The 62,500-nt window shown below is 44.2% G+C and overlaps 1 long non-coding RNA gene across 1 annotated transcript; it reads left to right on the top strand.

Annotated features, from left to right (window-relative positions):
• The first annotated feature begins 6,253 nt into the window (after nucleotides 1-6,253).
• Nucleotides 6,254-14,782, top strand: LOC129694326 (uncharacterized). The gene is made up of 3 exons (XR_008722997.1): nucleotides 6,254-7,690; nucleotides 8,413-14,106; nucleotides 14,235-14,782. It is a non-coding gene; the product is annotated as an uncharacterized LOC129694326 (long non-coding RNA).
• Nucleotides 14,783-62,500: the final 47,718 nt, after the last annotated feature.

A 62,500-nucleotide genomic window follows, 5' to 3' on the forward strand; every position in this document is an offset into this window, starting at 1 on the left:
GGCCTCCACCTGACAAACAACCCATCCACCATTACTCGCTGCATCTCCCATTCAGCCACCTTTAAACCATCTTGCTACTACACCATTGAATACCCAACCATTGACCTTCGTTAACCAACCTCCCTGAGGAACCTTGTCAAACGGCTTACTGTAAGTCCATATTTACAACATCCACTGCTTTCCCCTCATCAATTTTCCGAGTAACCTCTTCAGGATTATTCAAACAGGACCTTCCAGGCACAAATCCACGGTTTGACTGGTTCCTAATCAGACCACCGGGTTTATCCAGAGGCTTATATAATTACCTGTAAGTATCCTTTCCAGTAATTTTGCCCACTCACATGACGTCCAACCTACAGGTCTATAATTTCTAGGTTTACCTCGTGACGCCTGTTTAAACAATCGGAACACATGGCACGCACGCCATCCTCCGGCAACTATGCCCTCGCCCTCGAATGGGGCTAATGACATTTGAAACTATTCTGCCATATACCCCTCTATGTCGACACCCACCTTGGCCGCCTCAATGTCCTAAGGAATAGCCTGTCGGGTACCGGATACTTACCCTTTTTATTGCTCAAAGGGTGAGCTGTACGTCCGCTTCTTTGATCCTCTACCTACTTGTTTCCCTTACCTCACATATTTCAAGTCGCGGCGGCCTTGGGGAATGCCCGAAGACATATGTGCAGCGATAGAGGCATTCGGGGCCCTTCGCGTTCTCATCCGCCATTCATATGATCATTGGCTTATCATCCAACTCAGGACCCCTGTACCTTCCTTACTCCATACCCCCTGATCCCCTTTAGCCACAAGGGCCAAATCTAACTCCCTTTTAATTATAGCCAATGCACTGTGACCCGTGCGGCGCAACGGTTACCTCTCTGTGGCTGAAGATTCCACAGATTCACCAAGCTCTCTGTGTTGAAAACATGATTTTTTTCTCATCATCGGTCCTCAAGATTCTTCCCCCCTTACTTCACGCACTCCCTGTACCCCCTAGTTCCTGGACTTCCCCAAGATCGGGAAAGAAACTTACCTGCCGCCCAGTCCTGTTCACCCCCCTTAAGAATTTGTATTGTACGTCATTCTCGTCGAGAGGTGAGCGCGCGCGTTCAGTCCCCTTACACTGAACATTCATAGTGCGGTGTGGCCGACAATTAGGGGTAGGTGCTGTGTGACGTTAGGCAAACTATGACTGATTCGCCAAAGTCATGGAGTCCGTAGGGAGAAAATGTATCGCCACCAAATGTCCATGTGACAGGAAAGATTAAAATTGTATATATGATGGAAAATTATAACAGCTAAACTCCAGTTAGCGGACGGATTGCGTTCAACATTAGGATGGACACCGACGCGTGTATTACTACAACTGCCAAGACTGATTCCAGGACACCAATTATCTCCATATCCCGTGGAGGGGAGGAGTTCGATTGGAATTTGCCTTCGTGTCTTTGGAACCATATGTACATACATGTCTCGCTACACGCATTGCAACTCGTCATTGTTGGGAGGAAGGACGTTCCTCCCAAACGGCTGGGTTTTCGAACATGCAATAGAAAGGTAAGGGAACGTCGTTTATTTCCTTACCTTTTCCTACAGGAAGGCTGTTTAAAGCTGGCAAGGGAGGAATCTGCAAGCAGCAGGTAGCCAGCAAACGGCCACTAGCATGATAGTCCCTTAGCGGGAGTTGGTGCACCTTCAACTGGGGGGGGGGGAGAACGCCGACAAGAGTACCCCGCAGCCGTCAGCCCGACAACTCGGACAACAGCCCAAGGACCTACACTACGGGATCCGTGGGGCTGCGGGAGGAAGGACGTTCCTCCCAAACGGCATGCTGAGAACCAGCACAGGTAAGATATTGTTTCCTTACCTTTTCTTTATATACGTCGCTGCCGTTTCGGAACAGCAGCAGGCAGCCAGCAACGGACGTCAGCACAGAGCCACAGACGTCGCTGCCGTTTACTAAACAGCAGCAGGCAGCCAGCAACGGACGTCAGCACAGAGCTTCAGACATCGCTGCCGTTTACTGAACAGCAGCAGGCAGGCAGCAACGGACGTCGGCACAGAGCTATAGATGTCGCTGCCGTTTACTGAACAGCAGCAGGCAGCAACGAATGTCGGCACCAGCATCTCCTATAAGGGAGCAAGTGCCAAACTTCACCCCAAACGGGTAGAGGTGCCCGTGAGCACCGGGACCGTGAGGAGCGGCATGATTATATCGGGCGGCCAAGAGCGATCAGTGCCTGTAGGCATCGGGACCGGCTGCAGGAGAAAACGCGTGCGACTAGTGCCCGAGAGCACCAAGGTCGGCAGGAGCGGTCATATAATTTAAAGCACCCGCGATCGACTAGTGCCCGAGAGCATGAAAGTCGGCTGGGGCGGTTGCTGGAGGAAATTCTCCAGAGTGGCAGGCCCCGGGATATGGAGGATAGCCACAGTGGGCAAAATATGTCCCACAGCAGATTCCCATAAAGGGCTGCATGAAATATCATACTCCTCTGAGGAGGGTATTGAAGGTCTGACTGGGTCAGAATCTGAGCAGGTGATGGAGCCACCTTCCCCTATTGAAGGGGAGAAAAACAACCTGCTGGACATGGTGGGCCAGTACTTCCAGCAGGAACAAACTGGGAAGGATCTCGAGGCCAGGATGGCTGCCAGTATTGAATATATGTCCACCCATCAACTTCAAGCCAATACTTTTGCTGAAGTGTTGGCAAGGCATTTACCTCCGGGCAATTGTGGTGCTCTTAATGTAGCCAGTCACCGGTGCACCGGAGCATATTTCCAAAATGGCCCTGGGCATTGGCCCGCACGTTAGAAAAGGTGGACGTGACTAGTGACCACAAGGATGCCTTAGCACTATTCTGCAACGTGCAGTTTCGTTGTCTCTGTACTGTACACTGACAATGACAATTAAATTGAATCTGAATCTGAATCTGAATCTGAGTTTGAACTGAATAATATTAGAAAGGGGGCCATTCAGCCAGCTCTAGATCCTAAGTTCGCTATACTGTGTATGCAAAGGGCTATAAGACCTCAAACCCTGTTATTTGGGGGAGACCTGTCCAAACAGGTTATAGATTTGGATGAAGGCCAAGCCCGTGACTAGATTGAGCATCCAAGGATATGCCTTAGCACTATTCTGTTAGGCAACGTTGCAAAACAATTGTTGAGGACTGGGATTCATTAATCCAATTAGAACATTGGGGGCATTAACACGTTTCATGTTAATGCTCAATAGGGAAATCCTACAAAAGAATTAGAGCACGCTAATATACATTGTGTATGCCAATGGGCTATAAGACCCCAAACACCTGTTAAGTATTGGGACAGACCGTCTGTGGTATTACAAACAGATGCCAGTGCAATTGGTTGGGGTGCAACTGATACCATTTTCGAGCTGTGGGGGAGATGGAATATACAAGAAGCTAACCTACTTAACACTAAGTGTATCAATTACTTAGAAATGTTAAGTGCGTTTTATGGGCTAAAATCTTATTGCTCAGGAATGAAACCGCAGCATGTTAGATTGCAGATAGATAATACCTCGGTGGTGGCATATATAAATCATATGGGTGGAAATACATCAACATCTTGTGATGAATTGGCAAACTCAATTTGGCAATGGTGTGTCCAAAGGAATATTTGGTTATCGGCTACGTATCTTCCAGGGATACTAATTCAGTGGCAGACACCAGGTCACGAAAATGTATTGAAAATACTGAATAGATGTTGGATCGAACGGTATTTGCTGAAATCACAGTAAGTATGGAAGGCCGGATATTGATTTTTGCATCCAGGTTAAATCACCAATTACCGAGGTATGTATCATGGGAACCAGATCCTGGGGCAGAAGCTACAGATGCATTCTCACTGCACTGGGGGAAATGGTTCATTTATGCATTTCCTCCTTTTCTGCCTAATCAATCGGGCACTAAGGGAATTTCAACAGGATTCGGCATCTGAGATTCTCATAGTACCTGATTGGCTTACGCAACCATGGTTCTCGGTGATACAGGGCATGGTGCTGGAACCATGTATAACTTTAAGACATAGTGCATCCAGTAACTCAGGATAGCCACACATGCCATACAAAACATTGATTTATTGGGTTGTAGACTCTAAAAGACCCGCTACGGGACATGGGGCTATCAAAAAGAACTGTGGACATGATCACAGCAGCACAAAGAAGGTCGACACAAAAACAGTATTTAGGTCATATTAGAATATGGACTGATTACTGCCATAATAACCACCTGGACCACAGAAATAAGGATGTTCCGGCGGTGCTAGAGTTTCTCACCAGCCTGCACTATGAAGGACTTAGTTACAACACTATGAATAGTGCCAGAAGTGCATTATCAAGTTAATTGTGGCAAGGAACAGAAAGACAGTCTGTGGGATCACACCCTCTGGTAGATAAACTTTTAAGAGGCATCTTTAACACCAAGCCACCCAAAACAAGATACAACCAAATCTGGGATGTAAGTGTGGTCCTGACCATGCTAAGGAATTGGTCGCCGGCTACAGCATTAACTCTGGGCAAACTACTAGGAAAATGGTAATGCTGATGGCGCTGCCCCACTGAACCAGGATCAGTGGGGCAGGTCATAGAATGTGTGGCCTACCCGGAGGACGAACGCCTCTGTATTGTGAAGCACGCTTTGTTATACATTGGAAGGACAAAAGCTATCAGAGGCAAGGAAACAGCTCTTTTAATCAGCCATAAGAAAACGTACCGTAGAGTGTCGACTCAGACCATTTCGCGGTGGCTAAAATATGGGTTAAGAAAGGCGGGAGTGGACACTAACATATTTAAATCTCACTGCACGAGGGATGCAGCTACATCTGCAGCAAAACGCCTTGATGTATCCATGGACCAAATCCTCAGGATTGCAGGATGGTCGTCGGAGAAAACGTTTCAGAAATGTTGTAACAAACCAGTTAGGAGTATAGGAACTTTTCGGGAATTTTTTTAAGTTCTGTATGATAATTTATCCCTGAAGAATACGAGGGTTATGATTTGAATTAATAAGGTATTATTTATCATTTACGTTAAATAATTGGTATGAATGTTTTGAATATCATTAACAATTTCTCCCAAACTACCAATGCAGTTGTGAAGCATGGACTCGTTCCACAGCATGAGGTCACAGAGCTTTGAAATCTTCACGTAGTCACTCACGTGACTCCGAAGTAAAATAGTAAGATTAAACGAGAACTTACCAGTTTGAAGTTTGATCTTTATTTTATGAGGAGGAACGTTGAGGGAATACGTGCCCTCCGTTCCCACCCTCGTATGGTCATATCTTAAACTGGTATATCTTTAATAATCTTACTATCTTAGGTCATTATAGTGTATCTGTGACCTCACACCGCTGCTTTGAAGGATGACACGCATGCGTCGTAAGCGGGGTTCTTCACGTATTCCCTCAACGTTCCTCCTCATAAAATAAAGATCAAACTTCAAACTGGTAAGTTATCGTTTAATCTTACTATTATATATTAAGTAGGATTAAATATGATGAGCTTGCGTGGGTGCCTGTGAATGTGATGCTTCTGTGACACCCTGCACTGGAGACCCGACCTTTTCTCGTCGGGTCCCAGGTGTCGTTGAGGCCGCAACGAGGAGCGGCCTCCAACAGGAAGAAGCCGGGGACTCTGGTGCTACTCGCCGTCGCCGTCGCGGGGCTGGCCGAGTCCGGAGCGGTTGGAGCGGTGGAGGAGCGCTGCTGCTGCGGGTCTGCGGACGACGGCACCGGGAGCCCGCGGCTCCCTGGAGGGAGACCGCTTTTCAGGGCTCCTGCAACGGCGACTTCTCCCGCCCGAGTTGCGGGGTTGAAGAGCTCATGGAGCGGGGCCTACATCACTGCCCCGCGCGGCTGGATTGGCCGCGGGACTCTGCGAGCGCACGCCGGGGGCTCTAACACCAAGACCCGGTGTGTGACCTCGCACCACCCGGCGTGGCTTTAATGGCCGCGGGACAATCGCCATCGCCAGCCGGCTTGCTTTGACTCCGACTCTGACATCGGGGGGGGGTGGGGGGGGGGGGAGTGCAGTGGAGAGATAAGTTTATTTGGCCTTCCATCACAGCTATGTGATGGCTGTTTATGTTAAATGTAATTATGTTGTGTCTGGGGTCTATTTGTGTGTAATGTATGGCTGCAGAAACGGCATTTCGATTGGACCTCCAGGGGTCCAAATGACAATTAAATTGACTCTTGACTCTTGACCCTTGACTCTCTTGAGAACTCTAGGATGATCTGATGTGATGCTGACAGCTGCTGTGTGATTTGTATATCTTGTTTGTATGTGGACTTTGTCTTGTTAATAAATGTTGAGTGTTGGCTCGAGGGGCTGAATGGCCAACTCCTGCACCTATTGTCTATTGGCTTTTGTCAAAGATCCTTTCTTTGAATCTGACAACATAAAACATGAACTCACTTCTTTCCCATTCCACAGATACTGCTCAAAGGGCTGAGTATTTCTAACATTTACATTTCTTGTGCTCCTGGTTATTGAGGATTGAAACTGGAGGGCAATATCCACTCTGTTGTCAGCAGTGCTCATTCAACCATTGTTCCAGGCTTAGACTATGATAGACATTTGTCCATTGTACAATGGGAAGTATCACAGCTGAATCAGCTACTTTATCAGCCAACCATCAGCTCCCATCTCCTGCCTGCGAAATGTCATCTGATTGTAACCAAGAAATAGAAACGTGTGTGAATGTTTACATCTCTAACTGATGGCTACTGAGGCAAGTTGTGGCTCTCTGATCTTTGTACTCGGTTTGTACTCGCTAGAATTTAGAAGATTGAGGGGGGATATTATAGAAACTTACAAAATTCTTAAGAGGTTGGACAGACTAGATGCAGGAAGATTGTTCCCGATGTTGGGGAAGCCCAGAACAAGGGGTCACAGTTTAAGGATAAGGGGGAAATCTTTTAGGACCGAGATGAGGAAAACATTTTTCACACAGAGAGTGGTGAATCTCTGGAATCCTCTGCCACAGAAGGTCGTTGTGGCCACAGTTCATTGGCTATATTCAAGAGGGAGTTAGATGTGGCCCTTGTGGCTATAGGGATCAGGGGGTATGGAGAGAAGGCAGGTACAGGATACTGAGTTAGATGATCAGCCATGATCACATTGAATGGCGAATGGTGCAGGCTCGAAGGGCCAAATGGCTTCTACTCCTGCATCTATTTTCTATGTTTCTATGTTTTTCAGTGAGGTCAATTAATCTGGGAAAAAGAGACACAATATGCTGGAGTAACTCAATGGGTCAGGCGCATTCGCTGGAGAACATGGATAGGTGAGGTTTTGGTTGGGACCCTACTTCAGACTAAAGGGCTGTGACCCGAAATGCCACCTGCCTAACCTGCCGAGTTTCTCCAACACCTTGTGGTGAACTATCATCTGCAGTACCTTGCGTCTCAGTTAATCTGGATCACAAGTTAAACTCAAGACCCCTGATCTAAATTAGTCAGTGTGGTTAATGCCTGGTATTGGGGAAGCTTTTGAATGATGCGCATTTATTCTACAAATGTGAACTCTGTGTTTATCACTTTGATAGAGATTGAACATTCTATATTGACCTGGTATATTGGTGGAATTATCGGGAGTCTGGCTCTTCTCCTCGCCATTATACTGGCAGTGGTGTGGTGTCAAAGAAGGCGCAAGTCTACAGGTAAAGTACATGAAGACATCCTTAATGCAGCACAGATTCCCCCAAATTATCAATGACAATGTTATCTTTGTTACAAGGAGAAAAGAACAATATATTTTGGATAAGAAAAGTATCTGTTTGTGCTTATGTTGTTGAGAAATTGATTTCAGACGTTGTTGTCAATTGAAGCATTATTTATGCAATGTGCATTGTCCTGTCTACCTGCGTTGCCATGAGGAGTTTGCTGTATGATGCTGTTCGGGTGGTGATCTGCAATGATCTGACCGTGTGGTGATTGTGTCACCATCCCCTGTGTAAACCATTATCAAATAAACATGCCAGAAGTTGAAGTATAGCTAGTGTAGTCATGTAGAAAATATGGTCTCCAATTTGCCCTCAATATGTTCCTATTTACTGAGGGATAAATATGGGCCAGGAAACCAGGAGACCAATGTATGTATCTCCACTGCACTTTGGTGGTTCAAACTTCAAGTGAAAACTTTGCCTTGTGTACCATCCTAACATGGTCATAATTTAGGGAACACTGTTTTTCCATGGACTCTGATTTTATACACACGGTCTTATCCCACAATTAAATGTACCGGACATAAATCTGAAGTCATGTTCCTGGTCATTCTGGTGGATCTCATTATTAATCGGGCACAGTTTAAACACTGGATTGTTGCTTCTTTAAAATCAAACCAAATTAAAGTCTTAATCAGATAATAATACTTATTTTCCAGAAACCAATGTGACCCCAGTACCTGAGATGAGCCGTGTTACTGAATATATGTCTGAGTAGGAAGACAAAGCAAGAAGGTAAATAGATGACTCCGTCAATGAATCTCTAGTTGTACAGGTGTTGTATTTGATGAAGCAACCTATTTCACATTTCACAGTTTTGTAACAAGAATGTGAGGAAGGGAACCTCAAACACACAAACTAATTTACCAATTCAACGTGTCAATTTACCCCTCAGCCCCAATCTTCCTCATCCAACTGCAGGCAGTACTCTGCATTGGTCAATTGACTAACTTCCACTGGATTATCATGGTCAAACCATGAATGTCGAGACATCACCATGAACAACATATTCACACTCCTAATCTATTGTTGATCCTGATTAACAGCTTGGTTAGTGGCTCTCTAAAGAATGGACAACACTTGCCCTTTCAAAAATCACCATCCCTTTCACAAAATATCATCTAGCATTAAATTAAAACAGTAGTAGTGAAGTTGGAGATGGTATCAAACAGGAAATTAGAATTGCGTGCGACAAAAGGCAAAACAGTTATAATGGGTGAGTTCAATCTACATTAGATTGGGTGAATCAAATTGGCAGGGGTGCTGAGGAAGAGGATTTATTGGAATATATGCGGGATAGTTATCTAAATCAACATGTAGAGGAACCAACGAGAGAGCAGGCTATTTTAGACTGGGTATTGAGTAATGAAGAAGGGTTAGTTATCAGTCTTGTTGTACGTGCCCCCTTGGGCAAGAGTGACCATAATATGGTTGAGTTCTTCATTAGGATGGAGAGTGACATTGTTAATTCAGAAACAATGGTTCTGAACTTAAAGAAAGGTAACTTTGAGGGTATGAGACGTGAATTGGCCAAGATTGACTGGCAAATAATTCTAAAAGTGTTGACGGTGGATATGCAATGGAAGACATTTAAACTACATGGATGAACTACAAAATTTGTTCATGCCAGTTTGGCAAAAAAATAAATCAGGGAAGGTAGTGCATCTGTGGATAACAAGGGAAATCAGGGATAGTATCAAAGCGAAGGATGATGCGTACAAATTAGCCAGAAAAAGCAGCATACCGGAGGACTGGGAGAAATTCAGAGACCAGCAGAGGAGGACAAAGTGCTTAATTAGGAAAGGAAAAATAGATTATGAAAGAAAACTGGCAGGGAACATAAAAACTTACTGCAAAAGTTTTTATAGATATGTGAAAAGAACGAGATTAGTTAAAACACATGTAGGTCCCTTGCAGTCAGAGCAGGTGAGTTGATCATGGGGAACAAGGATATGGCGGACCAATTGAATAACTACTTTGGTTCCGTCTTCACTAAGGCAGACATAAATAATCTGCCGGAAATAGCAGGGGACCGCGGGTCAAAGGAGTTGGAGGAATTGAGTGAAATCCAGGTTAGCCGGGAAGTGGTGTTGGGTAAATTGAATGGATTAAAGGCCGATAAATCCCCAGGGCCAGATAGGCTGCATCCCAGAGTACTTAAGGAAGTAGCTCCAGAAATAGTGGATGCATTAGTAATAATCTTTCAAAACTCTTTAGATTCTGGAGTAGTTCCTGAGGATTGGCGGGTAGCAAACGTAACCCCACTTTTTAAGAAGGGAGGGAGAGAGAGAAAACGGTGAATTACATACCAGTTAGTCTAACATCGGTAGTGGGGAAACTGCTAGAGTCAGTTATTAAAGATGGGATAGCAGCACATTTGGAAAGTGGTGAAATCATTGGACATAGTCAGCATGGATTTACGAAAGGTAAATCATGTCTGACGAATCTTATAGATTTTTTCGAGGATGTAACTAGTAGCGTGGATAGGGGGGAACCAGTGGATGTGGTGTATCTGGACTTCCAGAAGGCTTTCGACAAGGTCCCACATAAGAGATTAGTATACAAACTTAAAGCACACGGCATTGGGGGTTCAGTATTGATGTGGATAGAGAACTGCCTGGCAAACAGGAAGCAAAGAGTAGGAGTAAACGGATCCTTTTCACAATGGCAGGCAGTGACTAGTGGGGTACCGCAAGGCTCAGTGCTGGGACCCCAGCTATTTACAATATATATTATTGATATGGATGAGGGAATTGAAGGCAATATCTCCAAGTTTGCGGATGACATTAAGCTGGGGGGCAGTGTTAGCTGTGAGGAGGATGATAGGAGACTGCAAGGTGACTTGGATAGGCTGGGTGAATGGGCAAATGTTTGGCAGATGCAGGATAATGTGGATAAATGTGAGGTTATCCATTTTGGTGGCAAACATAGGAAAGCAGACTATGATCTAAATGGTGGCCGACTAGGAAAAGGGGAGATGCAGCGAGACCTGGGTGTCATGGTACACCAGTCATTGAAAGTAGGCATGCAGGTGCAGCAGGCAGTGAAGAAAGCGAATGGTATGTTAGCTTTCTACTGCAGTTGTACAGGGTCTTGGTGAGACCACACCTGGCGTATTGCGTACAGTTTTGGTCTCCAAATCTGAGGAAGAACATTATTGCCATAGAGGGAGTGCAGAGAAGGATCACCAGACTGATTCCTGGGATGTCAGGACTGTCTTATGAACAAAGACTGGATAGACTTGGTTTATACTGTCTAGAATTTAGGAGATTGAGAGGGGATCTTATAGAAACTGACAAAATTCTTAAGGGGTTGGACAGGCTAGATGCAGGAAGATTGCTCCCGATGTTGGGGAAGTCCAGGACAAGGGGTCACAACTTAAGGATAGGGGGGAAATCCATTAAAACCGAGATGAGAAGAACTTTTTTCACACAGAGAGTGGTTAATCTCTGGAACTCTCTGCCACAGAGGGTAGTCGAGGCCAGTTCATTGGATATATTTTAGAGGGAGTTAGATGTGGCCTTTGTGGCTAAGGGGATCAGAGGGTATGGAGAGAAGGCAGGTACGGGATACTGAGTTTGATGATTAGCCATGATCACATTGAATGGCGGTGCAGGCTCGAAGGGCCGAATGGCCTACTCCTGCACCTAATTTCTATGTTTCTATGTTTCTAAATGCGTCCAATTCACTTTGCCACTAGTTCAGGTATTATTCTAAAGTGAAAATAACAACATTTCAGAATGGATTGAGCATCATTAATAGATGGTGGATAGGTGATGTTTCGGATCGAGACCCTTCTTTTGAGTCTGAAGAAGTCTGTCATGACCTGAAACATCACCTATACATGTCCTCCAGAGATGCTGCCTGGCCTGCAGAAGTACCATAACCATATAACCATATAACCATATAACAATTACAGCACGGAAACAGGCCATCTCGGCCCTACAAGTCCGTGACGAACAACTTTTTCCCTCAGTCCCACCTGCCTGCACTCATACCATAACACTCCATTTCCTTCTCATCCATATGCCTATCTAATTTATTTTTAAATGATACCAATGAATCTGCCGACACCACTTCCACTGGAAGCTCATTCCACACCGCTACCACTCTCTGAGTAAAGAAGTTCCCCCTCATATTACCCCTAAACGTCTGTCGCTTTTTCTCCTCATCTTATTCCTTATTGTCTTTTGTCTTAAACCTTTACCCCTGGTCATGGTCTTCCCCAACAGGGAACATCTTCCTCCATCCAGACTGGTCTACTTGTTAGAATTGTCTATGTTTCCATGTGAACCATTGTCATTCTTCTAAACTCCACGAGCCAAATTAACTCAAATTCTCTTTGTAATTTTCACCATCCCAGGAAGAAGTCAGAACAAGGAGGTTAGGCGATGTGACTTTTCATGGAGGGTTTTTTTTTTCAAACTGCTGGAGGTACTCTGTGGGTCGATCAGCATCTATGGAGGAAAGGCGATGATCAGCGTTTGGTATCGTGACCCTGCATTGACTTAAATCATCATTTTTCAAATACAAATAAATTCTTTGTTTCCAACTTATTTCCACAGATAAAGAGGAAGGTATTCACTATGGATCCATCTCCTTCCAGCCTAAAGCAACTGGTGGTAAACTGACTTTATTTAAATATGTTTTCATATTTTATCACAGTGAGGATTATTGGCGCTGAGTAGTCTGAAACCCTGCTGTCTTTGCCCACCTTACAACAGCATCAGGCATTCCTGGGATAAAGTCCCTCACCCTGCCCATTGACAAGGAGTGGGACAGTCAGCTGAGGCTCAGTTAGGAGCCCAACCTTCTCTGAATGTGTTCTGGTCCCCTAAACTACAGGGAGTGTGTTCTGGTCCCCTAAACTACAGGGAGTGTGTTCTGGTCCCCTAAACTGCAGGGAGTGTGTTCTGGTCCCCTAAACTGCAGGGAGTGTTTTCTGGTCCCCTAACCTACCATAAGTGTGTTCTGGTCCCCTAAACTACTCTAAGTGGGTTCTGGTCCCCAGCCTTCTCCCAGTGTGTTCTGCTCTCCTAAACTACAGGGAGTGTGTCCTGGTCCCCTAAACTACAGGGAGTGTGTTCTGGTCCCCTAACCTACTCTGTGGGTTCTGGGCCCCTAACCTACTCTAAGTGGGTTCTGGTCCCCTAAACTACAGGGAGTGTGTTCTGGTCCCCTAACCTACTCTCTAAGTGGGGTCTGGTCCCCTAGCCTACTCTGAATGAGTACAATAGCCACTCCAGAGATACAACCAGTGACATCCAGGCTGCTGTTGCAACACTGTTGTGCATTGGCGTTGGTGATGGGAAGTGAAACCAAGCCAACATTTATGTCCATCTGAAGAACATTCTTCTTCACAACTCCTGACTGAGCTAGAAGTGATCAGCACAATCTTCCTTGAATTACATTTTTTTTTGATATTGATTAGTAGTACTGGATGTTACAATCCCTAAGGTTCTTCACCATAACTGACACCCGATATTCCTGGGGTTGACCACTAGGTGATTTTGCTACCAACCAGACACATCTTCAGTTGTGTACCTCAACATCACTGGGTGTTTCGGCCTTTTATCACAAGACACCCACCCTCAGTCGAGGCAGGCTCACCGTAGGGTGATCAGCCCTGGGTGTGTGTCTTATTGTTAGCCTCTAGATGGTCACGTGTCAGCCCAGACAGCATCTTTTCTCTTCAGCCACAGCCAGTAACTGCTCCATTCTGCTTTTATCCTCCCATTTTCCTCTCTACCGCTGACTGTGGCTGGGTGGGCTCTGGACTCGTGTCCGTTGGTGAGACAGTACTTGGTTGAACTTCACCTGGGGTACTGATACCCTGTGGACTGTGGTGGTCAACCTGCCACTGGGCTTCACTCGACTGGTTTGGCCTTCCTCTTAGACGGTCATGGCCAATGCGAGGCCCCACACCAAGCTCTCCCAGGCACTTTTCACTGCCCTGGTGGATCTTGAGACCCTTCTCTGATGTTATCTTTTCCCAGCGACAGATGCAGCTACGTAGCTTATGTCCTGCCAGGGCTGCTGCTCTGTTAATTGCTGTGTTAGTTCTCTTATTCATAGTCGATTCCTTCCGTAGCAATATAAGGGTGTCTTGTTCATGGTGACCATTCCTGCAGCTCACTGTAAATGCAGAAGTATGACAGATGGGTTTTCTGGAATTCAATGTCTTGTTGATCCACTGTCAGGAAGAGCAAAATGTTGTAAGCGTTAGACTTTTATATTCCATTTGTCGTTTCCTTTGTCAACACCATCCACCAATGTCATTTTTAATTGTGATGTTTGCATTTATTTCAGGCAGCAGCGATAATACAATGTCCTCCAATCAAGCATCAGGCACTGTATGTATATTGATTCTTGTTGATGAAATCCCAGATCGTACAAGTATGAATTAAAGCTGTAATCTGTTTACTGATCTAAACAGCGACAACACCAACATAAATACAATTGGTATACCTTTCTCTTCCAGAACCTTGTTTCTTCAAAGGAAGATGAGTCTGTCATCTATGCTGAAACAGCAAAAACATAAACATGGTGGAAAGTAAAGGCTTGGACTTTGACAAGTGCAACGGTTCAATTTTTGGAATTTACTTTTTTATTTCATCCATATTATTAAAACGAAGATCTTGACCACTTTCTGACTTTCTGTATCGTGATTTCTGAAAGAACGCCGCCACTTACAGCCGTCATTTTTGGTCACCTCGCTCAGGGTCCCCCTCCGCTGAGCTGGACCGGAGGCTTTTTCCCATCGATGAAAAATCAGAGTTGTTAATGTTTTAGTATTGGTTGTGAGTGTTTGTGTTTGCAGAAAATGTATTGGTTGTAAAGTGTTTGCAAATTTGGAGATTTAAACGTTTGAATCATTCGGTTTACACACTATGTTTACCACGTTCTGAGGTTACTTGGCATTTTAGTATTGGTTGTGTGTGTCAGTGTGTGAGTGACTGTGTGTGTGTGAGTGACTGTGTGTGTATGTTTGACTGTGTGTGTGTGTGTGTGTGTGTGTGTGTGTGTGTGTGTGTGTGTGTGTGTGTGTGTGTGTGTGTGAGTGTGTGAGTGTGTGTGTGTGTGTGTGTGTGTGTGTGTGAGTGTGTGACTGTGTGTGTGTGTGAGTGTGAGTGTGTGTGTGTGTGTGTGTGTGAGTGAGTCTGAGTGAGTGAGTCTGTGTGAGTGAGTCTGTGTGTGTGTCTGTGTGAGTGGGTCTGTGTGTGTGTGTGTGTGTGAGTCTGTGTGTATGAGTGAGTCTGTGTGTGTATGAGTGAGTCTGTGTGTGTCTGTGAGTGAGTCTGTGTGTGTGTGAGTCTGTGTGTGTGTAAGTCTGTGTGTTTGAGTGAGTCTGTGTGTGCGTGCGTGAGAGTGCGTGCGTGTCTGAGAATGCGTGCGTGTCTGAGAGTGCGTGCGTGTCTGAGAGTGTGTGCGTGAGTGAGAGTGCGTGCGTGAGTGAAAGTGTGTGTCTGAGTGTGTGTGTGTGTGTGTGTGTGTGTGTGTGTGTGTGTGTGTGTGTGTGTGTGTGTGTGTGTGTGTGTGTGTGTGTGTGTGTGTGTGTGTGTGTGTGTGTGTGTGTGTGTGTGTGTGTGTGTGTGTGTGTGTGTGTGTGTGTGGCTGAGAGTGTGCGTGTGTATAGGGGGGTTGCATGCAAGGTCACCGGGTCAAAGTGCATGATGCATGAAGCCGCTCAATCCATCTGGAGGACATCGCAGCTTCCAGTATATGTTGTTAATACATGAAACGTGTACTTTCCTACCTGTTAAAACCCGCCAAAATGTCGAATTTCTGCGCTGTAAATAATTGTGGAAGTCGGGGTAACCTTGAGAAACATCTATCCTTCGTCAAAATTCCAAAAGTGAAGCGAAATAAAGGTAAAGAGAAGCGAGAGCTGAAGGAACAACAACAGCTAAAGTGCTTGGCGAACATTGGCCGTGCAGATATCGAGATTGCAAATATTGGGAATTGTTGCCTTTGCTCACTGCATTTCATCAACAGCGAGGCATTATTTGTGTTTTTTCTTGATTCCTTTGGTATCTAAAAAGTTTCAGAAGTAATAAATCTGGCTGTAATTTTTTTTAATCGCCCATGGTTCTGAAGTGGGTTTGTACATGCAAAAATTAAATGCTTCTGAAGCTAAATGTATCGTTAAAAAAATCTCCAGACTTATGAGTGATGTGTAGAAAAGTTTTCTATCATTATGCCATTGAGATGTATATTTTGGAAAAAGAGAATGCAATACTAAAGATTAAATCAGATAGTGGGGAATTATTAACATTACCCAAAGATATCAATAAAAGATTTGCTCAATTTTACGAAAATCTATATACATCTAAAACGTCAATAGATAATAATAAAATTTCAGAATTTCTGGAAAATTGTAACCTCCCAAAATTAGAATTGAGGGAACAAGAGGAACTGGGAGCAACAATTACTTCTAAGGAGATAGAAGACACAATAAAAACACTAAAGAATGGCAAAACACCAGGACCAGACGGATTCAGTAGTGAATTCTATAAAGCCTTTTACGATATAGTTACCCCACGATTACAGAAAATGTATACATACGCTTTTAAAGAGCAAAGCTTACCCGAAGCATTAGCAGAATCAACGATCACATTAATACTTAAAAAAGACAAAAACATAGAAGAACCAGGCTCATATAGAGCTATTGCTCTGTTAAATACGGATCAAAAAATAGTAGCGAAAACACTAGCCAGTAGACTAAGCAGGTACGTTAGTAGATTAATAAATGGAGATCAAACAGGATTTATACCTAAGAGACACTCATTCAACAATCTGAGACGTTTGCTTAACATAATGCACTCACATAAATCTCACGACCAAGAGTTATCTATTATCTCACGACGCAGAAAAAGCGTTTGATCAAGTAGAATGGGATTATATGATTAAAGTATTGCAAACATTCCAATTGGGAGAAAACTTTATCGCATGGATAAAACTATTATATAACAAACCTACGGCTAGAATATTAACTAATAATATTTTATCCTCGAAATTTGAACTATCAAGGGGCAATAGACAAGGATGCTCATTATCACCGCTGTTATTTGCTTTGGTAATTGAACCCCTTGCTGAAAAAATAAGAACACATCCGGATATTCATGGTTATAATACAAAATACTCAAATAATAAAATATCCCTATATGCCGATGATGTACTACTGTACATCACAAAACCACAAATTAGTATACCAAACATATTAAATTTAATTGAGGACTTTGGATCCTTTTCGGGATATAGAATAAATTGGAACAAAAGTGAAATTATGTCGATAAAACCAAAAGACTCAACACATCTTCGGAAATTTCCCTTTAAAATAGCTACAGAAAAATTCAAATATTTGGGAATTGAAATTACTAGAAATTACCAGGATATGTTTAAAGCCAATTATAATCCCTTACTCAAGAAATTGAATAATTTGATTAAATTCTGGAAAACACTTCCGATGTCCTTAATAGGCAGAATAAATGCTATTAAAATGGGTTTCTTACCACAAATTCTATACCTATTTCAATCAATACCTATATATCTCCCAAAAAAGTGTTTTTTTTAAATTGGACTCAGACATTACAAATTTTATATGGGATTATAAATCCCATAGAATACAAATAGCACACCTTAATAAACGTAAAGAGCTGGGGGGTCTAGCGCTCCCTAATTTTATGTATTATAATTGGGCAGTAAATATTAAAAATATGATTCACCTGCTGGATAATTCTGCACAGCAGGCGGACTGGATGGTAATGGAAAAAGGGGACTGCTCCCCGAGTAATATAGGAGCGACCATCCTCTCACCAATAAATTTGAATAATAAAAATTATAATAAAAATCCAATTATACATAACACAATAAGAACATGGAAACAAATAAAACAGAATTTAAAATTAAGAAACCTATCTCTTTTAATACCAATAGTCAATAATCCATCGTTTAAACCATCAATCATAGACAAATCATTTATACAATGGGAAAGAATGGGAATTAAAACGCTCGAAGATCTGTATGAATTGGGGAATTTACTGTCATTTCAACAACTACAACTGAAATATAATTTGAAAAATAACCAATATTTGAAATATCTTCAAATTTGTGATTATGAAAAAAAAACACACAAAAGACTATCATGATATGCCTTCCGACTTATTGGATGAAGCAAAGAAGACCAAGGCGGAATCAGCTAATTTAATATCGTACCTATATAATATCATTTTAAACATAGAAATACCCACAACAGATGGAATTAGAAAAGATTGGGAACAAGAATTAGCTATAAAAATCTCAAAAGAGACCTGGGATAATCATTTACTACAGGTGCATAAATGTTCGATCAACGTACGACATACGCTCATCCAATTTAAAACACATACATAGATTATATTATTCAAAAACTAAATTAAATAAAATCTTCCCTAATGTTTCACCAATCTGTGATAAATGCCTGTGTCAAGAAGTTACCATAGCGCACTCTTTTGTTTTTTGTACAAAAATCCAAAAATTCTGGTATGAAATATTTGATATTTTTTCAAAATTGATCAAAATAAAACTGGTACCAAAACCAGAATGGATTATCTTCGGAATATCGGAAGATAACCCTGAATTAAACGTGTTTCAGAGGAATTTATTTAATTACGGGCTAATAATGGGAAAAAAGCTTATACTTAAATTCTGGAAAAATGCGCCGACACCAACAATAAAAATGTGGATATCAAATATGTTTGAAACATTACATCTGGAAGAGATGAGATTCCTCCTAGCAGGTAAAGCAGACCAATTCCAAAAGACGTGGTCTGTTTTTCTGGACCTATTACAAGTATGAGGTGCAATAGTAATTAAAAAAAACAAACAAATATATAAATAAGTGGTATCAGGACCTGGTAATGGGAGGTAAAATAACAAAAACAGACTTGGTTGGTAGTCCCCTCTCTGCGGAGTTTAATGTTATAATAGAGCGATTGTTTCTATTTTCTCTCTCTTTCTTTTCTAGGGTCTATTTTCTCACTTTACTTCCTTCTCTAACTTCTTTCCTAAGGGGCTTTCTTTTCCCAACACTCTTGCACTGCACGACTCTCTTGCACTTTCTTTACTTTCCTTACTTCTACCTTTTTCTTAAAGCTCAAAAAAAATGAAGCGGTACAAAAATGTATTAAGATATATGTGTTGTGTAGGATTGTAATTTACCGTACTTCTAATAAAAAATAAATTTTTTTTTAAAAATAAATAAATAAATAAATAAATAAATAAAGATAATGAAATGTCCTGACAGCTTAAACACCCGCTGTCTTTCAATAGGATATTCTCAATTTGCTGAGGTTGATTATGTCCAATTAACAGCTAACAATGATGCCATTCCTTGGCTTACATCTGAGTAAAATGTAATTCAAAACCCACGGCCTACCATCGGACTGGAGCGTTTTTCCTGTCAGGACCGGCCGGGACTACAGCTTCGGCGTCGGCACAGCGCTGGGCCACCATCATGGAGCGGGTGATGCCTTTACCGGGTCGCCATGCGGTAAGCTCTGGAGTGCTGTGGCCGCCGACTCCAGCATTCGAGGATCCCCCCACGTCTGCCTTCGGCAAAGACCGCTCCCTCCGCGACTCCCTTGTCAATTATTCCCTTCCCTCCCGTACCAACCCCTCCCCGGGCACTTTCCGTTGCAACCGCAAGATATGCAACACCTGTCCATTCACCTCCCCCCTCGACTCAATTCAAGGACCCAAGCAGTCGTTCCAGGTGCGACAAAGGTTCACGTGTATCTCCTCCAACCTCATCTACTGCATCCGCTGCTCTAGATGTCAGCTGATTTACATCGGGGCAGACTAAGCGGAGGTTGGGCGATCATTTCGCTGTACACCTACGCTCAGTCCGCAATAACCTACCTGAACTCCTGGTGGCACAGCACTTCAACTCCCCCTCCCATTCCCAATCCGACATCTCTGTCCTGGGTCTCCTCCTTTGCCAGCGTGAGCAACACCGGAAATTGGAGGAGCAGCACCTCCTGTTCCGCCTGGGTTGGATGCGTCCGGTTTGCATGAACGTTGAATTCTCCCAACTTTGCTAGCCCTTGCTGTCTCCTCCCCTTCCTTAGACCTCGAGCTGTCTCCTCCCATCCCCCCGCCCCCGGGCTCCTCCTCCTCCCTTTTTCTTCCCCCCCCCCCCCCCCCCCCCCCCCCCCGCCCCCGCACTCCCCATCAGTCTGAAAAAGGGTTTAGGCCCGAAACGTCGCCTATTTCCTTCGCTCCATAGATGTTGCCGCACCCGCTGAATTTCTCCAGCATTTTATGTACCTCCCATTATATACATATATACACACATGAATAAATAAAACAGATAAATTGCAAATAAACAGATAATAGGCTATTAATGTTCAGAGTTTTGTCCGAGCCAGGTTTAATAGCCTGATGGCTGTGGGGAAGTAGCTATTCCTCAACCTGGACGTTGCAGTCTTCAGGCTCCTGTACCTTCTACCTGAAGGTAACAGGGAGATGTGTTGGGATGGCAGGACTTTCATATGAAGAAAGACTGGATAGACTCAGCTTGTACTTGCTAGAATTTAGAAGATTGAGGGAGGGAACTTATAGAAACTTACAAAATTCTTAAGGGGTTGGACAGGCTAGGTGCAGGAAGATTGTTCCCGATGTTGGGGAAGTCCAGAACAAGGGGCCACACACACAGTTTAAGGATAACCATATAACCATATAACAATTACAGCACGGAAACAGGCCATCTCGGCCCTACAAGTCCGTGCCGAACAACTTTTTTTCCCCTTAGTCCCACCTGCCTGCACTCATACCATAACCCTCCATTCCCTTCTCTCCATATGCCTATCCAATTTATTTTTAAATGATACCAATGAACCCGCCTCCACCACTTCCACTGGAAGCTCATTCCACACCGCTACCACTCTCTGAGTAAAGAAGTCCCCCCTCATATTATCCCTAAACTTCTGTCCCTTAATTCTGATAAGGGGGAAGTCGAGATGAGAAAATATTTTTTTCCACACACAGAGAGTGGTGAATCTCTAGAATTCTCTGCCACAGAAGGTAGACGAGACCACACAGGTCATTGGCTATATTTAAGAGTGAGTTAGATGTGGCCCTTGTGGCTAAAGGGATCAGGGGGTATGGAGAGAAGGCAGGTACAGGATACTGAGTTGGATGATCAGTCATGATCATATTGAATGGCGAATGGTGCAGGCTCGAAGGGTCGAATGGCCATTACTCCTGCACCTATTGTCTATGTTTCTATGAGAATGTGGCCAGGATGGTGCGTGGGTCTTTGATGATACTGCCAGCCTTTTTGAGGCAGCGACTGCGATAGATCCCCTCGATGGAAGGAAGGTTAGAGCCGATGATGGACTGGGCAGTGTTTAATACTTTTTGTAGTCTCTTCCTCTCCAGGGCGCTCAATACCCAGTTTAAAGTGTACAATCTCTGTGCATCAGTGAGGACTCTCTGCATTGCATCTACACCACAGCATTTAATATTTATATCTCTCTAAATACTGAGTTTAAAGTGTATAATCTTTGCTCATCAGCCTGGACTCTGCGCATTGCAACCATGCCCCAGTGTGCAGTGAATTTGACCTTGATTCAATGTTTATACCCTGTTTAAAGTTGATATCCCTCGGTGCATCAGCCTGGACTCTCTGCATCTATACCACAGCGTTTAATATTTGTATCCCTCTAAATAGCCGGTTTAAAGTGTATAATCTCTGTGCATCAGCCTGGACTCTCTGCATTGCAACCATGCCCCCAGTGTGCAGTGAATTTGACCCTGATGCAATGTTTATACCCAGTTTAAAGTGTACAATCTCTGCATCAGTGGGCTCTCTGCATTACATCGATACAACAGCATTTAATATTTATATCGCTGATAAATACCCAGTTTAAAGTGTATAATCTCTGTGCATCAGCCTGGACTCTCTGCATTGCAAACATGCCCCAGTGTGCAGTGAATTTGACCCTAATGCAATGTTTATATGTCCAGTTTAAAGTTGATATCCTTCTGTGCAAAGTTTACACCCAGTTTAAAGTGTATCATCTCCAGGACTGTGCATTGCACGCAAGCCCCCAGTGTGCAGTGAATTTGACCCTAATGCAATGTTTATACCCAGTTTAAAGTGTATAATCTTTGTGCATCAGGCAGGACTCTCTGCATTGCATATATTCCACAGCATTTAATATTTGTATACCTCTGTGCTTTATTTAAAATCCAGTTTAGAGTTGATATCTCTCTGTGTGCAGATATGATAATTCATACATCAATGAGATCTCTGTATCACATATATACAGCAGCATTCAATATTGTCTAATATATGCCTCTAATCTTTAGTTAATCCCAGTTAATGTTTATACCTTGTAGAAAGTTTATAGGTTTATATAATCTCTGTGCAGAGTTGATAATCCATGCATCAGCCTGGACTCTCTGCATTACATCTATTCCACAGCATTTAATATTTATATCTCTCTAAATACCAAGTTTAAAGTGTATAATCTCTGTGCATCAGCCTGGACTCTCTGCATTGCAACCATGCCCCCAGTGTGCAGTGAATTTGACCCTGATGCAATGTTTATACCCAGTTTAAAGTGTATAATCTCTGTGCATCAGCCTGGACTCTCTGCATTGTCACCATGCCCCCAGTGTGCAGTGAATTTTACCTAATGCAATGTTTATATCCAGTTTAAATAATATCCCTCTGTGCAATGGTAAAAACCCATGCACGAGTGATGAATTTGACCCTAATGCAATGTTTATACCCAGTTTAAAGTGTATAATCTCGTTGCATCAGTCAGGACTCTCAGCATTGCCACCATGCCCCAGTGTGCAGTTTATTTTACCTAATGCCAGAGACTCCTCGATGTTGAAGAAACAAATTTGAAAAAGCCATCAATAATTGAACACATTTATCTCATTAAACGGAAGAGGGTTAGAAATACGTACCTTATCTCCAATGACATCTATAAAGACCAATTCCAGGTAGACCTGATGCTGAAAAATCAATTTAACATAACATTTTAATGTTGGAAATGTTCCAACGTCCTTCTCTACAATTAGACAAAGTGCTGGAGTAACTCAGTGGGTCGGACAGTCCTGGGTGAGAAGATTCTAGTCCTCAAGGTAAAAATACTTAGACATGTGGACAATGCCTGGAGATGTATCTCCAACCAGGACCATTGTGTCTCTGCAGTCAGGACTCCTACAGGTTGGACCAATATTAAGGTAGCCCAATATATTTAGACTACCTTAAGACTTTAAGGTCTGAAGAGTCCCAACCCAGAATTACCAATCCATGTTCTCCAGCGATGTCGCTGCACCCATCGAGTTGCTCCAGCACTGATACACTCTACAAGCACAGCAACACCCCTGTTACATCAAATACCCATTATATTTCCCAAGTGTTCTCCCAACCGTGTTGCCTGATGGTTTGGGCGAATTGACGCAAGAGTTAACCAGAGTTGAACATCGTGGGAACCTCTTGCGATAACCGTACGGCATTCGTGGCCCACCGTGGACCACTGTGGCACTAACGGCATGTACTCGAATGCCGTACGGTTATCGGAAGAGGTTACCACGATGTTCAACTCTGGTTAACTCTTGCGTCAAATCGCCACGTGATCAGAAAGGGGTTTTACTTGGTGACTCGGGAGAAAATTCAAACAAGCTTGAATTTCTCCAAGAGTGACTTGTACAATTGTGGTTGAACATTGCAACATTATCTGCACGTAGTGGCCAGTGTGATATCCGTATTGACTCTTGCTTGTACCGTGGGAACTCCTGCGAACGGTGAACCCGGAAGCTGGACAGAGGGGACAGAAGGTGAGTAAAAATTGTCTTGTGTGGGATTGAAATTAAAAAATAAAGATTTGCATCCGCATATGGACATCAACTTAATCATGAGTTATGTTAATGCGATTCAAGAAAATAACTATAATCTTTAAAAGGGACTTTATTGCCGCATTTTTATGGTCCCTGAGACATTTTTAACATGTACTTCTTTCAGAGATACAGCTCGGAGTCCTTGCCGACTAGCGATCGATGCCTTTCCGAATCAGGGTCCGGCACGCTACCAATCAATGTTCTCCAGAGACCCGTGTAAAGGAGTGGACTGCACATGCTGGTTTAAAACGAAGACAGACACAAAAAGCTGGAGTAACTCAGCGAGTCAAGCAGCATCTCTGGAGAAAAATAGGTGATAGCAACATAGAAACATAGAGAGATTAGGTGCAGGAGTAGGCCATTCGGCCCTTCGAGCCTGCACCACCATTCAATATGATCATGGCTGATCATCCAACTCAGTATCCCGTACCTGCCTTCTCTCCATACCCCCTGATCCCCTTAGCCACAAGGGCCACATCTAAATCCCTCTTACATATAGCCAATGAATTGGTCTCAACTACCCTCTGTGGCAGAGAGTTCCAGAGATTCACCACTCTCTGTGTGAAAAAGGTTCTTCTCATCTCGGTTTTAAAGGATTTCCCCCTTATCCTTAAGCTGTGACACCTTGTCCTGGACTTCCCTAACATCGGGAACAATCTTCCTGCATCTAGCCTGTCCAACCCCTTAACAATTCTGTAAGTTTCTATAAGATCTCCTCTCAATCTCCTAAATTCTAGAGAGTATAGCCCAAGTCTATCCAGTCTTTCTTCATAAAGTCCTGACATCCCAGGAATCAGTCTGGTGAACCGTCTCTGCACTCCCTCTATGGCAATAATGTCCTTCCTCAGATTTGGAGACCAAAACTGTACGCAATACTCCAGGTGTGGTCTCACCAAGACCCTGTACAACTGCAGTAGAACCTCTCTGCTCCTATACTCAAATCCTTTTGCAATGAAAGCTAACATACCATTCGCTTTCTTTACTGCCTGCTGCACCTGCATGCCTACCTTCAATGACTGGTGTACCATGACACCCAGGTCTCGCTGCATCTCCCCCTTTCCCAATCGGCCACCATTTAGATAATAGTCTGCTTTCCCGTTTTGCCACCAAAATGGATAACCTCACATTTATCCACATTATACTGCATCTGCCAAACATGTGCCTACTCACCCAGCCTATCCAAGTCACCTTGCAGTCTCCTAGCATCCTCCTCACAGCTAACACTTCCCCCCAGCTTAGTGTCATCCGCAAACTTGGAGATATTGCCTTCAATTCCCTCATCCAGATCATTAATATATATTGTAAATAGCTGGGGTCCCAGCACTGAGCCTTGCGGTACCCCACTAGTCACTGCCTGCCATTGTGAAAAGGACCCGTTTACTCCTACTCTTTGCTTCCTGTTTGCCAGCCAGTTCTCTATCCACATCAATACTGAACCCCCAATGCCTTGTGATTTAAGTTTGTATACTAATCTCTTATGTGGGACCTTGTCGAAAGCCTTCTGGAAGTCCAGATACACCACATCCACTGGTTCTCCCCTATCCACGCTACTGGTTACATCCTCGAAAAATTATATACGATTCGTCAGACATGATTTACCTTTCGTAAATCCATGTTGGCTTTGTCCAATGATTTCACCACTTTCCAAATGTGCTGCTATCCCATCTTTAATAACTGACTCTAGCAGTTTCCCCACTACCGATGTTAGACTAACTGGTCTGTAATTCCCCATTTTCTCTCTCCCTCCCTTCTTAAAAAGTGGGGTTACGTTTGCTACCCGCCAATCTTCAGGAACTACTCCAGAATCTAAAGAGTTTTGAAAGATTATTACTAATATAACCATATAACCATATAACAATTACAGCAAGGAAACAGGCCATCTCGGCCCTACAAGTCCATGCGGAACAAATGTTTTTCCCCTTAGTCCCACCTGCCTGCACTCGTACCATAACCCTCCATTCCCTTCTCATCCATATGCCTATTCAATTTATTTTTAAATTATGCCAATGAACCTGCCTCCACCACTTCCACTGGGAACTCATTCCACACCGCCACCGCTCTCTGCGTAAAGAAGTTCCCCCTCATATTACCCCTAAACTTCTGTCCCTTAATTCTGAAGTCATGTCCTCTTGTTTGAATCTTCCCTATTCTCAAAGGGAAAAGCTTGTCCACATCAACTCTGTCTATCCCTCTCATCATTTTAAAGACCTCTATCAGGTCCCCCCTTAACCTTCTGCGCTCCAGAGAATAAAGACCTAACTTATTCAACCTATCTCTGTAACTTAGTTGTTGAAACCCAGGCAACATTCTAGTAAATCTCCTCTGTTTTTGTTGACATCCTTCCTATAATTTGGCGACCAAAATTGTACACCATACTCCAGATTTGGTCTCACCAATGCCTTGTACAGTTTTAACATTACATCCGAGCTTCTATACTCAATGCTCTGATTTATAAAGGCTAGCATACCAAAAGCTTTCTTTACCACCCTATCTATATGAGATTCCACCTTCAAGGAACTATGCACGGTTATACCCAGATCCCTCTGTTCAACTGTATTCTTCAATTCCCTACCATTTACCATGTACGTCCTATTTTGATTTGTCCTGCCGAGGTGTAGCACCTCACATTTATCAGCATTAAACTCCATCTGCCCATTTTTCCAAACGGCCTAAATCACTCTGTAGACTTTGGAAATCCTCTTCATTATCCACAACACCCCCTATCTTGGTATCATCTGCATACTTACTAATCCAATTTACCACACCTTCATCCAGATCATTGATGTACATGACAAACAACAAAGGACCCAACACAGATCCCTGAGGCACCCCTTTAGTCACCTGCCTCCAACCCGATAAACAGCCATCCACCATTACCCTCTGGCTTCTCCCATTCAGCCACTGTTGAATCCATCTTGCTATTCCTGCATTTATACCCAACAGTTGAACCTTCTTAACCAACCTTCCATGAGGAACCTTGTCAAAGGCCTTACTAAAGTCCATATAGACAACATCCACTGCTTTTACCTCGTCAATTTCCCTAGTAACCTCTTCAAAAAATACAAGAAGATTAGTCAAACATGACCTTCCAGGCACAAATCCACGTTGACTGTTCCTAATCAGACCCTGTTTATCTAGATGCTTATATATATTGTCTCTAAGTATCTTTTCCATTAATTTTCCCACCACTGAAGTCAAACTAACAGGTCTATTATTGCTAGGTTTACTCTTAGAACCCTTTTTAAACAATGGAACAACATGCGCAGTACGCCAATCCTCGGGGACTATTCCCGTTTCTAATGACATTTGAAATATTTCTGTCATAGCCCCTGCTATTTCTACACTAAATTCCCTCAATGTCCTATGGAATATCCTGTCAGGACCTGGAGACTTATCCACTTTTATATTTTTCAAAAGTGTCAGTACTTCTTTTACTTTGAACCTCATAGTATCCATAGCTACTCTACTAGTTTCGCTTACCTCACATAATTCAATATCCTTCTCCTTGGTGAATGCCGAAGAAAAAAAATTGTTCAATATCTCCCCCATCTCTTTTGGCTCTGCAGATAGCTGTCCACTCTGTCTCTCCAATGAACCAATTGTATCCCTCCTTATCCTTTTGCTATTAATATAGCTGTAGAAACCCTTTGGATTGACTTTCACCTTACTTGCCAAAGCAACCTCATATCTTCTTTTAGCTTTTCTAATTTATTTCTTAAGATTCTTTTTACATTCCTTATACTCCTCAAGCACCTCATTTACTTAATGCTGCCTATAATTATTGTAGATCTCCCTCTTTTTCCGAACAAGATGTCCAATTTCCCTTGAAGACCAGGGCTCTTACCAATTTTTACTGTTTCCTTTCAACCGAACAGGAACATAAAGATTCTGTACTCTTAAAATTTCCCCTTTAAATGTCCTCCATTTCTCTTCTACATCTTTCCCATAAAACAAAATGTCCCAGTTCACTCCTTTTAAATCATCTCGCATCGCATCAAAGTTAGCCTTTCTCCATTCAAAAATCTCAACCCTAGGTCCAGTTCTGACCCTCTCCATAGTTATATTGAAACTAATGGTATTGTGATCACTGGAGCCGAAGTGCTCCCCAACGCATACCTCCGCCACCTGTCCAGTCTCATTTCCTAACAGGAGGTCCAACACTGCCCCTCCTCTAGTAGGTACCTCTATGTATTGCTGCAAAAAACTATCCTGCACACATTTTACAAACTCCAACCCATCCAGCCCATTTACAGAATGTGTTTCCCAGTCTATGTGTGGAAAGTTGAAATGCATCCATTATTTCTGGAGCTACTTCCTTAAGTACTCTGGGATGCAGCCTATCTGGCCCTGGGGATTTATCGGCCTTTAATCCATTCAATGTACCCAACACCACTTCCCGGCTAACCTGGATTTCACTCAATTCCTCCAACTCCTTTGACCCGCGGTCCCCTGCTATTTCCGGCAAATTATTTATGTCTTCCTTAGTGAAGACGGAACCAAAGTAGTTATTCAATTGGTCCGCCATATCCTTGTTCCCCATGATCAACTCACCTGTTTCTGACTGCAAGGGACCTACATTTGTTTTAACTAATCTCTTTCTTTTCACATATCTATAAAAACTTTTGCAGTCAGTTTTTATGTTCCCTGCCAGTTTTCTTTCATAATCTATTTTCCCTTTCCTAATTAAGCCCTTCGTCCTCCTCTGCTGGTCTTTGGATTTCTCCCAGTCCTCCGGTATGCTGCTTTTTCTGACTGTGATGTTTCGGGACGAGACACATCTTCAGACTCTATTCCGATTAGGATGTCTGAAGAAGGGTGCCGATTCGAATCGCCATCTATTCTATTCTTTTTCTCCAGAGATGCTGCCTGACACGCTGACTTACTCCAGCTTTTTATGTTTTTCTTCCCTGATCTGACTTACCTGCTGAGGTACACCAACATTTTGTGTCCTTTTGTGCGTATTAACCAGCATCTGCAGTTCCTTTAGACATTACCTAACTTCAGATGTTAGAGATAGAGCGCGGAAACAGGCCCTTCGGCCCAATGAGTCCGCGCCGACCACCTATTCCTATACACTCCAGGGTCAATTTTACAATGTTACCGAAGCCGATTAACTTACACACATGTAATCTCTGGAGTGTGAGAGGAAACCGGTGCACCCATGGTCAGGATCGAACCCCGGTCTCTGGGGCTGTGAGGCAACAACTCTAGCACTGTGCCGCATGTAGTCAGATTTAATAAATTGCTGGTGTTTCTTCCAAAGACAGAGGCACTTATAATATTAGATCAGAATTGCATCCTTCCGAAAATAGAGTCAATTATTAGTCAATTAATAATAGAATCAATTATTGTTGGTGACATTTCACGTACGAATATCAGACTATTTTCGCAGAGGTAAGGGCCAGTTAGGCATAGCAAAAGGTATGAACACATTTAGACATTTTTTTCCGACTATTTTGTCAAATACAAATATAGGGAGAATGATCAAAGTGCTCATTCTCCAGCACTCTGACAAAAAAGTCAGAGTGCTGGAGTGACTCATGGCTCACTCTGTTAGAAGCGTTCTGAGTTTAAATGTTCCGTGTATTCCTACTTAAAGTATACATTTTTGTGTGGCCAGGGGTGCGATTGAGAACAGCTGGGAAAGGGCGGAGGGGCGTCACGAATAACAGCGTTTCCCTGGCCATATTATGGCCCATTCCCCAACCGTAACATTAATCAAGCTCTGTCTAACTCCGCCTCCACACCATCCCCTGTGACAAGGGTTAGTCATCGCTGGGCGAGATGTGGGCCGAATGGCATGCCAACGCGAGTCAGCGACTTGACACTGAGATCCATTGTGCAGGAAGGAACTGCGGATGCTGTTTTTTACCGAAGATAGACACAAACGCCACCTGTTCATTTTCTCCAGAGATGTTGCCTGACCCATTGAGTTACACAAATATTTTGTGTCTGTGTTCACTATGAACATTGGATTATTTAATTTTAGGTAACTTACACTCTCTCTCTCCCCCCCGCCCCCCCCCTCCTCCCCCCCCCCTCCCCCACCCCATGCAGTAAATGTCGGTTAACCAGTCCAAGGTTTGCAACGCTTGTTCCCTCTTGGGATCACACTATCCCTAGCCAACAATTGGCCTATCAGGGAACCAAATATAGACATCAATTGCTGGAGTGACTCAGTGGGTCAGGCAGCATCTCTGGAGGAAAGGGATAGGCGACATTTCGGGTCGGGACCCCTCTTCAAAATACCCTGCTGAGGTCATCTGTTGTTGGCCCTGATTTGTCCCGGTCTTTTCTTGCTTCCAGTTCCCCCCTACAATCATCCCGAAGAAGGGTCCCGACCAAAAATGGAAACTATTCCTTTTCTCCAGAGATGCTGCTTGGCCCGCTGAGTTACTCCAGCATTTTGTGTCTAACTTGCTGATTCAGACAGTTTTATATTATCAATGATTCTGCGCTGACTCTTTACTCTGAAACACACGTTGGAAATTTAAACTTGGGCGCACCTAACATCGTCTTACTACCGTGGGAACTCTTTAACTCAGCGGGCAGGCAACAGTTGATAGTTGCTCCCTTCAGTTTCCCAGAGGGTCGGGACGGGACTGGAGTTGGGAGGGAAAGGTGGGGGAGTCGAGGGAGAGGAGGGGGAGACATATGGGGGTGTCTTCATTTACTGGCGGCGGGTGTCTGTCACTGAAACAGGCAGGTGAGATTTCACATCCACCTTGTGTGTGCCTCTCTCTCTCCCCCCCCCCCTCTCACACAGGCTGAGAGACTCTGCCTCTGTGAGTGTACGTCTCTTTCATCCCCTCTCCCACACACAGTAAGACCGAGGAAATAGTGACAACAATTGAGCATGTGAAAAGGGATGCAAATTCAGCATGCACACACCAACAACATTTCAGCATGCGAAAGCGACAAACATTCAGCACGGGAAAAGTGACGACATTTCAGCATGCGAAAAGCGACATAAATGAAGGACGCGAAAAGCGACGAAAATTCAGCATACGAAAAACTACAAAAATCCAGCACGCAAAGTGCGACGAAAATTCAGCACATGAAAAATGATGTAAATAATAATAATAATATATTTTATTGTCATTGCAACAAGTATGCAGCTCCAACCGATGAAAAAGAAAAGTAAAATAAATATATAAGCTGTGTGTCGTGACCATCCGAGGGAGAAAGTCTAGGGGCTGGGTGGCACTCAGCAGTGCCGGTTCAGAGCCGCTATAGCTCTTGGAATAAAGCTATTTCTGAGTCTGGAGGTTCGGGCATAGAAGGCCTTGTAACGTCTGCCGGATGGAAGTAGTTCAAACAGTCAGTTACAGGGGTGTGATGAGTCTTTATGGATGCAAACGGCCTTCCTGAGGCACAGTGTGTGGTAAATGCACTCCAAGGCTGGTAGCTCTGTCCCAATGATCCTCTGCGCTCTGTGGACGACGCGCTGAAGAGATCTCCTCTCCGCCTCCGTGCTGCTGAGATACCACACAGAGATGCCATCCGTTAATATGCTCTCTGTGGTGCAGCGTTAGAACGTTGTCAGCAGCTGTTGGGGCAGACCAGTTTTTTTTAATGTCCTCAGGAAGAACAGTCGTTGCTGTGCCTTCTTAACCAGCGCAGCGGTGTTGGTGGACAATGTGAGCTCCTCTGAAATGTGTGCCCAGAAACTTAAAGCTGGACACTCTCTCCACACTTTCCCCGTAAATGGAGATTGGGGCGTATTTTCCATTATGGGACGTCCTGAAGTCAATAATCAGCTCTTTGGTATTGGATGTGTTTAGCGACAAGTTGTTACGTGTGCACCAGTCCGCCAGGTTCTGCACCTCCGCCCTGTATTTTGTTTCATCACCGTTGGTGATGAGCCCAATCACTTTGTGTCGTTTGAAAACTTCACGAAGTGTTGGTGTCGAATGCAGGAACACTCAGTCGTGAGTGAAGAGGGAATAGAGCATGGGGCTTAATACACCGCCCTGTGGTGTGCCGGTGCTCAGGGTGATAGTGGAGGACAGGTGCGGGCCCAGTCTCACTGCCTGCGGTCGCTCCGTCAGAAAGTTCAGGATCCAATCGCATATCGGCGAGCTGAGGCATAGCTGGTGGAGTTTGGTGGTGAGCTTGGTGGGGACGACCGTATTGAATGCAGAGCTATAATCAACGAAGAGCATCCTCACGTACGTGCCCTGTCTGTCCAGGTGAGTCAGGGCAGTGTGAAGAGCCAGAAATATTGCATCATTTGTTTATCTATTTGCCCTGTATGCAAATTGATGAGAGTCCAGTGAGGCAGGGATGATGGATTTGATATGGGAGAGGACCAGCCTTTCGAAGCACTTAATTGGGATTGGAGTTAGGGTAGTCGTTCAGGTTGGTGACTTTGGACTTTTGCGCAACTGGCACTATGGTGGCTGTTTCAGGCACTTGGGGACCGTTGCCAGAGATAGAGATAGATTGAAGATGCTCGTGAATATCTCCGCCAGCTGTACAGCACAGTCCTTTAGTACCGTTCCCTGTATTCCACCCGGGCCTGCAGCATTGCGTGGATTGATCCTACGCAGAACGCACTGTACTTCCTGAGTGCTCAGTGTTAAGGTCTGTCCCTCCGCCATGGCCGGGATTATTCCACTCCTGGTGGTGTTGCCAGTTGCGAATCGGGCAAATAAGGTGTTCAGTTCGTTGGCCAGTGTGATTTCACCGTGGGAGCAGGCGGGGATGCTCTTGTAGTCAGTGATGTCCCTGACACCCTGCCACATTCAGGACGCGAAAAGCAACGAAGCCTCAGTACGCATTTCAGGACATGAAAAGCGATGAGAATTAATCCTGCGAAAAGCGATTGAAATTCAGCACGTGAAATGTGCTGAACCTTCAGGATGCCAAAAGTGACGGAAATTCAGCAAGCGAAAAGCGACGAAAATTCAGCACACGAAAAACGACGACCCTTCAGGATGCGAAAAGCGATGAAAATTCAGGACGCCAAAAGCGATGGAAATTCAGGACATGAAATGTGCTAAATTTTAAGACGCGAAGCGCAACTAATTTTCAAGATGCAAAAGCGACGCAAATTCAGCACCTGAAAAGTGACGAAAATTCAGCACGTGAAAGTCACGAAAAGTCAGCACACGGAAAGCGACAAACCTTCAGGACGTGAAAAGCTAAGAAAATTCAGCACAGAAAAGTGCCGAAATTTCAGATCGTGAAAGGTGATGAAAATTCAGCACTCGAAAAGCGATGAAAATTCGGCATGCGAAAAGCTACAAAAATTCAGCATGTGAAAAACGACGAAACTTCAGCATACAAAAAGCAACAAAAATTCAGCACGCGAAAAGTGAAGAAACTTCGAGGCGCGTAAAGTGATGAAAATGAAGCACGCAAAAAGTGACAAAAATGCAGCTTGCAAAAAGCGACAAATATTCAGCACGCGAAATGCGACGTTATATCAGAATGAATAAAGTGACAAAATCTCAGGACGTGAAAGGTGACGAAATTCCAGCACACGAAAAGCGCCGAAATTTCAGCACACAAAAAGCTACAAAAATTCAGCACGTGAAAACGACGAAAATTCAGGATGCGTAAAGCGATGAAACCTCAGGAGGCATAATGCGACGAATATTCAGCACGCGAAACGCGACGAAAATTCTGGGTACGAAAAGTGACAAAAGTTCAGGACGCATGAAGCGACAAAATTTCAGGACACAAAAAGTGACAAAATTTCGGAATAGAAAATGTGACGAACCTTCAGGATGTGAAAAGTGACAACAATTCGGGACGTGAAAAGTGATGCACTTTCAGGACATGAAAAGCGACAAAATTGCAGCACACAAAAAGTGCCGAAATTTCAGCACGTGAAAAGCGACGAAAATTCAGCACGCCAAAAATTCAGGACGCGAAAGGCAACGAAAATTTAAAACGCCAAAGGCGACGTAAATTCAGGACATGAAAAGCGACAAAATTACAGGATGCATAATGCTAGCTAGATGGCTACATATAGGGGAGGGTGCCTAGAAATAGGGATAGTTTAGGAAAGGGCAGCTGTAAATGCTGATTTAGGGTGGGGCATGTATATGAGCGGAGGATTTAGGGGAGGGCACCTTTAAACTGAATTAGGAAGGCATCTGAAAATGGTTAATTAGGGGAGGGCACCTTTAAATGGTGCAGTAGGGAAGCATCTGTAAATTAAGGGTAGATTTAGGGGAGAGCACCTGTAAAGGAGAAACACAATGTGAGCAACTAAAACATTTGAAGCTTTACAACAACTGGTGCGTTGTTACATAAGAAATCTCATATAATTATTTCCCCCTCATTAATTTATTCTCACGTACACATCCGAAGTACAGTAAAAAGCTTTAGTCGTGAGCTAACCGGTTAGCAGAAAGACAAAACATCATCACAATTGAGCCAGCTGGATGCCTACATCCTGTATAACTTGGCAACTCGCTAAATGGCTACATGCTGGATAGCTCGTTAGATAGCAAGACTGAGCTACATACTGGATATCTAGGTAGCTAACTAGGGTGAGCTACATACTTGGATAGCTAGATAGATAGCTAGATAGCTAGACTGAACAACGTACTGGATAGCTAGGTAGCTAGCTAGATTGCGCTACATACTGGAAAACTAGGTAGCTACTGACTACATATAGGGGAGGGTACCTACCAATAGGGGATGGGGTTAGGGAAGGGCAGCTGTAAATGTGGATTTCGGGTAGGGCATGTAAATGGGAAGGGGATTTAGGAGTGGGCACCTTTAAATGGTGAATTCTGAGGGCATCTGTAAATGGTGAATTAGAGGAGGGCACCTTTAAATGGTGCAGTAGGGAAGGCATCTGAAAATTTAGGATAGATTTAGGGGGAGCACCTGCAAAGGAGCAATACAATCTGAGCAACAATAACTGAAGCTTTACAACAACAACTGGTGTGTTGTTACACCAATCCACTTAACAATCTCATATAATTATTTCCCCTTCATTAATTTATTCTCACGCGTACCAAGGTACAGTGAAAAGCTTTAGACGCGAGCTAACCAGTTAACAGAAAGACAAAACATGATCACAATGGAGCCAGCTAGATGGCTACATCCTGCATAAATAGGTAGCTAGCTAAGTGGCTACATACTGGATAGATAGGTAGATAGCAAGACTGAACTACATACTGAATAGCTAGGTAGCGAGCTAGGGTGAACTACATACTGGATAACCAGGTAGCTAATTAGATTGAGCTACATACTTGGATAGCTAGATAGATAGCTAGACTGATCAACATACTGGATAGCTAGGTAGCTAGCTGGACTGAGGCTACATACTGGAAAACTAGGTAGCTAGCTGGAATGAGCCACATACTGGATTGCTCACTAGATGGGTACATATTGGGGAAGGTGCCTGGAAATAGGAGGGGGTGGGTTAGAGAAGGGCACCTGTAAATATGGATTTAGGGTAGGGCATGTAAATGGAGGGGTATTTAGTGGAGGGAACCTTTAAATGGTGAATTCGGAGGGCATCTGTAAAAGGTGAATTAGAGGAGGGCACCATTATATGGTGCAGTAGGGAAGGCATCGGTAAATTTAGGATAGATTTAGGGGACAGCACCTGAAAGGGACCAATACAATCTGAGCAACAACAATAACTGAAGCTTTACAACATCAACTGGTGTGCTGTTACACCAATCCACGGAACAATCTCATATAATTATTTCCCCCTCATTAGTTTATTCGCACATTACCGAGGTACAGTGAACAGCTTTAGTCGCGAGCTAACCAGTTAACAGAAAGACAGAACATGGTCACAATTGAGCCAACTAGATGGCTACATCCTGTATACCTAGGTACCTAGCTAGATGGCTACGTACTGGATAGCTCGGTGGATAGCAAGACTGAGCTACATACTGAATAGCTAGGTAGCTAGCTATAGTGATCTACATACCGGATAACTAGAGTGCTACTCAGACTGAGCTACCAACTGGATAACCAGGTAGCTAGTTACATGGCTACAGACTGGATAGCTAGCTACATACTGGTGTTTTATAGTTACAGACAATTGAATTGGAAGAATAACACCTCATATTTCACTCGGGCAGATTACACCCCAGTGTTGACTTCTCTAACCTCAAGTAACCCTTGCTTTCCCTCTCTCCGTTCCTCTCCCACTTTATTGTTCTGCTAATTTCCCTGTTTCTATCTCTTTCATGACCAGCGATAGACCATTGTGGGCTCCACCTTTCCTGGGCCATCGTTGTGGTCTGATTTGTTATGTACCTTCCCATACCCCTCGTTTCCCTTTCACCTGCCTCTCAGTCTGAAGAAGGGTCTCGAACCAAAACATTACCTTTGCTCCAGATATGCTGCCAGCCCCGCTGGGTTGCTCAAGCTTTTGTGTCTATCTTCGGTGTAAACCAGCATCTGCCGTTCCTTCCTCGGTGCGGATTCGGTGGGTGGAAGGGGCTGTCTCCGCACTGTATCTCGAAATTAAACCTATACGTCAAATACGGAGTGAAGATGACGTTTGGAAACGACTCTATCAAACTCCTCCGGGATTATCCCTATGGGATCGTGCAAAAGAGAAGAAAGTTCTCACAGACAAGACAGATTCTCCATGGAGTTCAAGATGTCAAATGTGACGTTTTTTATCCGGCCAGGATGCGCATTACTTTCAAGGGAAAAGAGAACACGTTCACTAATTCGGACGCATCTTATAAATATGCCCAAGAGATTGTGGCAGAAACAGAAGATTAATCAAGGCAGCGAGACGGTATGGACACATTATTCCCTTTTATTAGTTCACAGAGAACACCCGAAGATACGGGAAGAAACACCATTTGCTAAAAGTTTAAAATGGAAGAGCATTTCCACGTGTGCTGGTCTAGACCCCTTATCTCATTTGGACGCTTTGGAATTCAACTCAAGGACATTTTTTGTTCAAAATGAGGGAAAGACTGGTAAACAACGGAGAGACGAACAGGAGAGCCGAATGTGGAAAACATCACAAGGACAAATTGCGGTTTAAGATCTTAAAATCGTTTCACAAAATATAGAGAATTAACAATAATTAACTATACTGAATCAAGTACACAGGAGAAGATGTTAATACGTCCCTTGTGTCAATAGGTGGGGAGCATTTCACGACTTTAGTTGATTGTTGAGAGTGGTAGACGCTCAACATCGGTGGGGGGGGGGGGCGCGGGGGGTACGTACATCTTGGCCTGGGTAACCTTCAGGATAGTTGGGCACGGGACACATCATCAGTAGTGTACCCTTGCATCACTGGGTGTTTCGGCCTTTTAACACTATACACCCTCCACAAGGGCGGCCCGCTGCAGGATGATGAGCGCTCAGCGCGTATCCCGTGTCAAACCGTCCAAAAGATTAACCCTGACGTACTTGGGGCCCAGCATGGGTCTTTCCGCTTGAGCCAAATCCACCGGTTGCTTCGTTCAGCCGCCTCTGAGAGTGATCTTATGGTTTTCCGCAGAGCCTGACCGTGGATTCCAAGCTCATTCAGCAGTCCGATGGTAGATGACGCAACAAAGCCTCTGCATCCCACTTCAACTGGATAGACTTTGGTGTTCCAGACACGCTGCGTTGCCTCTGCTGCAAGCTCTGCGTAGCGCAGCTTCTTACGCTCATAGGCCTCCTCAACAGAGTTCTCCCATGGAACTATGAGCTCTATGATGTAAGCAGTCTTCTGTGAAGGGGACCAGAACACCAAGTCTGGCCTGAGGTTGGTGGAAGCAATTTCAGGTGGAAAAATTAGTTGTCGGACGATGTCGGCCAGCATCCTCCAGTCACGGGCCCTGCATAGGTTTCCTTCTTCTGACCTGGTGGAAGGATGTTTAGATATTTTCTGTCCATCTCGGACACAGGTTGTTGCCCTTAGGTGGGGGGGGGGGGGGGGGGGGGGCGGTCGGTTGCTTGCTCTCGAAGGCAAGGAGCTGGTCGCACACCGCCTGTTCTCAACGGATGATGCCAAGCTTTTTAGTACCCGATTATGCCGCCACGTGATCTCCCTTGCGTGAGGCTGATCTTGCAGCCTACCATGATGTGTTTGAGGGTCGCTGGAATTGGGCAGAGGCCACAGGTTGGATCCGCGCCATACCACTGATGCAGGTTGTTTGGTGATGGAAGCACGTCATATGTCGCTCTGATGATGAAGCTGGTCTATAGAAATATAAATGGAAACTAACTTGAACTATATAATGGGCAAAATGTAATAATGTGTTAAAAAGACTGACTATCTCGTATATAGAGTGAGACAGTTAAGCAGGGATAAAGAAATAATAAATAACACATTTTAGAACAAACGTAGATTATATTGAAAGTTTAAGTGTTATGTAATTCGTGTGGGGAAGGGAGGAGACTCAGGCACCTGGCATAATTCCAGAAGCCTGATTCTGGTTAACCCTTTCAGCCGGCAGCTTACTATTATCAAAGGTATAACTAAGCATAAATAATTAGTAGATAACAGTGAATATATAAATTTCACAGTACCTGAACATACGATTTGATAATTCTTAATGAAATATATATATATTGTAATTGGGTGAAATATAACTGATTTTGAAAGGGTACCGCCCTCCTAGGTTTAGAGTAATAAAGGGAGCGGAGCTAATTGTACAACATCAACATCGGAAGTCGAATACATGTCGAATCCCATAGCCGGGTGGGACAGTCACTACAGTGTCGAATACTCCAGACACTGTAATATTACTTGTTCAATTTTTTTTTTATCACAATATGTCACAACTATGTTTTTTTCCAAGGACAATCGCAAAAGGGATCTACCAAGGAAGTCAGTAATATAAACCCCCCCCCCCCCCCCCCAAATATCCAGAGTCCCGAGGTATGGATCACCGTAATAAATAAGGGTATTAAAACCAGCGAAAATGCAAGACGATAAACAAAGGCAAATGGGAAGAATCACACTGTGTAGCTGGAATATAAGGGGTATTAATGAGCCAATTAAAAGGGGAAAATACTAGCTTAGTTGAAATCATACAACACGGATATTACTTTTCTACAAGAAACGCATCTTAAACATCAAGATCAGATTAGATTGAGGGCGAATAGGATAGGTCAAACATTTCACTCTTCACATACTTCGATATCCAGAGGCACCGCAATTATTATTCGCAAAGGAATACCATTCAAATCAAAGAACATTATATCAGATGAAGGGAGATATCTTATAGTTACAGGAGAGATCCATGCTACGCCAATCACTTTGGTAAATATATATGCGCCCCATTTTGATAATCCTCAATTTTTCAATAAAATCCTGAATACAATTGCAGAATTTAATTACCAAAATGTTATAATTGGAGGAGACTTCAACTGTGTTTTAGACCCGTACTTAGATAAATCGATGTAAAAACAAAGAGGTAATATGAAATCTAAAACTAGTGAACTCTTAAATACATATATAAAAACATAGCAGATGTTATACAAATATAGCAGACGTTTGGAGGATCGCGAATCCGACTGGAAGGGAATACTCGTTTTATTCAATGGTACACAAAACATATTCACATATAGATTATTTCCTAGTGGATACAAATCTAATCCCTTATACTATGAACCCTAAATATCACACCAATACGATTTCAGATCACTCCCCGCTGACTTTCGTTTTAAAATTAGAAGGAATGTCTACGAACAAATCGTTCTGGAGGTTTGACTCGCAAATTCTAAAAGACCCACAAGGGAGTATATATCTAAAAAGACAGATGGACCTATTTTTTGAGACAAACGATACACCAGATATATCGCCCACTTTACAATGGGAATCCTTCAAAGCATTTATTAGAGGAGTCATTATCTCGTATCAAGCTTTTTCAAAATAAAAAGTATAAGAATGAACAAACACAATTAGAAGAACACATCAGACAACTAGGTATAGATAATGCTAAAGATCCAACTATGAATAAACATAATACAATGGCAATACTGAAATTTAAAGTAAATGCATTATTGTCAGAGAGGGTTATAAGACTATTCCAAATTACAGAACAAGAACATTTCGAAATCGGGGACAAACCCCATAAACTTTTTGCACGCCAACTGAGAAAACGGGAAAAAATACCATGCAATTTTAAAGATTAAATCAGATAGCGGCGAATTATTAACACTACCTAATGACATCAATAAAATATTTGCTCAATATACCTATAATTGATACACATCCAAAACGATAATAGACAATCATAAAGTTTCAGAATTGTTGGACAATTGTAACCTTCCAAAACTAGAATTGAAGGAACAAGCGGAACTGGGAGCACAAATTACATCTAAGGAAATAGAAGACACAATAAACACACTTATGAATGGAAAAAATACCAGGACCAGACGGATTCAGTAATGCATTTTATAAATGTTTTTACGACATAATGACCCCACGTCTACAGGAAATGTATACATACGCTTTTAAAGAAAAAATCTTACCTGAAACACTAGAAGAATCAACGATCACACTAATACGTAAAACATATAAAGATATAGAAGAACCAGGCTCATATAGAGTTATTGCTTTGTTAAATACGGATCAGAAAATATTAGCGAAAACACTAGATAGTAGACTAAGTCAATATGTTAGTAAATTAATAAATGAGGATCAAACGGGATTTATACCTAAGAAACATGCATTTAATAACCTGAGACGTCTGCTTATCATAATGCACTCTCACAAGTCTCAAGAACAAGAGTTATCTATCATTTCATTGGACGCAGAAAAGGCGTTTGATCAAGTAGAATGGGATTATATGATTTTACTTCGGAGTCACGTGAGTGACTACGTGAAGAACCCACCCAGCGCGCAGGCGCGGCATTACGTCAGCAGTGCAACAGCGGCAGCAGCTGGAGACAGGTTCTCCAGCTGCAGCATAAAGACAAGACCTCAGGTAAGTGCCTTTTTTGTATTACAGAGTCGCTCCAGGGAGAATTATGGCCTCTCGAAAGCGACCAGCCAGGAGGACTGCCTGCCCAACTCCACCCGAGGAGGGGTCCATAGCTGGGCGGCAGCCTCTCGCAGCGGAGGAGCCTTTTCAACGCTCCCGCTCACCCGACACCGAGCCGCCCCCAGTGCTGCAGATATCGACGCCCCGCACAGGGAGGAAGGCGACTCATAAGACCGACCGGCCGGTGTCCTCCGATTCATCGGAGGAACGGGAACGCTCTCCACCACCGAAAAGGGGAGACGCTCGGATCAGCTGCATGAGGCAGCTCCTAGAGCGCATGATTGATGAGGAGATGCAGGCTAGGCATCTCCCAGGAGGACGGGCTTTGGCCTCCTCCTCTCCACACCCTTCTGTACCCTCTATGTTCGAGGGCAGTAAGGGAGGCCAGGACTGGGCTGGCCTATCCCAAGGGCAGGCGGAGGATACCATCAGCATGCCGGGCGTGCTAGAAGAAGAGCTACTGGGTGTAGTGGGCCGATACGCAGCGCCCCCAACAACTGGGATGGTATTGCCACCCAGAATGGCGGCCAGCATAAACAGGCTGTCCAACAACCCGCTGCAGGACAAGGCCGTCCAGCAGGCCCTTGACACGTACACAGCGCCAGAGAATTGCGAGGCGCTGAGGGTCAAAACGGTCAATGGGCAGATATGGAACCAGCTGGGGCAGCAGATCAGGGCTCACGAAGTCAAGATGCAGCGAGTCCTGAAGCTCCACTCAGCAGCCATCACCGCCTTTGCTCGGTCCGTTGGGAATGAAGACCTAACCATACCCCAGCAGGATGCTCTCGCACTGATGTGCAGCACCACCTATGAGCTCAATAGCCTACGGCGGGACAACATCAGGCCTGCCCTCAACCCAACATACGCAGGCCTCTGCAAAGCTCCAGCGCCCGAACAAGCGACGCTGCTATTTGGTGCAGATCTGGCCAAAAGACTGAAGGAGTTGGAAGAGGCGGCCAAACCAGTAGGCCTCATGAGGGCAGGGCCAGGACCGAGCAGGGTGAAGACACCCAGTTGGCAGCACGCCTCGGCAGCCACCAGCAGGTACCGAGCTGGTGAAAGCCTGGTGACCGCCTCCCACTACCCCCAGAGCTCTTTTTTAGAGCGGGGCCCAGGGCGGAGCCGTGGGAAGATGCGCCGCCCCACCGCAGCACCAACACGGACAACCTTGGGCCAAACCTACCGAAAACGCCCCCACAAATAAACATGGAGGTAGGTGGGTCTGGTTCCTGTCAACATACACAGACAAAGGGTGTTGTATTAACAGGAGGACGTTTGAGGTTCTTCAAGCATGTTTGGTGCTCCCTTACTAACAATAAGTTTATACTCAACAGTATTAGTGGATACAAAATTGAATTCAAACCGGGCATAGAACCGCCAGTTCAGCACATGCCCCAAAGGGTATTCCTTCCCTCAGCAGTTGAGAAGGTAGAAGGACAAGCTGAACTTGATCGGCTCGTGGCTAAAGGCATCATAGAAATGACCACACACGAGCCGCAATAATTTGTATCAAATATTTTTCTCAAATCCAAAAAAGATGGTGGATGTCGCATTATTATTGATCTGACGTCACTTAATCAGTCTGTTGAGTATCAACATTTCAAAATGGAGACATTTGTCACTGCCAGACAACTGATCTCCAAGGGATACTACATGGCAAGCATAGATATCAAAGATGCTTACTATTTGGTACCCATTCATAAAGATTATTATAAATATCTGAAATTTATCTGGATGGGCCAGCTATGGCAGTACCGAGCCTTGCCCAATGGTTTAACGACAGCTCCCAGACTATTTACAAAAATTCTCAAAGTGGCCATGAAAAAATTGAGAGAACTAAAACATTTAGTCGTGGCCTATCTGGACGATGTTCTCATATTAGGGAGAACAAGGGAACAAGCTGGCGCAGGAGTTTTAGCCACTAAACAACTCATTGAAACTTTGGGATTCATCCTTCACCCAGATAAATAAATATTGGAGCCTACTACTAACATGGATTACCTAGGCTGCACTATTGACACTATTCACATGACTGTCACTCTGCCCAGAGACAAAAAAGTTTCACTCATCGAAGCTTGTAACCATTTAATTGCTACACCGCAACCTAGGATACGGCATGTAGCCAGATTTATTGGCTCTATAGTAGCAGCATTCCCGGCTGCCCAACATGGGCCCTTGCATTATCAAAATTTACAAAGAGCAAGGACTCATGCATTACGCCTTAATAGGGGGCATTATGACCGCAAAATGGTATTACCCACTGAAGCCAAATCAGAACTTCAGTGGTGGGTTGATAATATTTGGCACAGTCACAGTCCTATCGCCGTAACCAATCCTAATATAACCATTGCAACGGATGCCAGTGCTTTAGGCTGGGGAGCTACTAACTCCATAGACAGCACAGGTGGCAGATGGACTAACTCAGAGGCATCGCTACTACAATCACTGGGCATTAACTTCTTGGAAATGCTCGCCGCCTTTTATGGGCTAAAAGCATATGCATCTGATATGCGGCACGTGCATGTTAGGATTATGATCGACAACACTACGGCGGTATCTTATATCCAGCACATGGGTGGCATAAAATCAGTATCATGCGACAAATTAACTGCTATAATCTGGCAATGGTGTGTCGAGAGACATATTTGGCTATCAGCTGCCTATTTACCAGGCAAGCTAAATTTAGTGGCGGACACCAGGTCACGAAAATTCAATGACAACATCGAATGGATGTTGGACCCAAAATTATTTGCTAAAATTGTCAAGCTATATGGTACGTCAGATATAGATTTGTTTGCGTCTAGATTAAATCACCAACTACCCATGTATGTGGCTTGGGAACCAGACCCAGAGGCAGCAGCGGTAGATGCCTTCACGCTGGATTGGGGAAATTTCTTTTTCTATGCTTTCCCTCCCTTCTGCCTCATCAGTCGGGTACTCCAGAAAATTCAGGCAGACTCAGCCTCTGGCATTCTGGTCGTGCCCGACTGGCCTACCCAACCATGGTTCCCAATGTTCCACGACATGGTGGTAGAGACACCTATGGTCCTTCATAACCACCCCCAATTATTGACTCACCCGGTAACTGGCATTAGCCATCCATGCCACCAAAAATTGAACCTCCTGGTTTCCAGATTTTGAACAGACCTTACCGGGGATTGGGGTTATCAGAGAGAACAATCACCACCATGTCGGCATCCCTGCGAGTTTCCACCAAAAAACAGTACCTGACCTACATCAGGAAATGGGAACAGTACTGTCTGGAAGCAGGGACATCCTACAAGACGGCTTCGATCTCGGATGTGCTGGAGTTCCTGGCCCACCTGCACCATGACCTCAAGATGAGCTACAGTGCCATCAATACAGCTCGGAGCGCCCTGTCCGCATACCTCATGCCCATAGGACAGCATAGTGTGGGATCCCACCCTCTGGTCATCAAACTCCTTAAGGGGATCTTTAACACTAAACCCCCTACACCTAGATACACCCATATGTGGGATGTGAGTGTAGTTCTGACACACCTTCGAGGTTGGCCTCCGGTGGGATCCCTGAACCTGGAACAGTCCACTTATAAGACCCTCATGCTCATGGCGCTTGTCTCAGCTCAGAGGGTTCAGTCGCTGCATCAGCTAAATCTGAACAACATGGTGACCACCCCAGATACCATTACTTTCACCATGCCGGGGTTGGTAAAACAAAGCAGACCAGGTACATCCAACTCCCCGTTGATCTTCCGGGCATACCCTCCAGAACCTAGGCTGTGTGTGGTGACCCACCTTCATCATTATTTAGACACTACCCAAACTCTTAGAGGGAGAGAAAAAGCCTTATGGGTTAGCCACAAAAAGCCTTTTGGACGGGTTACCAGCCAGACTTTATCCAGATGGTTGAAACAGGTCCTTAACATGGCAGGGATTAACACAGATGTTTTTAAATCCCATTCAACCAGGGCAGCGTCCACCTCAGCGGCGGATAGGATGCAGGTTCCCCTAGACCACATCCTCAGAGCAGCGGGATGGTCTAGGGAATCGACTTTTCAAAAATTCTACAGGAAACCGCTGATGGAACAGGACGTCTTTGCGGAAAGCATTTTAGAAACCGCAAAGTTATGATTTAAAAGCCCAGGGGAGCTATTTTTGTTGTAGTTAATAAACATTTATTTTATAACTAAACAAACTTGTTGGTCTTTAGATACCACTTCCTCCCTCGATGATCTTTCGGCAGTGAGTGATATAACTGTTACACGGTTTGAAATCACAGACCTTTGAAGTCTTCACGTAGTCACTCACGTGACTCCGAAGTAAAATAGTAAGATTAAACGAGTACTTACCAGTACGAAGTTTGATCTGTATTTTATGAGGAGTTACGATGAGGGATTACGTGCCCTCCGCTCCCACCCTCATTATATAGATCAAATTCGGACTGATGCCTCGTTCGTCTTTACTATCTTTACTTCAACTAGTGTCTATCTGTGATTCCACACCGCTGCTTGGAAGTATGCCGCGCCTGCGCGCTGGGTGGGTTCTTCACGTAATCCCTCATCGTAACTCCTCATAAAATACAGATCAAACTTCGTACTGGTAAGTACTCGTTTAATCTTACTATTAAAGTATTGCAAACATTTCAAATGGGAGAGAACGTCATCGTATGGATAAAATGATTATATAACAAACCCAAGGCTAGAATATTAACTAATAATATACTATCTACGAAATTCCAATTAACAAGGGGCAATAGACAAGGATGTTCATTATCACCGCTGTTATTTGCTCTGGTAATTGAACCTTTTGCTGAAAAAATTAGAATACACCCGGATATTTACGGTTATAATACAACAAATTCAAATAACAAAATATCCTTATACGCAGACGATGTATTACTGTATATCACAAAACCCCAAATCAGTATAGCAAACATATTAAATCTAATTGAGGACTTTCTCAGGATACAGAATAACCTGGAACAAAAGTGAAATTATGTCGATAAAACCGAAAGACTCAACACATCTCTTGAAATTCCCCTTTAAAATAGCCACAGAAAATTTAAATATTTAGGAATTGAAATCACTAGAAATTATCACGCTATGTTTACTGCCAAATATAGCCCCTTACTTAAGAAACTAAATAATCTAATCAAGTTCTGGAAAACGCTCCCGATGTCTTTAATAGGTCGAATAAATGCTATAAAAATGATCTTTTTACCACAAATCCTATATTTATTTCAATCAATTCCAATATAACTTCCAAAAAAGTGTTTCAAAAAACTAGACTCAGACATTAGGTCTTTATTCTCTGGAGCGCAGAAGGTTAAGGGGGGACCTGATAGAGGTCTTTAAAATGATGAGAGGGATAGACAGAGTTGATGTGGACAAGCTTTTCCCTTTGAGAATAGGGAAGATTCAAACAAGAGGACATGACTTCAGAATTAAGGGACAGAAGTTTAGGGGTAATATGAGGGGGAACTTCTTTACGCAGAGAGTGGTGGCGGTGTGGAATGAGCTCCCAGTGGAAGTGGTGGAGGCAGGTTCATTGGTATCATTTAAAAATAAATTGGATAGGCATATGGATAAGAAGGGAATGGAGGGTTATGGTATGAGTGCAGGCAGGTGGGACTAAGGGGAAAAAAATTGTTCGGCATGGTCTTGTAGGGCCGAGATGGCCTGTTTCCGTGCTGTAATTGTTATATGGTTATATGGTTATTACAAATTTGATATGGGATAACAAATCAAACAGAATACAAAGAGCACACCTTAGCAAACCAAAAGAGACGGGTGGTTTAGCGCTCCCTAACTTTATGTACTATAATTGGGCAGTAAATATTAAAAATATGATTCACCTGCTGGACAATTTTGCCCAGCAGGTGGACTGGATTGTAATGGAGAGTGAGGACTGCTCTCCGTGTAACACAGGAGCGACTCTCCTCTCACCAATGAATGTGAATAACAAAAATTATAATAAAAATCCAATGATACATAGCACAATTAGAACTTGGAAAAAAATAAAACAGAATCTAAAATTAAGAAATCAATCTCTTTTAATGCCAATAGTCAATAACCCGTCGTTTAAACCTTCAATTATAGATGAATCACACAATGGGAAAAATGGGAATCAAAACGCTCGGAGACTTGTATGAATTAGGGAAATTATTATCATTTCAACAATTACAACTGAAATTTAATTTGCAAAATAATCAATATTTGAAATATCTTAAAATCCATGACTATCTGAAAAAATACACAAAAGACTATCATAACATGCCCCCAGACTTATTGGATGAAGCCATGAACAAAGGTTGAATCAGCAAATATAATATCATACTTATACAACATTATTTTAAATATAGAAATACCTACAACCGATGGTATTAGAAGAGACTGGGAACAAGAACTAACTATAAAGAATTCAAAAGAGAGCTGGGATAAACACTTACTATATGTGCATAAATGCTCGATCAACGTACGACATACTCGAAATCAATTTAAAACATTACATTGACTATATTATTCAAAAACTAAAATAAATAAACTTTTCCCCAATGTCTCACCCATCTAGTGATAAATGTCAGTCACAAGGAGCTACCATGGCGCACTCTTTTGTTTTTTGTATAAAAATCCAAACATTCTGGAACGAAATATTTGAAATCTTCACACAATTAATTAAAATAAAACTTGTAACACAAGCAGAATGGATCATTTTTGGAATATCGGAAGGTAACCCCGAATTAAACGTGTTTCAAAATAACCTACTTAATTACGGGCTAATAATGGGAAAAAAGCTTATTCTCAAATTCTGGAAAAATGCTCCAATACCAACAATAAAAATGTGGATTTCAAACATGTTCGAAACACTAAACCTGGAAGAGATGAGACTCCTCCTAGCAGGAAAAGCAGACCACTTCCAAAAGACGTGGTCTGCAGTTATAGAACTATTACAATTATAAGGTGCAATAGTAAATTAAAATATAAATGGTACCAGGATCCAGAAAAAAAAATTAAAAACAACACGGTTTGTATATCCTTTTTTTACGGAGATTTGTTTTATAAGAGGGCGATTGTTTTTCCTTTTTTCTTTTCTTTCTAGGGTCTATTTCCTTTCATTACTTCCATCTCTAACTTCTTCCCTAAGGGGCTTTCTTCTATCAACACTGTCCTGCACCTTCACGATTCTTGCTCACTTCCCTTACTTATTTTATATCTACCTAATTTTAAAGCTCGAAAAACGAGGTGGTACAACAAATGTAATAAGATATATGTGATGTGTATTACTGTAATTTACTGTACTTCTAATTAAAAAAAATAGAACAATCTCGTGAACCTACGCTTCACTGCCTCAATCACAAGGATGTCCTTCCTCAAATTAGGAGACCGAAACTGTACTCCATACTCCAGATGTGGTCTCACCAGAGCCCTATACAACTGCAGAAGATGTTCTCCTCAACACCACGCACAATCTCATCAAATGCCAGTTTCTGTCCCGCGTGGGATATATTACAGTGGCCATTTAACCGACGCACAGGCTGAGATCGAGACTTTAGGATTCTAACCGGTTAGAGTCTGTGGAGCTGTAAGTATCAGTGGCATCTGCCAGCCCTTTATCCGAATCAGAAATTAATCTCCTTCAAAATCCAATGTGAAAAGTGTGACTGAGACAATAGTGTATTGAAATCTACTTTTAATATCGCTACCAATATTTTAATTTACTATTTTTGTGATTGAATTATTAAATTAGGTAATACATCTAGTTTAGAGATACAGCATGGAAGGCCCCACAGACCAGCGATCCCCGCACATTAACACTGTCCTACACAAACACTAGGGACAAGTTTACAATAAAACCAACACCAAGAGTGTGGGAGGAAACAGAAGATCCCGCACTAAACACAAGCAGGTCACGCGGGTAACACACGCGTTAGAGTTGCCGCCTAACAGCGACAGAGACCTTAGTTCGATCCTGACCACGGGAGTCTGTACCTTCTGTCCGTGACCTGTGTGGGTTTTCCCCGGGTCCTTTGGTTTCCTTCCACACTTAAAGAAGTACAGGTTTGTAGGTTGTAAAAAATGTAAATTGTGTAAATGTAAATCACTAGTGTGTGTAGGACAGTGCTAGTGTGCGGGGATCTCTGTGGGCCGGTGGCCTATTGACAATAAACAACAGGTGCAGGAGGAGCCCATTCAGCCCCCCGAGCCAGCACCGCCATTCAATGTAATCATGGCTGGTCATCCCCAATCTGTACCCCGTTCCTGCCTTATCCCAATATCCCCTGACTCCGCTATCTTTAAAAGCCCTATCTAGCTCTTGAAAGCATCCAGAGAACCGGCCTCCACCGCCCTCTGAAGCAGAGAATGCCACAGACTCACAACTCTGTGAGAAAACGTGTTTCCTCGTCTATGTTCTAAATGGCGTACTCCTTATTCTTAAACTTTGGCCCCTGGTTCTGGAGTCCCTCAACATCTGGAACATGTCTCCTGCCTCTAGCATGTCCAAGCCCTTAACAATCTTATATGATTCAATGAGATCCCGTAACGTCCTTCTAAATTCCATAGTGTACAAGTCCAGCTCCTCCATTCCCGCATCATATGACAGTCCCGCCATCCCGAGAATTAACCCGGTGAACCTACGCTGGGCTCCCTCAATAGCAAGAATGTCCTTCCTCAAATTAGGGGACCAAAACTGCACACAATACTCCAGGTGTTGTCTCACCAGGGCCCTGTTCCAACTGCAGAAGGACCTCTTTGCACCTAAACTAAACTAAATTGATATGCAGGTAATTAATATATTGAATTAATATGTTGAAGCAATGTGAAAAAAAAATAATGCTGGATTTAAACCTACCTTCAATTCCTCTACAAAGTTTGATATCGTAATTTAATGATACATTAATGCGCATATAATGGGTATAAGGGATGATTATGTTCAAATAATAAAGAGAAAACTCCAAAGACGTACAGGTTCGGAGGTTAATTGGCTTGGTATCCCCTAGTGTTGGATGGTGTAAGTGTGCGGGGATCGCTGGTCGGCGCGGACTCGGTGACCCGAGGAGCCTGTTTCTGAGTTGTATCTCTAAACTAAACTAAATTCAAGCACATCATTGTCAACATATAATTACTTCACGTTGCAGGCGATGATAGTTCGGAATGCGCGACTTCAGGTTACGTGTTCCCTGTAATCGCTCTGGCTACAAGTCTGGTGGTGTTCAGTCTTTTCTTTATTCTCGTCAAAAGGTGGGTGGCATGTTGTAGAGGTAAACACGAGCGCCGCACAACGTTCCTGAAAGTGAATTACCTGTCACGATGAAAGTAATACTTGGATTCCTCACCTTCTCCTTCTCCAAGGTGGACCCGAGCATTCAGCTCTCGCCCACTCCAGGGGAAGGGGGATTTTCGGCGCCAAAGATGAATCGCTGTGTACGAGGAGCACGATGTAGTTCCAAAAATCACACTCGGTTCCCCCCTGCCATCTGGAGAAAACACAGAAACATAGAAAAAACAGGTGCAGGAGTAGGCAATTCGGTCTTTAGAGCCAGCACCGCCATTCAATATGATCATGGCTGATCTTCTAATTTCAGTAACATCAGTACCCCGTTCCTGTTTTTCCCCATATCCCTTGATTCCTTTAGCCCTGTCTTGAAAATATCCAGATAATTATCGTAAACTGCCTTCTGTGGCAGAGAATTGCACAGACTCACAACTCTCTGGTCTAACTACTAAATGGACTACTCCTTATTTTTAAACTGTGACCCCTGGTTCTGGACTCCCCCAATATCAGGAACATGTTTCCTGCACCTCGCCAGTGGTTCGAGAATGACCTCCCTCAATGTTCGCGCAATCTCCTTTCCTTCGTCACTCTATAACCTGAAATAGATGCCAGCGGATTTTATCCAATACACTTCACGACTCCCCAAACTTCATCCTTCTTAACATCAAACTGCGTTGGCAGATTAGAACGAAAGAACTGTAGATGTCGGACAGGTCAGATGTGGACATGCAAGAAAAACAACCTCCCAATAGACTAAACGTCTGCCGATTAAAGTAGGAATTTACCCTCTCTGGATTTGGTACCTTCCCACAGTGTCTGGGTTTCTTCCCACTCAATTCACGGGAAATGTGTGCAATTTAAATTGGCCCGCCCGGAGAGTAACGATAATGGTGGAACATTGATATATTTTTCCGCCTTCAGGTTAATGACTAACCCGTGACCACCCGCCACCTTAATATTCCCTTCGCAGGTGGTCGTGTTGTTGGCCGTGGTCAGCAGTGAGTTGGGCAATATTCGATCCAAACTATACAACGTACATCTCCACGTATTATTCTAATGGAACCTTGTGGCACACCACTAGTCACAGGCCTTCATTCAGAGAAGAAACCTGCCACCATCACCCCCTGTTTCCTTCCATGGAGCCAATTTTCTATCCATTCAGACATCTCTTCTTGGATCTCATAAGATCTAACATTCCAGAGCAGCCTACTGTGCGGCACCTTGTCGAATGTTTTACCAGACAATAGACAACAGACAACAGGTGCAGGAGTAGCCCATTTGGCCCTGCGAGCCAGCGGAGTAAATGTGTTCATGGCTGGTCATCCACAATCAGTTCCTGCCTTCTCCCCATATCCCCTTACTCCGCTATGTTAAGAGCCCTATCTAGCTCCCTCTTGAAAGCCTCCACCGCGCTCTGAGGCAGAGAATTCCACAGACTCACCACTCTCTGTGAGAAAAAGTGTTTCCTCGTCTTCTTTCTGAATGGCTTACCCCTTATTCTTAAACTGTGTGTGGCCCCTGGTTCTGGGCTCCCCCAACAGTGTGTCCAAACACTTAACAATCGTATACGTTTCAATGAGATTCTCTCTCATCTTTCTAAACTGCACAGTGTACAAACCCAGCTGCTCCATTCTCTCAGCATATGACATTCACGCCCTCCCGGGAATTAACCTTGTAAACCTAGTGTTTAAGAGGGAACTGCAGATGCTGGAGAATCGAAGGTTACACAAAAAAGCTGGATAAACTCAGCGGGTGCAGCAGCCTCTATGGAGCGAAGGAAATAGGCAACGTTTCGGGCCGAAACCCTTCTTCAGACTGATCGGGGGCGGGGGTGGTCGGGGACAAGAAAGGGAAAAGGAGGAGGAGCCCGAAGGCTGGGGGATGGGAGGAGACAGCGGGGGGGGGGGCGGGGGGGGGGGGGGGGGGGGGGGGGGGGGGGGGGGGGGGGGGGGGGGCTGAGGAGGGAAGGGAGACAGCAAGGACTAATGAAATTGGGAGAATTCGATGTTCATGCCCCCGGGATGCAGACTCCCCAAACGGAATATGAGGTGCTGTTCCTCCAATTTCCGGTGCTGCTCGCTGTGGCCATGGAGGAGACCCAGGACAGAGAGGTCGGAGAAGGAGTGGGAGGGGGAGTTGAAGTGCTGAGCCACCGGGAGGTCAGCTTGGTTATTGCGGACCGAGCGGAGGTGTTCGGCGAAACGATCGCCCAACCTCCGCTTGGTCTCACCGATATAGATCTGCTGACATCTAGAGCAGCGGACGCAATAGATGAGGTTGGAAGAGATGCAGGTAAACCTCTGTCGCACCTGGAACGATTGCTTGGGCCCTTGAACGGAGTCGAGGGGGGAGGTAAAGGGACAGGTGTTGCATCTCTTGCGGTTGCAAGGGAAAGTGCCCGGGGAGGGGGTGGTACGAGAGGGAAGGGAAGAATTGACAAGGTAGTTATGGAGGGAGCGGTCTTTGCGGAAGGCAGATATGGGGGGAGATGGGAAGATGTGGCGAGTGGTGGGGTCACGTTGGAGGTGGCGAAACTGACGGAGGATTACTTTTTGTATGTGACGGCTGGTGGGGTGAAAGGTGAGGACTAGGGGGACTCGGCGCTTGTTGCGAGTGGGGGGGATGGGGAGAGAGAGCAGTGTTGCGGGGTATGGAAGAGACCCTGGTGCGAGCCTCATTTATGGTGGAGGAGGGGAACCCCCGTTCCCTGAATAATGAGGACATTTCAGATGTCCTGGTGTGGAACGCCTCATCCGTGGAGCAGATGCGGCGTAGACGGAGGAATTATTGGGAGGAGGGGATGGAGTCCTTACAGGAAGCAGGGTGGGAAGAAGTGTAGTCCAGATTGCCATGGGAGTCAGGGGGTTTGTAGTGTATGTCGGTCAGAAAAACCTCACACAGTCCTCACATTTCACCCCACCAGCCGTCACATACAAAAAGTAATCCTCCGTCAGTTTCGCCACCTCCAACGTGACCCCACCACTCGCCACATCTTCCCATCTCCCCCCATATCTGCCTTCCGCAAAGGCCGCTCCCTCCATAACTCCCTTGTCAATTTTTCCCTTCCCTCTCGTACCACCCCCTCCCCGGGCACTTTCCCTTGAAACCGCAAGAGATGCAACACTTGTCCCTTTACCTCCCCCCTCGACTCCGTTCAAGGACCCAAGCAATCGTTCCAGGTGCGACAGAGGTTTACCTGCATCTCTTCCAACCTCATCTATTGCGTCCGCTGCTCTAGATGTCAGCAGATCTATATCGGTGAGACCAAGCGGAGGTTGGGCGATCGTTTCGCCGAACACGGCCGCTCGGTCCGCAATAACCAAGCTGACCTCCCGGTGGCTCAGCACTTCAACTCCCCCTCCCACTCCGTCTCCGACCTCTCTGTCCTGGGTCTCCTCCATGGCCACAGCGAGCAGCACCGGAAATTGGAGGAACAGCACCTCATATTCCGTTTGGGGAGTCTGCATCCCGGGGGCATGAACATCGAATTCTCCCAATTTTGTTAGTCCTTGCTGTCTCCTTCCCCTCCTCAGCCCCCCTGCTGTCTCCTCCCATCCCCCAGCCTTCGGGCTCCTCCTCCTTTTCCCTTTCTTGTCCCCTGTCACCCCCGCCCCGATCAGTCTGAAGAAGCGTTTCGGCCCGAAACGTTGCCTATTTCCTTCGCTCCATAGATGCTGCTGCACCCGCTGAGTTTCTCCAGCTGTTTTGTGTAACCTTGTAAACCTACGCTGGACTCCCTCAATAGCAAAAATGTCCTTCCACAAATTAGGGGACCTAAACTGCACACAATACCCAGGTGTGGTCCAGTGGTTCTGGACAACTGCAGAAGGACCTCTTTGCTCCTATATTCGATTCCTATTGTTATAAAGTCCGTGTACACAACATCTACATCTCTGCCTTTATCAACCTTTTTGCTCACGTCTTTAAAAAATCAATCAGATTTGTGAGACACGACCTTCAACGTACAAAACCATGCTGACAGACCCTAATTAGCCCTTGCCCAACCATGTGCCTGTAAATTCGCCTTGTATGTGGTTACTTGGCCAATAAACGTATTCATTTATTCATTGATATCCTATCCCACCCCACAGAATACTCTCCAACAACTTACCAACTACAGATAACCTTACTGGCCGATAGTTCCCCGCATGTTCCTTGCAGCCCTTCTTGAAAATAGGCACAGCATTTGCCAACCAATCCCAATGTGTTTCTTCTGACACTCCTGACAGACCCATTGTTTCAGCGTGTTCTTGCACCACTGAATTAATTTTCACATACCTGGACTCCATCCTATCGCCCTAGTCCAATCCAAGACATCTCACACCCTCTTCATCAATGTGTTTCCCACGGGCAAGTGGCAATTTGCTGATTTTAGAAGAGGAAGGTCGAGGATCGATTAACCAGTCTTCATCGACGGTTCGATGGTGGAGAGAGACAACAACTTTATGTTCATGGCCGTGAATATTTCTGCAGATCTGTCGTGGACCCAGCAAATTGATTGAATCATAATAAAGTCAACGTCATGACTTTGTTAGAATAGAGCAGAAAGGACATCGGTGTGATGACGAATGTTCTCTCGATCATCTACAGGTCTAAGGGAGAACCCATGTTAAACGGTTGCCACAGGGCCTGGTTCGGTAATTCGAAATCCCAGGAATGTAGGAGATTAAACAACCTGGTGGCCACCGATCGGTCCTATCCATCACCTGAACTATCCACCATCTAATGCATCTACACGAGGCAGTGTCATGAATTGGGGACCAGCAATTATCTGGAACCCTCGCCACCCTGTCCGTGGTCTTGTTTCTCTCCAAACTCCGAGAAAGTATATCGGTGTCTGCAAACTGTGGTCACCTCAGTTTCATGAACTGTTTATTTCCATAACAACCGGGCTCTTGACCACCGCAAACACCCACTAAACTATGAACTAACTGCAACACGTGTTGTTTGTGCTTGAGACTTACAGTTTTGGATTTGCCCAAATATTGATTATTTTATCATTGCACTTTATTTTGTTCTTTGTGTTATCTGTGTGTGTGCGCTCTCTTTATAGATGTGTTCTGCTGCTGCAGGAAACAAATATTGTTGAGTTATCTGTACGTATGATAATTAAACACATGATTATTGAGATTGGAGTACGTGACATCTTCCCTACAGCCATGGACGTTGAGAAGTCACTAGTGTGAGAAAAGGGTTTATAGGGATGGTTGAATTATACTAGAACTCTGAAAAATATAACTTAGAAGGAAATGAGCTTATCAGCAGAAGCCAGACTGCTGGTAGAATAAAGTAACAATATACAGAACAGAGAGAAATTCTAGATAAAAAGTAACAAACAGATAGAAACATCAGCAGAAGGCCTTGGGAGTCTTTGACGTCAGGAGATGGTCCGATACATTCCTGGACTTTCTCGTGGGAATGTGGGCTTTATGTTATGATTGGACGAAACTCGATGGGGAGACCTGAGGTAGTGACCATAGTGAAGAAAAGTATAAAGATAGAAATCATCTCCATTTTCTTTGTGCCTCTAGGGGACATCAGAGGAGAGGCACCTATTCTGCAGAATATGAAATGAATAAAAACACTTCTTTGTCTGAATTTGTCTCAAGAGCATTTGTGATTTTTGAATCTCACAACTTGGGGGCTCGTTCCGAGATCCAATACTCTAGACAGCTGACGGGAGTAGACGGACGAAGGGAAGGTGCACCCTGCTGAGTTCAGCAGTCTCAGACTCCTTGCTTGTCATCAGCTGTTTAAGCAGTAGTATCCGGACCACACAGAGACTCAGCAAAGAAGTGGGAGTACTTGGAAATCGTGTAAAAAAATCAATCGAGCAATTTCTGTGCACAGAACCCAGGTAGGAACAATGACTAATAAAGTACTTCCTGGGCGATTGTGGAAAGACCTTGTGGTTGACGCCCTGAAGGATTCAGGGGGCCGTAAGGTACCCAGAAGGGAGGGGGGAAGATAAGAAGTTCTGTAGAAATTTAAGACCTTGTACGGGCAAGGCAGATATGATGAACACTGTATTGAGAATATGATGAACATGGTATTAAGAATATGATTATGATAAATAAGGTAATTAAACACGGTGTTTAGAAAAAGGGAGGGGAAAAGGCTGTGGGCCAAATCCTCGCATTCTGCCCAATAGTCCGTTGGGGCAAATGCTGGACCCTGGAGGGCAGGAAATACCCAGGGGTTGAAGGAGCCAACATGATAAGGTATAGTCCGTTGGGACAAATGCAGAGCCGGAGGGGGCCAAAATACCCAAAGGAAAGAGAAGACAGGGGCCGGGGTGGACGAAGATCACCCGGCCAACAGGACGGGGAGTCAAAGGGCAGAAGGGGAAGATAAGTTCGATTGAAATTAGACCCCATTGGGAGGTACCTAGGAGAGGACCCTGAGGGGGAAGGGGGTTTGTTAAATAGCCTCCTTGAAGATCCTCTAGGTCTGACAAGAACACAGTTAGATCAATTCCTTTTCACAGAAGTGAAAAACAAGTAGTAAAGATTATGTTGCAGGCAGTAGAAAAACAGCAAATAAGGAACAGAGAGAGACAGGATGATGAGGGAGTTACTCCCGAAAGTAGCAGATAAGAAGACGGCAAAGGCCGGGTACAAGAGTGCAGGACAGGGAGAAAATATAAAATGAATAATCTATTTGAAGTAAGAATGGAACGAATGTGATTTGTAGGTAAAAACCGGTTTGGAACGAATGGTTGTAAGATGAAAGGTTGGAATGAGCAAGTTGTAAAATTGAACACAGTGGCGGGGGCGAGCATTTCCACTGTAGTTCAAATTGGATTGCGAACAAGCTGTAAAATTAACTATTTGTATCCTCGTAACCTGACAAAGGGAAGTTGTAACAATCAGCTTTTGATTTTCTTTTAATCGTTTCTTGATGTTCTTTTAGATTTCTTGTCAGTAAAGTTAATTTGGAAAATTGTTACTAGTGCTAGGAATTGGACATTTAAAATAATAATGGTGAATATGGATTGAAATAATTGGAAATAAGTTAATTGATGAAACATGATCAGCTTTTATGGTTTGTTGTTTTATGGTAGACATTCAAGTTGAGAAACAGACAGAAAGAGAAAGAGAGAGAGAGAGCCAGACACGAGAGAGAGAGAAAGAGCCAGACACATGGATACAGCCAGAGAGAGAGAGCGAGCCAGACACAGAGATACAGACAGAGAGAGAGAGAGAGCCAGACACAGAGAGACAGAGAGAGAGAGAGAGAGAGCCAGACACAGAGATACAGCCAGAGAGAGAGAGAGAGAGCCAGACACAGAGATACAGCCAGAGAGAGAGAGAGAGAGAGCCAGAGACAGAGATACAGCCAGAGAGAGAGCCAGACACAGAGATACAGACAGAGAGAGAGAGAGAGCCAGACACAGAGATACAGGCAGAGAGAGAGCCAGACACAGAGATACAGCCAGAGAGAGAGAGCCATTTCTGAGGAGGACATTATTGCCATAGAGGGAGTGCAGAGACGGTTCACCAGACTGATACCTGGGATGTCAGGACTGTCTTATGAAGAAAGACTGGATAGACTTGGTTTATACTCTCTAGAATTTAGGTGATTGAGAGGGGATCTTATAGAAACTTACACAATTCTTAAGGGGTTGGACAGGCTAGATGCAGGAAGATTGTTACCGATGTTAGGGAAGTCCAGGACAAGGGGTCACAGCTTAAGGATAAGGGGGAAATCCTTTAAAACCGAGATGAGAAGAGCTTTTCTTTCACATAGAGAGTGGTGAATCTCTGGAACTCTCTGTCACAGAGGGTAGTTGAGGCCAATTGGCCTCACCAATGCCTTGTACAATTCTATCATTACATCCCAGCTTCTATACTCAATGCTCTGATTTATAAAGGCTAGCACACCAAAAGCTTTCTTTCCCACCCTATCTACATGAGATTCCACTTTCAGGGAACTATGGACAGTTATTCCCAATCCCTCTGTTCACCTACATTCTTCAATTCCCTACCATTTACCATGTACGTCCTATTTTGATTTGTCCTGCCAAGATGTAGCACCTCACACTTATCGGCATTAAACTCCATCTGCCATCTTTCAGCCCACTCTTCCAACTGGCATAAATCTCTCTGTAGACTTTGGAAATCCTCTTCATTATCCACAACACCCCCTATCTTGGTATCATCTGCATACTTACTAATCCAATTTACCACACCTTCATCCAGATCATTGATGTACATGACAAACAACAGTGGACCCAACACAGATCCCTGTGGCACCCCACTCGTCACTGGCCTCCAACCTGACAAACTACCATCCACCATTACTCTCTGGCATCTCCCATTCAGCCACTGTTGAATTCATCTTGCTACTCCATCATTAATACCCAACCATTGAACCGTCTTAACCAACCTTCCATGAGGAACCTTGTCAAAGGCCTTACTGAAGTCCATATACACAACATCCACTGTTTTACCCTCATCAATTTCCCGAGTAACATCTTCAAAAACTTCAAGAAGATTAGTTAAACATGACCTTCCAGGCACAAATCCATGTTGACTGTTCCTAATCAGACCCTGTTTATCCAGATGCTTATATATATTATCTCTAAGTATTCTTTCCATTAATTTTCCCACCACTGACGTCAAACTAACAGGTCGATAATTGCTAGGTTTACTCTTAGACCCCTTTTTAAACAATGGAACAACATGCGCAGTACGCCAATCATAGAAACATAGAAACATAGAAATTAGGTGCAGGAGTAGGCCATTCGGCCCTTCGAGCCAGCACCGCCATTCAATATGATCATGGCTGATCATCCAACTCAGTATCCCGTACCTGCCTTCTCTCCATACCCCCCGATCCCCTTAGCCACAAGGGCCACATCTAACTCCCTCTTAAATATAGCCAATGAATTGGCCTCAACTACCCTCTGTGGCAGAGAGTTCCAGAGATTCACTACTCTCTGCGTGAAAAAAGTTCTTCTCATCTGGGTTTTAAAGGATTTCCCCTTTATCCTTAAGCTGTGACCCCTTGTCCTGGACTTCCCTAACATCGGGAACAATCTTCCTGCATCTAGCCTGTCCAACCCCTTAAGAATTTTGTAAGTTTCTATAAGATCCCCTCTCAATCTTCTAAATTCTAGAGAGTAGAAATCTAGAAATCCTCCGGCACTATTCCCGTTTCTAACGACATTTGAAATATTTCTGCCATAGCCCCTGCTATTTCTACATTAACTTCCCTCAATGTCATAGGGAATATCCTGTCCGGACCTGGAGACTTATCCACTTTTATATTTCTCAAAAGTGTCAGTACTTCCTCTTCTTTGATCCTCATAGTTTCCTCATAGTTTCCATAGCTACTCTACTTGTTTCCCTTACCTCACATAATTCAATATCCTTCTCCTTGGTGAATAACGAAGAAAAGAAACTGTTCAATATCTCCCCCATCTCTTTTGGCTCTGCAGATAGTTGTCCACTCTGACTCTCTAATGGACCAATTTTATCCCTCGTTATCCTTTTGCTATTAATATAGCGGTAGAAATCCTTTCGGATTTACTTTTACCTTACTTGCCAAAGCAATCTCATATCTTCTTCTAGCTTTTCTAATTTCTTTCTTAAGATTCTTTTTACATGCTTTATACTCCTCAAGCACCTCATTTACTCCATGCTGCCTATAATTATTGTAGATCTCCATCTTTTTCCGAACCAAGTATCCAATTTCCCTTGAAAACCATGGCTCTTTACAATTTTTACGATTTACTTTCAACCGAACAGGGACATAAAGATTCTGTACTTTCACTTTTAAATGTACTCCATTTCTCTTCCACATCTTTCCCATAAAACAAACTATCCCAATTTACTCCATATAAATCATTTCGCATCTCCTCAAAGTAAGCCTTTCTCCAATCAAAAATCTCAACCCTAGGTCCAGTTTTGTCCCTCTCCATGATTATATTGAAACTAATGGTATTGTGATCACTGGACCCGAACTGTTCCCCAACGCATACCTCTGCCACCTGACCCATTTCATTTCCTAACAGGAGGTCCAGTACCGCCGCTTCTCTAGTAGGTACTTCTATGCATTGCTGCAAAAAACTATCCTGCACACATTTTACAAACTCCAACCCATCCAGCCCATTTAGAGAATGCGTTTCCCAGTCTATGTGTGGAAAATTGAAATCTCCCTCAATCACTACCTTGTGCTTACTACTAATATCTTCAATCTCCTTACATATTTGCTCTTCCAATTCTCGCTCCCCATTTGGCGGTCTATAATACACCCCTATAAGTGTTGCTACCCCTTTCCCATTTCTCAGTTCCACCCAAATAGCCTCCCTATACGAGCCCTCTAATCTATCCTGCCAAAACACTGCTGTAATATCTTCCATGGTAAGCAATGCAACACCTCCACATCTTGCCCCTCCAATGCTATCACACCTGAAGCAACGAAATCCTGGAATATTTAGTTTCCAATCACAGCCGTCCTGCAACCATGTTTCACTGATCGCCACAACATCATACTTCCAGGTGTCAATCAGGCTCTAAGTTCATCCACTTTTCTTACAATGCTCCTAGCATTAAAATATACACATTTAAGAAACCCACCCACTCTTATTCTCTGTTTATTGTCATTTTTCTTCTCTCTCCCCTACATTTTGGGTCAGAGTGCTACCATTCTCTGCCCCCTGCTTCACACACTGACTGCTAGCTTTCCCAATTTGAGTCCCTCCCCCCAACCATACTAGTTTAAAGTCTCCCCAGTAGCCTTTGCAAATCTCCCCGCCAGGATATTGGTCCCCCTTGAGTTCAAGTTCAACCCGTCCTTTCTGTACAGGTCGCACCTTCCCCAAAAAGGTCCCAATGATCCAGAAACTTGAATCCATACTCACTGCACCAGTCCCTCATCCACGCATTTATCCTCCACCTCGCTCCATTCCTACTCTCCCTGTCGCGTGGCACAGGCAGTAATCCTGAGATTGTTACCTTTCCAGTCCTTCTCCTTAACTCTCTACCTAATTCCCTAAATTCTTCTTTCGGACCTCTTCTCTTTTTTTCCCTATGTCGTTGGTACCTATATGCACCACAACCTCACGCTCCTCTCCCTCCCATTTCAGGATTTCTTGGACACGTTCAGACACATCCCTGACCCTGGCACCAGGGAGGCATCTACCATCCGGGACTCCTGTCTGCGTCCACAGAATCGCCTATCCGACCCCCTGACTATAGAGTTACCTATTACAATTGCCCTCCCCTTCTTTTCCTTACCCTTCTGAGCAACCGGAACGGTCTTTGTGCCAGAGGCCCGGCCGCTGTCGCTGCCCCCAGGTAGGCTGTATCCCCCACCCTTACTCAAGCATGAGTACTTATTTTCAAGGTGTACAGCCACCGGGGTACTCACCAGTCCCTGCCTCTGCTCGTTGCCCTTCCTAACTGTGACCCAGTTTTCTGTCTCCCGTGGTCTTGGAGTGACCACCTCCCTGTAACTCCTTCGTATGACCTCCTCGCTCTCCCTGAGCAGACAGAGGTCATCGAGTTGCTGTTCCAGGTTCCTGACACGGTCCCTTAGGTGCCCCATCTCGACGCACCTTGCGCAGATGTGGACGACTGGCGGGCACTCCGACTCCATGACCTCCCACATCTGACATCCAGAACAGTAAACTGCCCTGGCCTTCATTCTCCCCCTTATCCAAATACAATAAAGCCTTACAATTACAATACAAATACAATACAAGCCAATCAGCTGCTTCCGCTGGTCCTCTTCCACCAATTAGAGGCTTCCACCAGAATCAGAATCCTTCTCTGGAAGTGAGATGGAACGTTGCCGATTTGGGTAACTCACAGCTCCAGGTAAGTCCTCCTCTCACCAACGGCTCCCCGGGCTTCTCCTTTGGAGATCAGTTGTCTGGCAGTAACAAACGCCTCCATCGTGAAATGTATATACTCAACAAATTTATTTAGTGATGTTTAGGTTAATGATGATGCGACATCCACCATCTTTTTTGGCTTTAGTGAATATATTCGATACAAATTCGAAAGGTTCATGTTTGGTCTTTTCGATGACCCCCTTTGCGATAGGCATCACCAGTTCAGCTTGTCCCTCCCGCTTTTCTTCCTCGGAGAGAGTAAGTACCCTTTGGGGCCAATGTTGAACTGGCGGCATATATCTCTGATATAAACTGAATTTTGTATCCACTAATGCTGTACTCGTGACAGTACCCCATGCTTCTATAAACAAGTGTAATCGCCCCCTGTTAGTAGAGCACCCTTGTTCTCTATATGCTGGCAGGAACCAGACCCACCTACCTCCATGGTTATGGGTATGCTTCTGTTTCCTCCTGGTCCAACGAGTCTTGCACGTCGTGTGACGTGGTGGGGGTGGCGCATTTTCCATGGGGCCTGCTCTGGGCCCTGACCTGAAAGGCTTACAGGATTGGCATGCAGGCCCCGAGCTTTCACCAGTGCCATGAGGTATACCCAGCTGGTGGATGCGTTAGAGGTACTGCTGACTGGTTTACGTGTGGTGCTCATTCCAGACCCTGCCCCCTTACGCCGATATTTTTGATACGTCGTCCAGTTTTTTTTTAATTTGGCTTGATCCCAGATCCTGCTGTCTGGCTAAGTTGTTGTGAGGTCAGCGTTCTTACAGTCCTGTAAATTTTTAGTTGACGGCAGGTTTTATAACTTCCT

The sequence above is a fragment of the Leucoraja erinacea genome, unplaced genomic scaffold (assembly GCF_028641065.1).
Source record: "Leucoraja erinacea ecotype New England unplaced genomic scaffold, Leri_hhj_1 Leri_623S, whole genome shotgun sequence".
NCBI lineage: Eukaryota > Metazoa > Chordata > Chondrichthyes > Rajiformes > Rajidae > Leucoraja > Leucoraja erinaceus.